Source organism: Ursus maritimus, unplaced genomic scaffold (genome assembly GCF_017311325.1).
Source record: "Ursus maritimus isolate PB19 unplaced genomic scaffold, ASM1731132v1 scaffold_24, whole genome shotgun sequence".
Lineage (NCBI taxonomy): Eukaryota > Metazoa > Chordata > Mammalia > Carnivora > Ursidae > Ursus > Ursus maritimus.
Genome location: NW_024424897.1, coordinates 18000774 through 18055837, shown reverse-complemented (window position 1 = coordinate 18055837; position 55064 = coordinate 18000774). Strand labels below are relative to the sequence as shown.

The 55064-nt window shown below is 53.2% G+C and overlaps 1 protein-coding gene across 1 annotated transcript; it reads left to right on the top strand.

Annotated features, from left to right (window-relative positions):
• The first annotated feature begins 6678 nt into the window (after positions 1-6678).
• Positions 6679-38716, top strand: DBF4B (DBF4 zinc finger B). The gene is made up of 12 exons (XM_008693907.2): positions 6679-8685; positions 18184-18338; positions 22981-23166; positions 23782-23832; positions 24613-24700; positions 27131-27207; positions 28875-28908; positions 30323-30368; positions 32626-32742; positions 35553-35661; positions 35789-35913; positions 36725-38716. Exons 1-12 carry the CDS (start codon positions 8583-8585, stop codon positions 37665-37667), a joined length of 2034 nt encoding a protein of 677 aa, XP_008692129.2. The 5' UTR covers positions 6679-8582; the 3' UTR covers positions 37668-38716.
• Positions 38717-55064: the final 16348 nt, after the last annotated feature.

The following is a 55064-nucleotide window of genomic DNA, read 5'->3' as shown; positions in this document are numbered from 1 at the left end:
ATAAATCTTTTTTTAAAAAGTCTGATTATATGCTGTGTTAGTCTGTGATTGGGTAGCAGGCGCTGGAAAATGTGGGAGCAGGAAATGGATCAGTACAATCTCATTGGAGGGTAATTTGAAAAGACCCAGCATCTCTACTGCTGGGAATTTATTATAATATACACATGTGTGCAGAGTGCCCTATTTATGAGGATATTCATTACAGTGATGCTTATTGTAGTGAAAGGACAGAATACACTCCATTCTGTCAATGGGAGACTGGGCTCAAAAAAGCCACAAAAAGAACTACTGGACAGCTGTGAAACTGAAGGAAGCTCTTGATGTTCTGACAGGTAACAAAACTCAAGATACATTGTTAAAAAAAAAAAAAGTGAGGCTCGGAACAGTATGTGATGTTTGCTACCAATTGTGTTTGAAAAGAAGGTGGGATGGGGGAATACATATACATATGTGTCCTTGCAGGTGCATGAAATATCCCTGGAAAGATACAGAAGGGGTAGGAGGATGGTTGTCACTGAGGAGGAGAACTCACTGGGGGGTCTGTTTCTCCCTCTGCCCCACCCCCCACTCGTGCTCTCTCTCAAATAAATAAATCTTTAAAAAAAATAAAATTAAGAACTATTTGTTTATTTACCTTGCATCTTTTTTTTTTCTTTTCAGAAATAAAGCCTACTTGAATATTTTCTCCAATCTCATTTTCTTCCCTTCCTCCGCAGAGGTAACCGCTGTTCCTGAATTTGATGTTTATCCTCCTCGGGAATGTTTGAAACATAGTATATATTATAGTATGTATATGTATTTATCCATACATATATATGTATCTGTATACAATATGTCACATTGTTTTTACATGTTGGACTTTTCATCCTGCAGTGTGCTTTTTTTCACATAAAGTTGTTTAAAATATTTATCCATGGTGATACATGTAGCTCTTATCCATTCATTTAAACCACTCTGTGGTGTGCCACTGCTCGAATATATCCCAGTTGATCCACTCCTTTGTTGGTGGGCATTTTGATTATTTTCCAGTTTCCCAAATAGTGCTTTGATTCACACTCTTTTTTTTTTTTTAAAGATTTTATTTATTTATTTGACAGAGAGAGACAGCCAGCGAGAGAGGGAACACAAGCAGGGGGAGTGGGAGAGGAAGAAGCAGGCTCCCAGCGGAGCAGGGAGCCCGATGTGGGGCTTGATCCCAGGACCCTGGGATGGAGCCCTGAGCCGAAGGCAGACGCTTAACGACTGAGCCACCCAGGCGCCCCTGATTCACACTCTTATACATGTCTCTTTATATGTTTGTGGGAAAGTTTCTCTAGGCCAGTAAGCATCAAACATATATATTTTTTAAAGATTTATTTATTTATTTGAGAGAGAGCACAAGCAGTGGGGAGGGGCAGAGGGAGAGGGAGAAAGAGAATCTCAAGCAGACTCCCCACTGAGTGCAGAGCCTGATGCAGGGCTCCATTTCATGACCCTGAGATAATGACCTGGTCTGAAACCAAAAATCCAGCGCTTAACTGACTACCCCACCCAGGCACCCAGCATCAAACATATTTTTGCCACATATTCTCAGCAGGAAAAATATTTTCACTCTGCGTGTCTAATGTAGGAATGTGTGTTTATGAATCACTATAACAAATTAGTATGTCCATCATAAGACATACAAAAAGATAACTATAAAAGGGGGGATTAAAAAGTGACATAAATAATGATGGTTAGCATTTTTTAGCAATTAAGTAATTTTTAATTAAAAAAAAAAAGGAAGTGAAGAGGGGCACCTGGGTGGCTCAGTCAGTTAAGCAGCTGACTATTGATTTTGGCTCAGGTCGTGATCTCAGGGTCCTGGGATCAAGCCCCACGTTGGGCTCTGTGCTCAGCTAGGAGTCTGCTTGTCCCTCTCCCTCTGCTCCTTCCCCCCTCTTGTGCTTGCACGCTCTCTATCTCTAAAATAAATAAAATCTTTAAAAAAAGTAAAAAGCTGTAAAATTCATCTCAAGTAACTAGAGGGAAATATATGACCTTAAATGAACATTCCTGCTCTACAAACTTAGCCAGCCAGGTGCCCCTTCCCTTGCATTTCTGCCTTAAATTTTTTTTTTCTGCCTTAACTATTTTGAGGTTATGTCGCTAAATTCTTATAAATACTAGGTTACTTAGTTCCTGGTGAATTGTTTATCATCAAGGAGTGACGCCTATATCCCTAATAATTCTTTACCTCTTAAAATCAATGTCAGATTTTAATATTGCTGTATTGGTTTCCTTTGTCTATGTTACCCTACGCTGAAAGGCAGCACAGAGAGCAGTGTTAAGAGCATGACCTCTGAAGTCAGACTGTCTGGGTTCACATCCCAGCACTAAGCTATAACCTCCGTGTCCCCATATACAAAATGGGCATAGTTAACTACCCACCTTACAGGGGTTTTATGAGGATTAGAGTAATTACTATTTTTAAAGCACTTTGAGGGGCACCTGGGTGGCTCCGTTGGTTAAGCGTCTGCCTTCAGCTCAGGTCATGATCCTGGAGTCCCGGGATCAGGATCGAGCCCCATGTTGGGCTCCCTACTCAGCAGGGAGTCGGCTTCTTCCTCTGCCTCCGCTCCTCCTCGCTTGTGTTCTCTCGCTCACTCGCTCGCTCTCGTTTTGAATATCATAGTAAGCACTACGTAGGTATTTATAAAATAAAGTAATTAAATGTATATATCTGCATCCTTTTTCTGTGTCATTTTTTAAGTATTTCTCTGGTAAACACTGTGTAGCTGGTAGATACTGCAGTGCTGCGGGAGATATTACAAAAGTCCTAGCGCATACGTGTGCGCGTATCTGTAGAGTAACTCCTAGAAATGAGATTGCTGGGTGGAAAGATACGTACATTCATCATTTTGCGAGACAGTGCCAAATTGCCTTACATTGGGGTTGTACCCACCTCCTGTGTAAGGCAGTTTGGCACTGTCTCGCAAAATTGATCTTTGCCAGTCTGTTAAATAAAAAACAGCGTTTCAGAGTAGATTTAATTTGCATTTCTCTTATTTTAAGTGAGGTTGAGCATATTTGAATGCTATTTGTATTTCTTTCTCCATGAATATTCTCTTACCCATTTTCAATTGGGTGTTGTTCTTTTCTGTATCTATTTGTACAAGTTTTTTTTTTTTTTTTTTTTTTTAGATATTAGGAAATCAGCCCTTGTTCTATGATATGAGCTGATTTTTTTTTTTTTAATTTTAAGCACTTCCCCTCAGGAATGGAGAAAAATGATGAGAAAGAAAATTTTGAATTACTATCTCTAAACATTTTCTGCCAAGTAGGAAAAGCTACCTTTTTCTGGTCACTCACTGACTTTGTGCTAAACACATTTAATACTGAAAACCTCACTTTCTGGTAGATAATGTTATCTTCATTTTACAAATGAAAAAAACTGCAGATCAGAGAGTTTCGGTCATTTGTTCATTTAACGAATATTTAGTAAGCACCCACTGGGATCTTTACTTTGGGGATACAGCAGTAAGTGAAACAGAAAAGGTCCTTTTTCTTAGGGGTTTGCATTCTAGCTGGGGAAATACAGACAACAAGCCAGCACACAAATAAGATACTTTCTGACAGTGATAAGTGCTGTGAAGAAAATAAGAAATGGGGGAGCTGCTGTTCGGATGGTGGTCTCCAAAGCCCTATCTGAAAATACGAGATCTGATCTGATGCCTAAAAGGGAAGAGAAGAACTGGGAGATGGAACTGTTGGTGTAAAAGCCCTAAGGCAGCAATGAGTTGGGCTCATTCAAGACACAGGGAAATTTGGTCGGAGGAGCTAACAGGGAAAGCCACCGGGTGGTTTTGAAAGGGAGGGTAATTTGATCCATAATGGGGGACCCCAAACAGCTTTTTTGTTGATGGATATATCAGTTATCTGTTGCTGTCTCACCCGAAAATGTGATGACTTACCACCCATCACTGATTTTCACTGGGTTTTTGTGGGCCTGGGATTTGGGAGCATCCTGCTTGGGCTTTTCTGTCTTGGGATCTCTTGTGAGGTTGCAGTCTTCGGAAAGCTTGTCTAGGGCTGAACTATCTCCTTGCAAGATGGCTCCATCACAGTAGCGGTTAAGTTGGTGCTGGCTGTTAGCAGGAAGACTTCATTCCTCTCCATCTCCATAAGAGCCTCTCCACAGGCATACTTGAGAGTTCTCATGTCATGATTGCTGGCTTCCCCCATGGCAGGTGACCCACGAAACAGCAATACAGATGTTGACATGTTTTATGACCCAGCCTCAGAAGTGGCACAGTGTTCTTTCCTCAATATTTTTTTTTTAAGATTTTATTTATTTATTTGTCAGAGAGAGAGAGCACAAGCAGGGGGAGCATCAGGCAGAGTCAGAGGGAGAAGCAGGCTCCCCACTGAGCAAGGAGCCCGATGTGGGACTTGATCCCAGGACCCCGGGATCACGACCTGAGCCGAAGGCAGCTGCTTAACCAACTGAGCCACCCAGGCGTCCCTGTTTCCTCAATATTCTGTCGGTACATAGCCCCATTTGATGTGGTCATGACTGCCAGGAGATTATGTCCTTGCAGGCCATCTTGGGAGACTGGCTACCACAATGTTTTAGAAGCTGCTTTTAGGCAACAGGCTTGAACAGTGGAAAACTGAGTAAGGTAGAAGGGCCCACAGTGACCCCAACCCCCTGGCTGAATACAGATAGGCCCACCAGGCAACCCATCTCAAACTATCCGTAGGCCCTAACGAACCAAAGCGCTACCTACAGCCAGGCACAGGTACCGAAAAAGAGAAAATTCCATACATCCCCATACCTCTTCACCTACCCTTTTGAAAAACAGCCCCACCCATTGCCTCATTGCAGGCTGTCTCTCCTTTGTGGCCCTACCCGCTGCTCCCTTGCGGTGTATTCGATAAATTTCTATCTCCTTTGTTCTGCCGCTGGTGAATCCTTTCACTGCCCCTGCCATTGGCATCCACCCGATCGAGTCACCCCACATTTGGGGACCCCCATCCATCAGGACAGACACCACAAATGTGGGTATTTTTAAATTTAACTTTATAAATATACATGTATTTTATATATTTGTATGTATATTTTATGTGATATTGACCACATTAGAAATTAAAGCTTAAAAATATTGTTCATAGGGGGCAACTGGGTGGCTCAGTCAGTTGTTATCCAACTCCTGGTTTCAGCTCAGGTCATGATCTCAGGGTCCTGAGATAGAGCCCCAAATCTGGCTCTGTGCTCCCCAGGGAGTCTGCTTAAAGATTCTTTTTTTTTTTTTTTTGAAGATTTTGTTTATTTATTTGACACAGAGAGAGAGAGAGACAGCCAGCGAGAGAGGGAACACAAGCAGGGGGAGTGGGAGAGGAAGAAGCAGGCTCCCAGCGGAGGAGGGAGCCTGATGTGGGGCTCGATCCCAGGACCCTGGGATCAGGCCCTGAGCCAAAGGCAGACGCTTAACGACTGAGACACTCAGGCGCCCCTAAGCATCTGACTCTTGGTTTCAGCTCAGGTCATGGTCTCAGGGTTGTGGGATCTAGCCCTGAGTCTGGCTCCCAGCTCAGCAGGGAGTCTGCTTGTCTCCTTCTGCCCCTCCCCCCACCCCACCCCGACCCCGCTCACGTGCTCTCTCTCTTTCTCTCTCAAATGAATAAATAAAACTTTAAAAAATATATATATTTTCCAAAACAAAAATAATCAGAAGAATGACATTGTTTTACATTTCTCCAAATCTTTTTAATAAGTGGTTTGACAGAAGAGTGTTAGAGTCTTATTTTTGCTTCTGCATACTCTACTGAACTATTCATGAGAGAATGAGAACAAAAAATGGAAAATAATGTCTTTGTGTTATTGTAAAAATAGTTTTGACTTCATGGAACCTTTTGAAAGGGCTGAGCTATACTTTGGGAACCTTGGTCTGAATTGTGATGTAGTAACAAATGATACCCAAATCTCAGTAGCTTAAAATAACAAAAGTTTACTTCTTGCTTATGCAACAAACCCATCTGGGGTTGCCCATGGTTCTGTTCTATGCCATCTTCACTAAAGAACCCAAACTGACAGGTCAGCCTCTAGCTAGGACATTGCCAGTCATTGTGATGGGCAAAAAAAAAAAAAAAACTTGGGGGGCGCCTGGGTGGCACAGCGGTTGGGCGTCTGCCTTCGGCTCAGGGTGTGATCCCGGCGTTATGGGATCGAGCCCCACATCAGGCTCCTCCGCTATGAGCCTGCTTCTTCCTCTCCCACTCCCCCTGCTTGTGTTCCCTCTCTCACTGGCTGTCTCTATTTCTGTCAAATAAATAAATAAAATCTTTAAAAAAAAAAAAAAAAACAACCTTGGTAAACGATCCTGTCTCTTAAAACTTGTGCTTGGAAGTGAGGTCAATTTTTTTTTTCTTTTTTCATCAGCCAAAGCAAGTCACATGGCCAACCTTTAGTTCATCAAGGCTGCTATGTATAATCTACTGTAGGGAGGGGCCCTGCTGGAGTGGATACAATATATATATATATATATATATATGCCTGTGCCATGGTGTTTAAGGAATATTCCAGTTGTGGATGGAGAATGGAGTACTTTGAGGAAATGTAGGAAGTTGCTCAAGAGTAAAAGTAGTGTTGGGCCACCTGGCTGGCTCAGTCAGTAGGGCATGCAGCTCTTGATCTCAGGGTCATGAATTCAAGCCCCACATTAGGGGTAGAATTTACTTAACTAAAAATAAAGTAGAAGTTGTGTTAGAAATCGACACAGTGCTTTGGGCAAGAATGTATGGTGGCTTGAACTAAGATGGTAGCAGCGGTCTGATTCAAGATATACTTTGGAGTTGGCAGAATTTGTTTTTGGAGTCGGGGTGGGGATAAGGGAAGATACTGAAGTAACCTTCAGGTTTTTGCCTTGAGCAACTGAGTGGATTGTATGACATACTGAGGTGGAGAAGAATGGGTAGTTTTTTTGAGGGGTGGTGTGTGAAACAAATGTTCTGTTTTTTTTTTTTTATTAATAATGATTTTTTATTATATTATGTTAGTCACCATACAGTACATCCCCGAAATGTTCTGTTTTGAACATATTAAGCCTGAGGTGCCTGTTAGACATCCAAATAGAGATGTTTAGTAGCCACTTGAATACAGCAGTCTGGAGATCAAGGGAGAGGTCAGAGCTAGAGATAGAAATTCTGCAGGCATTAGCATAGAGCTGATTATAAAGCCATGGAGTTGAATAAGATCTCCTAGGGAGAAGGTGTTAATGTGGAAGAGAAGAGGGCTAGGGGCTAAAGCCTTGGCATGCTGCAACATTTATAGGTGAAACAATGGCTTTGGATCCAGCAAAGGAGATTGAGGAACCATTGAGGGAAGGTGAACACTGGTAGAAATAGAAGCAAAAGGAAGAAATTGGCTCAAGAAGGAGGGAATAGTCTGTTTCAATGTTCTAGAAATCAGATAGGATGAATATAGCAAAGTGACCATAGGATTTGGGAACATGGAAGTTATAGCTGACCTAGACACGTACAGTTTTAGTGGAGAGGTGAGGATCAAAGGCTAATTACATGACTTGGGGGGAAAGATGGGAAGTGAAGAATGGAGACACCTCTTTTGAGAAATTTTTTTGTTGGGTGGGTTATTGGAGAAAAGGGGGGAAAACAAGGATGTGACGATGAAATGATGTGTATGTGAATTTTTGTGTGTGTGTGTGTAAATTTTCAATGCTCTATAAGTGATAGGCTTTTTTGTTATTTATTACCTAACTCCCAGGAATTTCCAACCAGCTCAGTGGGAAGAATCACTAAGACTAGGCTACCACAATAGTCCCCAAGTTCCCGTCTATTAAGGCTCAGAGTATTTCCACCCAAAGACAAGCCAAGACATGAAGAGACGGATGGAAAGAGCGGAACTGAAAAGGAAGGGGGGAAAGGGAGGATTTGCTGAGTTAACATTGACCTCGCAGGGCCACCGTACAGCCGACCCTCATAGCTATTACGCTATTTTAGGGGGCGGAGCCGACAAGAAATTTAAACCGAAGCCGCGGCCGAGAGCGCCTGGAGACTGATAATGTACTCGTGGAGTTGCCGTCGGCGCTTGGAAGTCTGAAATCTCTTATGGAGCCCGCGAATATAACGCGGAGGCCTTGAGGAAAGAGTACGGAGGCCGAGAAGGAGCCGAGAATTGAGGAGGGAGTCAGGAAAGGGTACGGATGCCGGGAAGGGGAAGATGGGGTAAGAAGGTAGGCGGAAGGGGTCCGAAGAGTGTAGAGAGGATAAGGGATGGGGAAGATGCGCAGGAATTGGGGAACGGATAGGTGCAGAAGCTGAGGAGGGTGGAGGGGCCGGGAAGGGCTCCCAGGAGTTGAGGAGGCAGAAGTCTCAAAGGGGCAGAGGCACTGAGGGGACAAGAACGTGGAGGGAGGCACGGGAATTGAAATGTACAAAGGGTGGCCAAGAGGCGGTGGGAGTTGAGGGCGCAGAGTCCTAGAAGGGGCGCGGGAGGTGAGATGGGATGTGGATTGGGATGGAGTTGAGGCTTGCTGTACCCGGGAGCCGCGCTGGGGTTGTGCGGGAATTGGGGGGGTGGGGAGAGGATAGAAGGTCGAAGGCTAATGAAGATGGTGCTGCTGCTGTTTTGTCCTTTCTCAGGCGACGGCAAATTCTCTGAGCTGCAGAGTTCTATGGCTGAGAGGAGGCTCCGGACTCCGGACCTAGGTAGGTAACAGGTCAAAACTAGGGATGCGAGGTCGAAGTTGCTACTCCTGCACCAGAGTCTCTTGGGATGGAAAGGTCGAGAAATGTTAGCGCTATTGGGGTTTTCTAATTACTTAATGGTTTTGAGTGTGTGTGTATATGGTGGGATGTCATGAAATCATTTAGGAATTCATGTTAAAGATCAAATAGAGCTTTCAGTCTGATATTATGAACAAGATTAGCAGATGGGGAGTCAGGATAGAGTACCTTATTAAGCCCACATTCATGGTTATTTTTACCATAAACTTAAACACTCACCGAAATAGATAAGTGTTTCAGCACATGCTCACTTCCCTCAATACTCCCCCTCCCACTTCTTTCGGTATCTTCTAGTTTTAGTTCTGGATTGTTACAGACACAGGCTTTGGTTGTTGCCTTTGAACCAGTAATGTACTTTACTAAGTCATCTACTCTTCCTTTGCTGGAGAACTTTTCTCCAAGAGTGTTTTCAAAGGGGGGCTTTATGGGATAAACTTTCTGAGACTTGTATGCCTGAGAATATCTTGATTTCACCGTTGTGTTAAAATTCTTGCATCAAAGTTCTTTTCCTTCAACACACTAAAAAATTACAGCATTTTCTTCCTGCAAAAAGTAGAGGCTGTTGATAATTGGTGTTGGTCTTATTCTTGTTCCTTTGTAAGTGACCTTCTTTTTTCATTAGAACACTTTAGATGATTCTCTTTATATTTGTTCTTAAAATTCACTGTAATATGACTATATGCATTTTAGAGGGTTTTTAATTTTTTTATTACAGTTTTATGGTTACATAATTTTTAAAAAAAAGATTTTATTTATTTATGACAGAGAGAGACAGCCAGCGAGAGAGGGAACACAAGCATGGGGAGTGGGAGAGGAAGAAGCAGGCTCCCAGTGGTTGAGCCTGATGTGGGGCTCGATCCCAGAATGCCGGGATCACGTCCTGGGCCGAAGGCAGACGCTTAATAACTGAGCCACCCAGGCGCCCCTATGGTTACATAATTTTAAAAGGCCAGGTCTACACACACACACACACACACACACACACACACACACACCATTGTTCCTCCTGATTGCCACTCCCTAGGGTGCCATTAACTGTTTTAGTTATTTCTTCTAGTATTTACCTACTTATTTCTAAATAGCATGCTCATACTGCTTTTGTTGTTTTCAACTTAAATTATATCTATTGACTTCATAGCATGGAAAATATTTTTTCTGTCTACCCACTTAACATGCAGCACACACACACACATACATTTCCCTCCTCTTCTCTCCTCCTCCCAGTGTTTATGAAGTCTGGTTTTTTTGTTGTTGTTGTTGTTTTTTTAAGTAGGCTCCATGCCCAGAGCAGAGCCCAACATGGGCCCAAACTCATGGCCCTGAGATAGACCTGAGCTGAGATCAAGAGTCAGACGCTTAACCCTCTGAGCCACCCCAGCACCCCTATACGTAGTCATTTTTGATTGGTCATTTATTTATTTGCGTTATCATTATTATGGTTATTCACAGATGACCCATGTAGTAAACTAGGAAATATGCTTCATGTTCTATGAGTGATCACTAATTAATGTCCAGATTCTACCAGAATTATAAACCTTCCCTCAGGGCGCCTGGGTAGCGCAGTCAGTCGTTAAAGCGTCTGCCTTCAGCTCAGGGCGTGATCCTGGTGTTCCGGGATCGAGCCCCACATCAGGCTCTTCCGCTATGAGCCTGCTTCTTCCTCTCCCACTCCCCCTGCTGTGTTCCCTCTCTCGCTGGCTGTCTCTGTCAAATAAATAAATAAAACCTTAAAAAAATAAAATAAACCTTCCCTCAATACCTTCAAGCTCATCAGGGAATCCATCAGTTTCTTCTTTGTCTGGAAGACATACCTTCTGAAACCTTTTGTGTTAGTCTTCCGGTCTGGTGCAGCTATGCCTAGGCTTGTTGCACTAGTCTCCCTTCTTCATTCTGTGGATTTCCCTTTGCTTCTTTCCTGTGTAGGATCCCCTACGTTCCAAATTCCTATTTTCTTTTCTCTTCATTTACTTCCTCATTTCGGTAGACTACATCTTCTAATATAGCTTCCTGAGAAAGGGTACATGACAGATAAATTTTTCAAGACTTACGGGTCTCACAATTCTTTGTTCTTTTTTTTTTTTTTTTTTTTAAGATTTTATTTATTTGAGAGAGAGAGCGTGAGAGAGCACAAGGCGGGGGCAGAGGGAGAAGGAGAAGCAGGCTCCCCGCTGAGCAGAGAGCCTGATGTGGGGCTGGATCCCAGGACCCTGAAATCATGACCTGAGCAGAAAGCAATTGCTTAACCCACTGAGCCATCCGGGCGCCCTGACAAGTCTTTATTCTACCTTACATTTGAATGATAGTTCAGCCAGTTAAAGAGTTCTAGGTTGGAAATCATTTCTCCCCAGAATTTTGAAGACATGTTCCACTTCTTTTTTTTTTTTTTAAGTGTACAAATCTTTTTGTTTTAATTTTTATTTATTTATTTATTTATTTTTTTTTAAAGATTTTATTTATTTATTCGACAGAGATAGAGACAGCCAGCAAGAGAGGGAACACAAGCAGGGGGAGTGGGAGAGGAAGAAGCAGGCTCATAGTGGAGGAGCCTGATGTGGGGCTCGATCCCATAACGCCAGGATCACGCCCTGAGCCGAAGGCAGACGCTTAACCGCTGTGCCACCCAGGTGCCCCTAATTTTTAATTCCAGTATAATTAACATCCAGTGTTCTATTAGTTTCAAATGTACAATATAGTGATTCGACCAGGTTCCACTTCTTGTAGTTTCCAGTGTTCTGTGGCAAAGTCTGATGCTATAAATATTTCTATCCTCCTCCTGAACACGATAAGGGCCTAGACTGGTCTGTCTCTGAACCACCCCTGCCGCCGTCTAGCAACAATGTGATTATTGTCTTTTTTACTTCCCAATTAGTCATTGTTATTGTTGTTTTATACAGTCAGTGATTGTTCGGATTTATACATATTTTTGCCAAATTTTTGGCATTTCAGTCCTTCTGGGTCTAGCTTCCTTCGTCCAAAGTACACCTCTGCGAGGTCCTTTAGTAAGAAGTGGTTGGGGATAAATGGGTTTTCTTTTTTTTTTTTTTTTTTAAGATTTTATTTATTTATTCGACAGAGATAGAGACAGCCAGCGAGAGAGGGAACACAAGCAGGGGGAGTGGGAGAGGAAGAAGCAGGCTCATAGCAGAGGAGCCTGATGCGGGGCTCGATCCCATAACGCCGGGATCACATCCTGAGCCGAAGGCAGACGCTTAACTGCTGTGCCACCCAGGCGCCCCTGATAAATGGGTTTTCTTTGTTGAAAGATGGGTGGCTCAGTCAGTGAAGCATCTGATTCTTGACTCTTTTTTTTTTTTTTTCTTTTTTAAGATTTATTTATTTATTTATCTGAGAGAGAGACAGCCAGCAAGAGAGGGAACACAAGCAGGGGGAGTGGGAGAGGAAGAAGCAGGCTCCCAGCGGAAGAGCCTGATGTGGGGCTCGATCCCAGAACGCCGGGATCACGCCCTGAGCCAAAGGCAGACACTTAACAACTGAGCCACTCAGGCGCCCCTGATTCTTGACTCTTGATTTCAGCTCAGGTCATGATCTCAGGGTTGTGGGATCGAGCCCAGTGTCTGTCAGGCTCCATGCTAGGTATGGATTCTGCCTAGGATTTTCTCCCTCTCCCTCTATCCCTCCCCGACCTCAAAAGAAAGAAGGAAGGAAGGAAGGGAGGGAGGGAGGGATGGAAGGAAGGAGCCTTTATTTTGCCCTCACTCTTGAATAATTGTTCAGTCAGATATAAAATTCTAAGTTGACATTTTCTCTCAGCATTTTAAATACTGATTTTAGTGAAATCATTTAATAATTTATTATTTTGTAGTCTATATCTGATCATTCTATTTGAAGCTCTCGGGGATCTAATTTTGCTGTCTCTTATTTCTACTGATTCTTGCCCACGGTGGTTTGTTTCCTTCATGTGTTTTATGTTGGAGGGTGAGTTAATGTTCGCTGATGCTTTATCTGAGCAGATTCTCGGAACCCTGAGCTAAGCTGTGCACCTCTGGAATTGCTTTGCATTGGGTTATTGGAAGTATGCCAAAGGATTATTGTTTAGATTTATACATATTTTTGCCAAATTTTGGGGATTTTCTGAGCTGGGATTATTTTTTGCTTTAACTCTCTGTTTGGTGGTGGTGGCAGTGGGTTCTTAGACCACATAAGTAATGTGAATTTGAATTCCAAATTCTTGCGAGGCCTGTGGTTATGAATTCTCAGAGAAGACTTTTGTCATGCAGAGCCCAGGCTAATATAGGCAGTATTCCCCTTTCGTCCCTTTTGCTGGATAGATTATTTTCTGATTACCTTTTCTCCTAGATTCATGCAGGATTTCTCAATTCTAACTCCCCCCTTGAGGCAGGTGCAAGACCTTATCTCCTGGGCCCGTCTGGCTCATCAGCCACAAACCCTGTTCTTTTCAGCCCCCAGACTCCCTCAAGGCAGTCAGCATTAGCTCTCACCGCTGTGGTGGTCAGTTTTCTCATCATCCGGGGCATTTGCGGAGTCCTCTTATTTATTTATTTTGTGAACTTACCAATTAGGTGGGATTTGTGTTTAAATTTTAGCCAGCATTTTTAGATATTTTATATTAGGAAGGCTTTTAAATTACCTGGTCTCCAATATGGCCTGAAATGAAGCCAAAATCCTTTTTCTCCTTAATGTCCCGGAATTTCTCGACAGTGTGCCCTGATATGGGACTTTTTTCACTCATGGAACCGGCACTTGGTGGAGACTTTCAGTCTGGAAACTCATTTTCTTTCATTCTGGAAGTTGTTAGCATTATTTCTCTAAGATTCATCCCCTTTTTTCTTTCTTTTCTATCTCCGTTTTCTTTCTTTTCTATTTCTGGAACTTTGTTTTGTTCAGATATTGGATCTCATGGACTGATTCTTTGGTTTTCTTGTGTTTCTCTCCCACTTTCCATCTATTTGTCTTTTGTTCTCTTCTCTGGAGGGTTTCTTCAGCTTAATCTCCAGTCATTGTATTAAATATATTTCTGTAACAGATTTCTCAGTTCCTAAAAGGTTTTTCTTTTCTGCAGTTTCCTTTTCTATAGTTGCCTATGTGTTTATGGAAGGCAGCGCCTTCCTTTATCTCTCTGAAATATTCGTGTGTGTTTTTTTGTTTCGTTTTGGTTCTTTCGTTTTCTTCTGCTTTTCCTGTATTATCTCTGTTTCCTCTAAGGTCTTTTTTCTGTTTGTTTGGTAGTCAGATTTCTTGTTAAAACCTTTCTTTTTTCTTTTTTTTTTTAGAAGCTTCCTTTAAATATCTGATGATCTTTGAGTACCCATTTTTATTTAGAAGCGAGGCAATAAAATGCCAGTTAGAGGGGGTTGTCAGTGGTAGGCTTGATTGTAGGTAATCAGGCTGGAACCTGGCAATTTTGGTGGGTGTCTTATAGCTCAGGCTGCTATAACAAACACCATAGACTGAGTGGCTTAAACCACAGGCATTTATTGCTGCTATTACTGGAGACCGGTAGTCCAAGATCAAGGTGCTGGTAGATTCAGTTCTTGGTGAGGACTCTCTTCCTGCCTTGCACATGGCTGCCATCTCGCTGTGTGTTCACATGACCTCTTCTTCACGCACTCATGGATGGAGACAGCGAAAGCTCTGGTCTCTCTTCTTACAAGGACACCAGCCCCATTAGGGGGGTTCTAGCTCATGATCTCACCTAAACCTAACTACCTTCCAAGGGCTACACCTCCTACTGTCACACTGGGGGTTATAAGTATGGTGGTTTTTTTCTTTTTGATTCTTCACTTTAAAATTATTTCAGACTTCGGCGTCTGGGTAGCTCAGTCGGTTGCGTGTCTGACTCTTGGTTTTGGCTCAGGTCATGACCTCAGGGTCATGAGATCGAGCCCCACGTCAGGCTCCACACTTAGTGGGGAGTCTGCTTGAGATTCTCTCCTGCCACCCCCCCACCACCCCGCTCAGGCTCTCTTTCTCAAATAAATAAATAAATAAATCTTTAAATAATATAATAATTTCAGACTTAACACAAACATTTCAAAAACAGTCAAGGGGTGGGGGGATAGTAGGGCAGAGGGAGAGGGAGAGAGAGAATCTTAAGCAGGCTCCATGCCCAGCCAGTTTTGGGGCTCCATCTCACAACCCAAGATCATGACCTGAACCAAAATCAAGAGTAGGACACTTAACCTAACTGCACCACCCAGGTGCCCCGCCCTTTTGTGTTTTTAAATTAATGTATTTTTTATTTTAAGTAGGCACATGCCCAACGTGGGGCTTGACCTCACGACCTTGAGATCAAGAGCTGCACTGTCCACCAGCTGAGCCAGGCAGGTGCCCCTCATTGCTTTTTTTTAGTTGGATTATTTATCTTTTTATTATATGAGGGTTTTTTTAAGTATTGTAGTTTTCATGTCATTTATCTCCAGGTCTTTACCTGCTGTTCCTGTTTTATATTTCCAGTATTCTCCCTTTTTTGAAGTGATTTATTATACTTTAGAACTCTTTTCTCTGTCTGATCCATTTCTTACAACAGATGGACAACCTATACCAGAGAAAGCATCTTTTATAGTAGTTGCTTCGGTTGCCTCATATTTTCTCACAAGCCCACGTCCCCTGGAGACAGTCAGCCACTCTGAGTGGTAATGTGCTTCTGGGACACAGATGCAAAAGCCTAGACCCTGTCATCTGCCCCTCCATTGCGTGTAGGGACGGGGGTGGGACCATAGAGGAAAACGACCGCTAGGTGGAGAGCCCCTGGTTCCAGCATGGGCTCAGTCACTCCCTGTTTGCAGCAACAGTCTATGCCCTTCCAGTATTCACACAGTGCCTGTGCTATTCGTGGTCAAGAGCTGTCTCCTTGAGTTGTAATTACCTAACTCCCCAAATGGATGGGGTAGGGAAGGAGGTCCGTTCAGATGCCAGCCAGCTTACGGTCCCCTTGCCTCTTGTTAGCCGTTTCTCATACACATGTGCATCACCACCCTGAGCTGGGCTCCGGCGCTGCCTTGATGTTACCCTACTGCCTCTGGTGGGTACGGGGCTGCTTACCTGGCACTGGCCACTGGCAGGCAGTAACCCGCACAGCACAAGTAGAAAGCACTCCCCAGTCTGTCACCCACCTTCAAGCCCTGGCACCCTTCTGCTCTGGGCTTGCTGTCCGCCCAGCCCCCAGTGTCTGGCATCCATCTCATTCCTCCTTACTTCCATGGCTTCTCTAGGTTTCGTTTCTGTGGAGAAAATCAGTGGGCCTTGTGTGTTTATCGTCTTGTTTAGAACTAAAGTCAAAAGGACTAATTCTTAGTGAGTTTTCTATACAAGTATGGAATTAGGTATACAGCTGAAACTAATACAATGTTGTACGTGATTTATACTTCAATTAGGAAGGAAGGAAGAGAGAGAGAGAGAAAGCAAGCAAGCCCTCTGGAGAAGTTGGCATTGGGGAGGGATCCAGAATGGCTACCAGGGCTGACATTGAGCAGGTATTCCTCGTATGGCTAAATCAGATATTTCTGGCCAGTCTCCAGTCAGAGTGGTCAGTGTGTGTTAAGTATTTGAATATCCCCCCCCTCAATACCATTACCTGATACAATTTGCAGTATTTGGTTTACTCCATATGGACTGTCCAAGGGGGATGGGTACTAATTGTTATCACTATTTCAGAAATGAAGAGAGAGATTTGGAGACTAAGAGAGATTGTGACTTGCCCAGGGTTACACAGCTAGTAAGAAGCAGAAGCAGGGACTCACAACAGAAGTCTTCTCTGTGAAATGCCAAGCTGACTTTCTAGTATTTTCTGGCTCTGTACCTAGGACTTTCAGGAAGAAGGAAGGAAGGAAGTTGAGGGCACCAGAAGTCAAGTGCATGAAGGTCAGGCACAGCTGGGGACAGGAGAGCAGGCTGTGGTTTTATGGGAATGATACTGATACGTAAGTCAAAATCTCGTCCCTCAATAGTTCCCAGTCTAATGGGGAGTCCAGAGGTTTACCCTGAAGGAGTAAACAAGAATATGAAGCTGAAAATACTACGAGGACAGAAAATAAGTGATATGGAACTCAGAAAAAGAAAAACACCATCTCACCAGGGCAAGCCAGTTTAACTGAGCACGTCCAACTGAGAGTCTGACAGTAGATAGCAGCGATGCAGGAATTCATGGAATCAAAGAGTTTCAGAAGATTTATAAAAATATCTGATCCGGGGCGCCTGGGTGGCTCAGTTGGTTAAGCGTCTGCCTTCAGCTCGGGTCATGATCCCGCATCAGGCTCCCTGCTCAGCAGGAAGCCTGCTTCACCCTTTGCCCCTCACCCTGCTTGTGCACGCGCGCCGCACACTCGCTCTCTCTCTCTCTCTCACTGTCTCTCTCTCTGTCAAATCAACAAATAAAATCCTTAAAAAAAAAAAAAATTCCACACTGAGTGTGTAGGCACACCATTTAGGTTTTATCACTGATGTTTTAGTATACTTATTTTATCACGATCGATTTTTATCCATTATATTTTTGATACATTTCAAGTAATTTGTAGACGTTAGTACCTTTCCCTCTAAATAGTTCAGCATGCATTTCGTTGACCAGAATTCCATATTTGTTCATAGTTTTTTCCTTTAATGTAAAATTTATATACAATAAAATGCACAATTCTCAAGATTATATTTGCTGAGGGTTTGGGGAGTTTCTTTTTAGCTTTATTGAGATACAGTTTACATACTATAAAATTCATTTGTTGTAAGCGTATGCTTTCAGTGATTTTTAGTTAACAGGGTTATGCAGCTAACACGCACCCCAAAAAGAACCTCATGCCCATTTTCAGTCACTCCTTATTCCTCCCACCCTCAGCCTTTAAGCAATCACTGATCTGACCTAATTTCTGTCTCTCTGTATTTTCCTTTTCTGGACATTTCATATAAATGCAGTCGTATAATATGTGGTCTTTTGTATCTGACTTTTCTAATTCAGCATGTGTTAGATGTTCATCCTGGTTGTGGTATATGTCAGTGGCTCAGTCTTTTTTATTGCCCAATAAAATTGTATTGAATGGATATAGCACATTCTGCTTACCATATTAATTATATGTGAATTGTTTCCTATTGGCTAAATGAACCATGCTGCTAGGAACCTTCTTGTACAACTTTTTATCTGGACATATGCTTTCATTTCTCCTGGGTACATGCCTAGAAGTGGAATTGCAGGTCATGTGTTAATTTAATGGTTAGCGTTTTGAGAAATTGCCAAATTGTTTTCGCAAGTGGCTGCACCATTTTACATTCCCACCATCCATGTACGAGGATTCTGCTTTCTCCACATCTGAGCTTCACAAGGGTGGGAAACTAGTTTCTGATTCATCTTTACGTGCCCGGGGCCTAGCCGAGGCTGTTGGTGAGCATCGCTTGGCTCGCGAGACTCTCTTAGCCCATGCTTCTCACGTTGTTCCTTTTGTCATTCTTTTCTAGGGACTCAGTTGGGAGTTTCCAGTTGTCTGGAAAAATGCCGGAAGAGCTCACCAGATGCAGGGAGGCAGCCCTTCTCTGGAAAGTCCTTTTATCTGGATCTGCCTGCTGGCAAAAGTCTCCAGTTTTTGACGGGGGCCATCCAGCAGCTGGGTGGGGTACGTAACCCGCTTCTCACCTGTGGTGTCCTGTGCCTTTGTGGGTTGTAGGGCAGGAGCTGAAGAGGGATTATGTCTGTGACTTCCAGGTATTTTCAGTGGTACGACTACATTTTCCAAAGCAATGTTAATTATAAATCCTTTTTTAAAACAAAGTTAGGGATGCCTGGTGGCTCAGTCAGTTGAGCAGCTGCCTTCAGCTCGGGTCATGATCTCAGGGTGCTGGGATCGAGCCCCACATCGGGCTTCCTGCTCAGTGGCGAGTCTGCTTTTCCCTCTCCCTCTGTGATCTCACTTGCTCTCACTCTCTCTAAAATAAATAAATAAATAAAGATTTAAAAATAAAGTTAAAATATTTTTCCCAGTTAGAAAAAATATTATCTGTTCACTTTAGAAACCTGTTCATTTAGAAATCATTAGCAGAACATAGAACTGCTCCAAATGAAAAACATTTTTATGTATTTTCTTCTGGACTCTTTTCTCTCTTTCTTTCACACCTTTATTGAGATGTAATTCATATACCATACAGTTCACCCATTTAAAGTATACAACTCAATGGTTTCTAATGAGGGGCGCCTGGGTGGCTCAGTCAGTTAAGCAGCTCAGGTCATGGTCTCAGGGTCCTGGGATCGAGCCCCACATCAGGCTCCCACTCAGCGGGGAGTCTGCTTGTCCCTATCCCTGTCCTTCTGTACTCTCTCTCTTTCTCTCTCAAATACGTAAAATGTTTTTTTTTTTTAAATGTCTTTTAGTGTATTCACAGAGCTATGCAAGCTGGGTGAATACACAGTCCATTTTAGAACATTTTCATCACCCCAAAAAAGACACCCATACCCATTGTCAGTCACTCCCCATTTCTCCTCAACACTCCCAACCTGGATAAGGATTCATCTACTTCTTTTTTTTTTTTTTTAAGATTTTATTTATTTATTTGACAGAGATAGAGACAGCCAGCGAGAGAGGGAACACAAGCAGGGGGAGTGGGAGAGGAAGAAGCAGGCTCATAGTGGAGGAGTACTCTTAGTATGCGGCTGACATGGGCAACTCTTCTGTTTAGAAAATAGAATGGGGGCGCCTGGGTGGCGCAGCGGTTAAGCATCTGCCTTCGGCTCAGGGCGTGATCCCGGCGTTCTGGGATCGAGCCCCACATCAGGCTCCTCCACTATGAGCCTGCTTCTTCCTCTCCCACTCCCCCTGCTTGTGTTCCCTCTCTCGCTGGCTGTCTCTATAAAAAAAAAAAAAAAAAAAGAAAATAGAATGATAGTGCTTGGCCCCAAAGAGGCGGGCAGCTGGGGAGATGACTTGAATAAGCTTGGAATGCAGAGGACTGTCAAAGGAACAGAAGCTCAGGGATATGGACACTCAGCAGTGGGGAGTGTACCGATTATACGCTCAAACTGGCCCCAAATTACCTTTTGAACTTTTAGTCTGTTCTGTCATTTAGCCTTTGCTGTGTAAAAAACCACCCCAGAACTGGGGTATAAAACAAGTTATTGAGGCACCCGCGTGGCTCAGTTGGTTGAGTGTTCAACTCTTTTTTTTTTTTTTTTAAGATTTTTTTTTTTTTTTTTTTTTAAAATTTTTTTTTTTTTTTTTTTTTTACAATTTTATTTATTTGTCAGAGAGAGAGAGAACACAGGCAGAGGGAGAGGGAAAGGGAGAAGCAGACTCCCCACTGAGCAGGAAGCCTGACGTGGGGCTGGACCCCAGCACCCTGGGAACATGACCTGAGCTGAAGGCAGACGCTTCACCGACTGAGCCACCCCAGCGCCCCTAAGATTTATTTATTTTAGAGAGAGAGAGAACACATGTGTGAGTGTGAGCTGGGGGAGGGGCAGAAGGAGAGGGAGAGAAGCAGACTCCCAGCTGGGCAGGGAACCCGACATGGGACTCTATCTCACTCAACCGACTCAGCCACCCAGGTGCCCTGAGCATCCAACTCTTGATTTCAGCTCAGGTCATGGTCTCGGGGTCGTGAGGCTGAGCCTTGTGTTGTGCTCCCCGCTGGGCATGGAACCTGCTTACGAGTCTCTCTCCCTCTCCCTCTGCCCCTGTCCCCCGCCCCAGCCCACTTGTGTGCAAGTGCTGTCTTGCTCTCTCTCTCTCTAAAACAAAATAATTTTTTTTTTTTTAAAGTTTTTATTTCTGGGGCGCCCGAGTAGCTCAGTCAGTTAAGCATCTGCCTTCGTTTCAAGTCATGATCCCAGGGTCCTGGGATCGAGCCCTGTGTCTGGCTCCCTGCTCAGTGGGGAGCCTGTTTCACCCTCTCCCTCTGCCCCTCCCCCTGATTGTACTCTCTCGCTCTCTTTCTCAAATAAATAAATAAAATCTTAAAAAAAAAAAAAAAAAAAAGAACTGTGCTTCTTAATAGCCATGGACATGATGGAGCCCCTATTTCTTTAAAAAAAAAAGTTTTTATTTCTTACGACACTATGGATTGGCTGGGCAGTTTCTCTGCTGGTGTCATCGGGGCTCACTCCTACAGCTGCATGTGGGTGGAGGGTCAGCTGGGCTGGAAGGACCACAGTTGGCCTCACTTACACATCTGGTAGTTGGTGCTGGCTGCCTCTATATGGCTTCTCTTGTGTCCTTTGAGAAGCTTCTTACATATGTTGTAGGAACATGTAATATCATATGTATATACAGTAAGCTGAACCAGCCTGCTTACACAGCAGGCTCATGTTGCTTTCCAAGGTGAAGGGAGAAGCTACAAGGCCTCTAGAGGTCTCTTTCCCTACATTGTATTGTTCAAAAGGAGTCAGATTCAAGGCGGTGAGAAAGTGGGCCCTGCCTCCTGGTGGGAGGCACAGCAGGCACCCTGCGGAGGAATAGGGACACGGGTGGGAGGGGCGTGCAGCCCTGGAACCGCGTTTATACAGGAAAATCCTTGCCCTGCTCCCACCCTCTCGCGTCTGTTTTTGCCATATTGCAGAAGGTAGATACACTCATTCAAGCCATGCCTTCGAAGCTTCTTTTTAATTGTGGTAAAATGTACATAGCATAAAACGGGCCATTTTAATCATTTGCAAGTGTACGGTTTTCCGCGTGAATTATATTCACATGCCTCGGCGACCTTTACCACCGTTTCCCCAACTTGTATCCCCCTACACGGACCCTCTGTAACCAGGAGGCAAGAACGTCCCACTTCCGTTTTCTGCAACCCCGTCACTCGCAGCTACTTTCTGTCTCTCTGAACTTGCCTATTCTAGAGCTGTCCTGTCAGTGGAATCTCGAATAGTTGTTCTTTTGCGTCTGGCTTATTTCACTTAGCATAATCTTTTCCAGGCTCATCCATGTCGTAGCCCGGGTCAGAACTTCATGTCCTGGCTGAACAGTATTTCACTGTACGTATACATCACAGTTTGCTCACCCATTCATCTGTTGGTCACTTGGGCGATTTCCGCTTTTTGGCTGTTATAAATAACGCGGCAGTGAACATGGGTGTACAAGCATCTGGTCAAGTCCCTGTTGCCAGTTCCTTGGGGGTGCATATCTAGAAGTGGAATTGCCAGGTCGTGCGGTTGACCCTGTTCAAGCTTTTTGAGGAAACTAAACATTTGTTGTTATTGTTGTTGTTGTTGTTTGAAGTTCAGTGCCAAGTTTCCCCTCCAGTCGCCCTTTCGAGAAGGCCATCGTCCAGCCTTATTTCAGTGGTGTGCTGGAGGTAGCATCTCCTTCCAGTTCCACGTTCAGGAACGTCATGTTGGTAGCTTGAAATCCGCCCCCGTGGGAGTGTTTACCCCCCAGAAATTGGCACATGCTACAAAGCAAGGCTTTTGCCCTAGAGAGTCAGGAAGCATTCACCACCTCACCCCCGCTTATGGCCCTCTTTTCTACTCCCTACACCATTGACTTAAGTGTCCTTGTGTCTCAGGCACCGCCTTGGGCCCTTGGGATAGAAAGATGAGTCAAACGCTCTCAGTGCCTGTGAGGTGCTTACGGACAGGGTGAGCCAATAGCTCTGGAGCTGAGTAATGGCCAGACCCTTTCTTGTTTCATATCGTTGCTCCTTCTGGTAGCGTGGTCAAGATCACAGGTGCAGTGTCTGCATGCCCCAGTGTGTGTTCACAGGAAAGCCGTGGCCTAACTAAGCTACTCTTTTTAAGTTTTTTTTTTTTTAAGATTTTATTTATTTATTTGAGAGAGAGTGAACAAGAGAGAGAGAGAGAGAGAGAGAGGGCGCAAGCAGGGGGAGCAGCAGTGGGAGAGGGAGAAGCAGGCTCCTCACTGAGCAGGGAGCCTGATACAGGACTCGATCCTAGGACCCCAGGATCACGACCTGAGCTTAACCAACTGAGCCACCCAGGCGCCCCTAACTAAGCTCCTCCTGATGTGTCGGGCCCCGTGAGCGGGCTCTTGCTCTGTGCACACTCAGCCTGGACAAGTAACAAAGCCTGTGGCCTTCTGCTGCTGGGTCAGGAGCAGCAGCTCTGGAGACAAACACCCGTATTATATTTATATGAACCCTACTGTGTTTCAGGATGATGTCTTCTTGGGGGCTCGGTACAGAACAGCATTTGGTCTATTTAAAGACATTGATTCTGAAACCTCTGGCAGCCAAGATTTCCTTCCCCAGCCTCTCAGAATCGATGATTCTACCTCTGCCTCTTGGTTTGCAGCCACCTCTGTGATCTGGTTTCAGGTAATTGAGGGTTTTCTGAGCAAAGAAGTAAGTTACATCGTGTCCAGCCGCAGGGAGGCGAAGGCAGAGAGCAGTGGGACAAGCCCCAGAGGCTGCCCCAGCCCCAGCGAGGTCAGAGGGCAGACACCGTCCATGGCCCTTCTGAAGGGCGGCCACACCAGGCCTTCGCAGAAGCCTGCAGACGCGGTAAGAGCCTCATTGGGTCGGAAAGGTGTGTTCTGTGAACGAAGGAAGTAAGCCTTGCTGAGCCCCTGTGGGCCGTCTCTGGCTTTAGTTTCATCTGGTTTCATTTAATCTCTCATTTGAATCCAGGGACTGAAAATATTTTGCCATAGCTCTGGATCTAAAAACCTTAGCAACTCATTATCCCCATGCTGTTCCTTCTATGATACATTTCACTTTTTATGGGACTTCGGTGTCAGAGGTTGAAAAACAATAGGAAGGTCCTCTGTAAACCAGGGAGGGCTTGCTGAAATCGGCCCAGGCTTCTCTGCTGGGGGTGTGGAGACTCCTAAAGAGAGGTCTTAGAACACTGGGGACACTTTGACCTTGGGTACGTTCGGAACACCCTTCTCCACCTAGATCCAAGGTGCAACTACCTGTGGGTGACCCGGAATTGTGTGGGGCTTCGCCTTCACTCCAGAAAGTTCTCTAGGCTCTCATTCTGCCGCTCCTCAGCTGTCGCGGTGCCCAGCCTCCCGAGGGACAGGACTCCGAGACCTCACCAGCGCCTGCGTGGACCATCTGTCGGTGTGCAGGCGGGCTCCAGAGCACACCTCACGGCTCTTCTCTTCCTGGCAGGTGCCTACGAGCAGAGGGAAGGAGCTCCTGCAGAAGGCCATCAGAAACCAGGTGAGCCCGGGGGGGGCAGGCTGAAGGCGGACGTCTCCCGCACAGGGGAGGATGTGACCTTTCTCCCGAGAGTCTTCTGATGTACTGCCACAAAGTGCACGACCTGTGAGATGGATCGTCCTGACTTTCTTCTTACGAATGAGGAAGGAGAGCTCAGAGCAGTTCAGCAGTTTGCCCAGAGTCACCCAGGGTGGCAGCGGTAGAGCCTGGATCTGACTTCCCGATCCTTCCATCTCCAGAGCTAGCAAGAGCGCCTTGGAGGGATGCTGGGGGACGTGTCTGAGCTGCCCATAAGCCAGACTTTGTCCATCTTTTAGAAGCAGCTGTTTATCCCTTTTGCAAGACCCAGAGCCATTCAAGTTACGTAGTGGGAGGAGGAGTTAAGGCGATCTTGTGAGAGAAGAGGGTAGAGTGACATCGAGAAGGGTGCGTGAGCTGTGGCGGGGGAAGGCGGTGTTGCCGCACTGGGGCAGCGGGGCAGGGACAGCCTGAGGCGGGCACAGCTTCCTGCTTGATGAAGGGGACTGTCGCTGCTGTCTACTGGGTACTTGCTGTGTGCTGAGAGCTTTGTTCACAGAGGCCCTCCCGACAGCTCTCTGAGAAGCTTCTGTTGCTTCCTGGTCACAAGTGGCTGGAGCAGCGGTCTGCCCGCGTGGAGAGCAGGGTCTTCGGGGGGCCTGGGGGAGACTCTCCCACAACATAACCTCTCTTCAAGAGGTGACCCGGAGCCAGTCAGGCCCTGGGGAGTCCTGCTCCTGCCTGACGGCGCCGTCTTTGCAGGAGAGCGGCCGCGGGGGAGGCGGCGGGAGCAGCAGCAGTCTCCTGACCAGTGCCCGCTCCTGGGGAGTGAGGATCCTGCACGTGGACGGTACCGTGTCTGCCCAGGGCTTCTGTGGAGGGGAGTTGGTGACTGACGGGGAACACCTGCTCTTAGAGGGATGTCCGCCAGTGTCAGCTAGCTGAAAGCCAAGTGGACTCTCTCCCTGTGTTGACCCACAAAGGGGGGGGTGGGGACCAGCAGGAGTGATCCAAGGCGCGGGTACTGGAAGATTCTGTTTGTTTAACTGCCTTACAGCTCTCCTCCAGCTGGCGTCATGATCCTGTTTCACAAGTATGGAAACCCGGGCGCCCGGGGGGCTCAGTGGGTTAGGTGTCTGCCTTCGGCTCAGGTCATGATCTCAGGGGCCTGGGACTGACTGAGCCCTCTGTCAGGCTCTCTGCTCAGCGGACAGTCTGCCTCTCTCTCTGCCCCTCCCCCTGCTCGTGCTTACACACGCTCTCTCTCTCAAATAAATAAAATTGTTAAAATTAGACACAAACCAAAAAACCAGGGGCGCCCGGGGGGCTCAGTGGGTTAGGTGTCTGCCTTCGGCTCAGGTCATGATCCCGGGCCCTGCATTGAGCCCCGCATCGGGCTCCCTGCTCAGTGGAGAGCCTGCCGCTCCCTCTACTTGTGCTCTCACACTCTCTCTGTCAAGTAAATAAATAAAAACAACAACAAATACGGAAATCCTCCTACTGTCCACAACCACTGATCAGGTATTACTCTGTGCTAGGAATTAGCTCAGTTAATCCCCGTTGCAGTCTTTTTGCCCATTGTACAGATAAGGAAGTTGAGCCTTATTAGATGTTAGGTAAATTATCCATAGTCTCATCAGAAGTGAGGAGTGTGGGGGCGCCTGGGTGGCACAGCGGTTAAGCGTCTGCCTTCGGCTCAAGGCATGGTCCCGGTGTTCTGGGTTCGAGCCCCACATCAGGCTCCTCTGCTATGAGCCTGCTTCTTCCTCTCCCACTCCCCCTGCTTGTGTTCCCTCTCTCACTGGCTGTCTCTATCTCTGTTAAATAAATAAATAAAATCTTTAAAAGAAAAAAAAAAAAAGAAGTGAGGAGTGTGGCCCACATTCCAACCTAGTTCGACCCAATTAAATTTCATGTTCTTTCAGGGCACCTGGCTGGCTTGGTCGGTGGAGCGTACAACTCTTGATCTCAGGGTTGTGAGTTCGAGCCCCACGTTGGGTGTAGAGATTACTTAAAAATAAAATCTTTTTTATTTTGTTTTATTTTATTTTATTTATATAAATATTTTATTTGAGAGAGAGACAGAGCACGAGTGGGGAGAAAGGCAGAGGGAAATGAACAAGCAGACTCTCCACTGAGTGTGGAGCCTGACATGGGACTCAGTCCCAGGACCCAGAAATCATAACCTGAGCCAAAGTCAGATGCTTAACCAACTGAGCCACCCAGGCACCCCAAATCTTTATTTTTATTTTTTTAAAGATTTTACTTTCGGGGCACCTGGGTGGCTCAGTTGGTTAAGCATCTGCCTTCAGCTGGGGTCATGGTCCCAGGGTCCTGGGATTGAGCCCCACATTGGGCTCCCTGCTCAGGAGGGAGACTGCTTCTCCCTCTCTCTGCTGTTCCCCCTGCTCGTGCTCTCTCTCTCTCTCTCAAATAAATAAAATCTTTTAAAAAATAAAAAATAAAAGATTTTATTTTATGTAATCTCTGCACCCAACGTGGGACTTGAACTCACAACCCCAAGATCAAGAGTCGTGTGCTCCACTGACCAAGCCAGCCAGGTGCCCCAAAAATAAAATCTTAAAAAAAATTTTTTTTTCATGTTCTTTCTTTTATGTAGGGTTGCCTTACACTGTAACCGCCGATTTGCAGGTTGTCATAAATTTCCATTAGAATATCTGTCCTGAATCGGAGGTAGTGACTGGCCCTCATACCCAGAGCCTCTCTGAGTCTAGGGTTTTCTCCTAATAACATCGTAGGGGGCTGATCCAGATCCAGCCCGAGGTCTGCAGGGCATTAGAGAACCGCGCTCGGGAAGGTCCTGGTCTGGGATGTGGGGGGGCTCCGGTGTTACTGGGAAATCAGCCATTTCTGACGTGGTCTCATTTCCTGCCTTCCCGTGTGTTAGGGAAGCTCCTGCTGGGCCTTCGTCTAAGGCTATACCTGAGTAAGTCACATGGCTGGCGGCTCCCCCGGAAGCAGCTTTTCAGTGGTGCCTTAAAGCCCTTGGGAGCCTCAAGGCACCTCCTGTTCGAGAGTTGTACTCGGTGCTACAAAATAGCGTGAAGGCAGCCTAGGTACTTTTCCAAGGATAGAGGACCAGCCCTCTCTTTTATTATCAGCAGGTGCAGAGGTGACACGTAGCCAGCAGGTGGCAGGCAAGGCTGGTGTGATCCAGGGGCCAGGCCGGTGAGAAGTTTAGCCCCCAGCCCCAGGAAGGGGCGTGCTGGGGAGCGGAGGACTGGGAGCCTTTGGCCACAGCCATCTGTTTCCTCCGCAGAAATGCTGATGCACGTGCAGCAGCTGTCTCTTGATGCTCTGTGTGGGAAGAAGCACGGGCCGAAGAAGAAGGCAGAGGTAGGTCGTCCTGAACGGCAGGGAGGTGGACGGTATGCACAGTGAAGTCTGTGACAACTGTGGCAAATCCCTGACCCATGCGAGCCATGTCTTCTTGGCCATCCTGGAAAAAGTACGAGGAGCGCAGCCTCTCCATCATCAGCACGGCCCGGTGTCCACAACCTCTCCTTGCCCTGTCCTCTCCTCCCTGTGCTACCTGCAAATCTCCCACGGTCTACGGAGGCACGCAGCGTGGCCTGGGCCGTGGACTGCCTGTGGGTAGTCCTGGCCTAGATAAAACAGAAATGCTCGTGGCCTGCTGGCCAGGCTGCCGTTCTGGGGACAGCTCTTGGCCCAGGAATGAGCCTGCAGATTGCATGGGTGGGGGCAGGGCATGTTGCGGTTTGAAAGAGCTGTCACCTTCCAAATTCGTATTTGGCTTTTCCTTCCTTTGCTGGAGTTAGAACTGTGTGTACCATACATCAGGAGAGCCCGGGCTGATTTTTAAAGCCAAGGTCTCTTCACCCAGCCTGAATCTGAGGAAGGATGAAGCCTTTCAGGGCCTTCAGGGCCTGGCACCCGGGAGCAGGACCAACAGTGGTAGCGAACCACTCCGTACCAGGTGGAGCTCTGCGCCTCAGCGCCCCCTTGCTCCACACCCTCTGGTCTGGGAGTCTTTGGGGTTCTGCTACTGCTGTTAAATAGACTGGCATTGTTCACCATTCAGAAGGTTGTACGAGGAAAGTCTCTCTTCCCTGACTTTGCTTCCCCAACCTCCAAGTCCCCTCCGTGAGATAAGCAGTGTGAACCGTGTCTCACGTATCCTCCCAGGGATAGGTCAAAAATTCCTCCCTTTTACGCAAATGCACAGAACTTTTACTTTGCTTTGTTTACTTAATTATCTATTTTGTAGATACTTAGGGCTCTTCCAGAGTGAGTTCTGGGTGCAGTGTGCTGATATGCAAGGAGATGGGGAAAGCCGCTTTGGGTCACGTTTGCCCTGGAGGTGTGGCCTGGAGGAGAATCCAGAACCCCGTGGGCCCAGGTGAACGGACAGTCATGGACCCACTGGATCTCTCCCACCCCCTTCCCCAAATTCTCCCTGATTTCTGATTTTTTTTCTATTTAGTTCGTAATATTAGCTTTGTTTGACCTTGACCTAAACATTGGGTTTGACCAAAGGGTCCAAATACGCAACACAGGGCACAGGAAAGCGAGAGGCGTGCTCTCCACGCTTGTCCTATAAGCTGACCTGGAACGGCAGCGGTGCCTAGAAAACGCAAGCTGCCCTGTCTGGGCACCTGCTCTGCGTCAGGCTATCGCCTCCTCCCTTTGCATTAGTCTGTACGTCGTGGCCACGTCGGTGAGGCAGGTGGGTGCCGCGCCCACCCCAGGCGCCACAGCGCCGGCCTGCGCCCAGGCCTGGGGGCTCTGCAGCTCTTGCTCTTCGCTGTGTCCTGCGTTCTCACCACAAAGTCAGCTGCCACTGAGATGCACACACAGGGCTGCCACCCACCATGTCCCTGGGGAGGCAGAGGGAGCCATCGTGTCAGGTCTGCTCTCGTTCAGGGCCCAGCCGACAGCAGGAAGCAAAGTGGGGCAATCTCACAGCGCCTCGCCTCACCAGGCCCGCTTCCTCGACCCTCTAGCTCCCTCGCATCCTTAACCTATTTTCCTTTTCCATTTAGGGAACGTGTCCAGCAGAGTCAAGAACACGGAAAGGTCAGTGTGGTAGCTTTCCTCATCTAATTGCAGTCCCTCCCTCCTAAACGCTTCCCCACGGCTCCCTCTGTGGCAGCATCTGCTCGCTTTTGTGCGGCAGGAAGCGAGTCCGGGTTGTGTTGCCCTGTTGTGTTTGCAGGGCCTGAGCTTTGGAGATGAGAGGGCGGGAGCTGCCTGGCTGGAGCTTTTCCTTAGCGCCAAGAGCCCGTGCGGCCGCCCTGGCCCCTGCACCCGCTGCCCGTTCCTGGGCATCGCCTGAAGTCCGCCTGCCTTTTCCCTCTGATTCAGGAGCAGTTTGGGGTGGGCAGAGTGACAGCTGCCTACCCCTCTCCCAAATGCCAGACTCCCCGAAACTGACAAACAGGCAGCTTGACAGCCCGGCTCCCGGCCCCGCTTGGACCGCAAGAGAGTTTCTCCCCCTGGATGTTTCTCCCAGAGATGCTCTTTAAGTGGCATTTATCCGAGCACAGGCAGGAGCTGAGAAAAGTCACTTGGCACCTCTCATGTTCAAAATTCAAGGAAATCTGTGGGGGAATTGATTTTAATCACTGTCTCAGTTAATTAGAAAGACAAGAAATCGCCCCCAAAAAGTAATTAATGGGAACTGCTTCCTCGCGAGGGGAGAGGCTGCTTTCTCGCTTGGGCGCTGGCGGGGCGGCGAGCAGGTGTAGGCGGGGAGGCGCCGGCCTCCGGGGGGGGGGGGTCTGGGGGCTGCTAGGTGTGCCCGGGCTCCCAGCCTGCCTTGGCTGCCCTCTGACAGGGCTTCTGTGGGAAGTAGAAGTGGTTCTTGATACCTAAGGATTCCGTAAACTGTGAATAACTAGCTAGTAGGGGGTGAATCTTGACTGACCGAGCAAATTCGGCTTCCCAGCAGCCTTTTGCCCTGCTCTTCCAGGATCCAGATTTCACCTTTGATATTTTTTTTTACTGCCCTCCCTAAACACTCTTCAGCTCTCTTCTTCCCTGCTGTCCCGCAAAACACCCAGGATCCTCCTGGAGCGTTCGCCTGGGAGTGTTCTCAGGCCCCTCGGGATTCTGAGACAACAGGAGGGAAGGTCGGGGAAGGACCTGAGGCTTTTAGCGGAAATGAGCCAGGGCTGAGCTCTTCCTCGTGGCCGGGTTTCCAGCCCTCAGCTGACGGCCTCCGGAACCTACACACGGCAGGGCCCTGTGTCCTGCGGGGGGTGGGCAGCTCCCTGCAGCCTCTCCCCTATAGGCTAGAGGCCAGAGGAGATGGGGGTGGGTGCCTGACCTCAGCCAAATGGAAAGGCGGATGGCGGGGTGGCATGGGCTCCAGTCCTGCAGACTCCTGGACCTTGGCAGAGCCTCAGCTCTCTGAGCGTTTCCCGTTCGTGTGGCCCGGGCCCCGCATCGGAGCCGACAGATGGCTCATGTGTGTGCGTTTCCTTTCCAGTGGCCAGGCTGAAGGCACCGTTCCTCAAAATCGAAGATGAGAGCAGGTGAGTGGTGGGGGGACCCCCTCTCTCTCTCCCCTTAGCCCCACCAGGCTCGCACGGAGGACAGGTGCTCAGGGGCCCCAAGCTGATGCGAGGGTCATGGAGCCCCTCAGCCCTCCACCTTCGTCTTCCCCAGAAGCCGCTCTCTCCCCCTGTCATGGAGAAGTCTCCCACAGACCAGGAGGAGCCTCTGAAGGTGGCATTGCACAGTTGGCCCTCCTCTTGGTCATGAGTCAGAGGTTAGTGACCCTGTGTGTGCATTACCTCCTTTTACTGCTCTGCTTTTAGGAGCGCCCATGTCCCACCGAGGCTCATGGCTCCTCCTTTCCCCCCCGGGCACGCACTGACGCTCACTACCCCCGGCGGTGCTAGCACCGTCGTCTTGGCTGAAGCCCGGGTGCTCAGGCTGGTGTGGACGATTCCCTTGTCAAACCATCTTACACTGGAGGCCTTTCTGTTTGGCTGTACAAAACCCTTTTCTGACACATGTTATCTCGTGAGGGCCTGGAAAGACTGGCATGAGGAGAGCCCATCCTGTTCCTAGTGGGGAAACTGAGGTCAGAGAAATTAAGGGACTTGCATACAGCCATTCTGCCAAGGAAGCACAGCCCAAGGCTAGAATCCAGGTGTCCTGCCTGCCCTGCCTGGTGTGCTCCCCGCTCTGCCCTGTTTGTCCACCAGTAGGGCGCTTTCTTTCTAGAGCAGGAGGTGATAACCGACGAGCTGTTCGTCACCTTGGTTATCCCTGACTCTTCAGTAAGTGCTAGATCAAAAACCTCTGAATCTGTAATCACCTCAAAATAAAAAGTTGGTTTTGGTTTTTATTTTTGTAGGTTTTTTTTTTTTTTTTAATTTAAGAGAAAGCCCATGTGAACCCAGCAGAGACTCCTGGGACCAGAGCTTTCTGGCTCCTTTAGCCTCAGGCAGGGCAGCTCAGAGGCCCAGTGCCGGGAGCCTGGCACGACTGCCTGTCCTCCAGGGGGACCTAGCTTTCCTTCTTGGCCCCTGAACACAGGAGAGAGTTGGCTTTGGTGGCCCAAAAATGAGTGGAGGGAATGCAGGGAGGTAATGAGGTACTGTCTCCTCCAGTTCCAATGGGATGAGGGGATACACATCCTCCACCCCAGCCCCTTCACTACCAGTTAAACACAGGTGGTCGTGGCTGGTTAGACACCGCCAGTGCCCCAGGGTCGCACTGCACGTGGCCGGCACACGTCATTACTTGGGGGGGTTACGTGTTGGAGTGCCCCTGGCAGCATAGGCAAGAGCGGAGATGAGGTTTCTTATGCTTCTGTTTACGTGCTCTCCTGAAGCCCGGTATCCTTACCAGCCTCAACTTTGTAGCCTTCTGGGCAGAAACAAAACATTAAAGAGGAAGAAAGTGGGGTACCGGGGCTGTGAAGAGCAATTACTTCTCCTTCAGGGCCCAAGAAGACTCATGTATTAATTCACCTGAGGCCACAGGGCTCTCAAAGTGTCGTGTGTGTCTCTCCACACCCCCAAACCCCCCTCCCCCACCCAAAAACTCATGACCTGCACTCCGCCCTCGCCCTTGGGCGGGCCATTGCCACCAAACACGCTGTGCCTGCCAGTTACAGCCCCAGGCTTTGCTCGGGACCCACAGATCACCACACCAGGCTCTGGAAGTCTCTTGAATTTGAATAACTTGAGGCAAGCCACCAAAACCATTCAGTATAGGTCTGACTACCCAGAACCTTCACTGTGCTTCTCTTTTCCATTCAGAATACCTCAGGTGGTACCAGGGAGCAGCCCAGAGCAAAAACGTTCCTCTTCATGGAATAGGAAAGTCACGGCTCTGGTTTAAACATTCCCCTATTGAGGTCGGCCAGGCTAGAGTTGTCAAAGGTGGTCAGGGTCCGGAAGCAAAGTGGGAAGATGGATCGGGAGTCGGGAGACTTGGCTTGTGGCCTGGTCTCGACCACTTACCAGTCGTGAGCCCTTGGGCAAGTCACAGGACGTTTTGGGCTTCGTCTCCTCTTCTGTAAAATGGGCTCATGCCGCTTGTTTCTCTCCGCTCAGACGAGGCCGGGAGGGTGAACGGGTTTGCTGAGTAGCCACGGAGAGCGTTAGTATCAGTCTCACCAGGAAGGCTGGGGAGAGTTTGGTTTTAGAACTGAAGAGGTGTGCGGGGGAGAGGCCACTTTATCAGGACTGGGATTCTAGGGGGTTGGGCCAGGCCCCCCACTTCCCCTCTCCCTGCCACCCACAGTACTCAAAATGGAAGTTCTCTGTGTTTCAGGAAGTTTCGTCCCTTCCACCACCAATTTAAGTCCTTTCCTGAAATTTCTTTTCTGGGACCCAAAGACGCAAGTCCCTTTGAGGCCATGATGACCCCGGGCGGCTCTCATGCTACCAGGTGGGTGTTCCTGGTGTGAGTACCGAGGGCCAGCTGCAGGCAGGGCCCTTCCCCCGGGGAGCCTGCTGGTCCGATTTGGGAATGGCCATGTGTTCGCTCCTGAGGCAAAGTCTGTTCTGGGAACGTCGCCCAGAGAAGAGAGATACTAGGAGTCTTCATCCGTTTTACTTGGTGTTCTCCATCCCTACCAAGGAATTTGACTCGGGTCCAAAGGGCAATAGGCTGGTTTCTGAAGCTCGGCTCTACACTCCAGCTTCATCAGAGTGCCCTGCACTCCCGTTAAAACTGCAGGTTCTCAGCCTCCACGCCTGCGGCACTGCGGTCTCTGACGCCAGAGCCCCAGACTGCGGTCTCGTGAGCAGCTCCCTGGGTGATCTTTACGCACATCAGAGTTGGAGGCCTTTGGGCCTAAACATCAGGAGTAACCCAGGGGCAGGGAATCTGGGGACCTGCCACATCACGTGGCCCAGAGTGGCTTGTAGGCCTGTGGGTCCTCCTCTGCAGACGGCTGGGAATTCGAAGCTTCCCTGAGCGGAGTGGAGGAGGGATGTGGCTCGGGAGATGGACCAGATGCCCCCTTGAACCCTTTTCTAACTTCAGGGTCACAGGGTTAGTTCACGGACCAGGAGACTAGGACAGGCAGACTCCCAGCATGAGAGTTCCCAGGGCCACAGAGGGCCAGTGGGTCCCCCCAGCAGACGGAGACCATGAGCAAGCCGAGGTGACGGCCAGGTGCCCTGCATACCTTTCCCAGGAGACACAAGGGATACCAGCAGGCGGGGCCAGGCCTGGGAGGGCTGCAGATTGCAGAGGGGCAGAGGCTGTGAAGGAAAGGTGGCAAAGCATTGGTGTCTGCTTGGGAGGAGTGTAGGGAGAGAGTGGCCCAGGGTCGGGGGCAAAATTGGTGGGGGTGGGGGGGATGGAGATAATCTGTGAGACGAAATGTTTAATTTTTTTCATTTAAAAATTATTATAATTTGGTTCTAAATTCAAGAGTTACAGAGGGTTTTGTTTTGTGTATTTTTTAAGATGTTATTTGTTTGTCAGAGAGAGCACAAGCAGGGGGAGCGGCAGCAGAGGGAGAAGCAGGCTCCCCATGGAGCAGGGAACGCAATGGGGGACTCAGTCACAAGACCCTGGAATCATGACCTGAACCGAAGGCAGATGTTCAATCGACCGAGCCACTCGGGTGTCTCAAGAGTCACAGAGGGCTTAAAGTGAAAAGTCTGAGGGCACCTGGGTGGCTCAGTCAGTTAAGCGTCTGCCTTCGGCTCAGGTCATGATCCCAGGGTCCTGGGATCGAGTCCCGCATCGGGCTCCCAGCTCGGCGGGGAGCCTGCTTCTCCCTCTGCCTGCTGCTCCCGCTACTGGTGCTCGTGCTCTCTCTGACAAATAAAATCTTTAAAAAATAATAATAAGTAAATAAAGGGAAAAGTCTGTATCCCACCCCTCCCCTCCAGTCTCCAGGTTGTGGGTCTGTGTCCAGAGCAGGCTGTGTGGGCAGAAGCGCATCCACTGCTCCTCTGTAAGGAGTAGCCCGACGCTGGCTGGGCTCAGTCTCGCCTTTTCCACTTGCTCTATCCTAGGTGGATTTCCTGCTAGTCCCTAGAAAGCATCCTCATTCCCTTTTATGGCTTCAAGGGCTTCCATCATATGGTCTCACTGTATCTCCTTTAACCGGTCTCTCGGTGACGGATGCTCAGATGATTTCCGGGCCGCTGCTCTTATAAATAATGCCGCAGTGAATGGTCGCACTCAGAGTAACTTTGTGGAATAAATTCCTGAAAGCGGAGGTGCTGGGTCAAAGGGTTCCTGCACTTATAATGTTGATAACGCAGCCAAATGGCTTCTCTTGGGGGTGCTGCCCGGGTGCGCCCGGCCGCCCGCGCCTGGGCTGCCCCCCGGGCCGACCTCCGCCGGCCTGCTAGGCTGAACACGGTCTCTGGGTGGGATTTGCATTGTCATTTTTTCTCATTATGAGTGAGGATAAGTTCATGTGTTTGATCATCTGAATCTCTTTCTGCGTGAGCCTTTATGTCCATCGTCCGTTTTTCTTTCCGGTCACCGACTGCTTTTCTTATTGATTTGCCAGGAGCCCTCCCCATTTTAGGGAAATGAGCCCTCCCTGTGTGTTATTAGTTATAAAGACCCCCCACCCCTGTCTGTGTTTTGTCTTTTGTTTACATTTTCTGCCAGGCATACATTTTTTTAGATTGCATGTAGTTGAATTTATCAGCTTTTTTCTGTTTCCTGAATTTTGCATCATGCTCAGAAAGTCCTCAAAGGGGACTATTTTGGACTTTGTTGAGTTTGCTCAGACAGCCAACCAGCCGCTAAAAATACGGGCCTGAAATTCAGACGAGAAGTCAGGTTCGAGAAGGAGACTGGCAAGTCCTCGGGGAAGGAGGCAGCTGCGCAGGGGTCAGGCTGGTGAGAGGGAGGAGACCGCCTGAGCAGGGAAAAGGGACCTGCAGGGGAGGGGAGGGCGGGGGCAGCACAGGCCTTTCACTGCCACCGAGGCCTTGCCCCTTTCACCCTGCAGGGCAGAGGGCCGTGGGTTTGGGTGTGAGCTTGGGCTGCAGCTGTCCTGGGAGGCATTCCTGCTGCCGCTGGCACCCGTCCTCACCTGTGCTTTGCCCTGTGGGGGCAGGGAAGGGATGGGGTGCCTGCGGGGAGCACACACCTTCCTTGTTGCCTCTCCTGCCACCCCTGCACGAGAGGCAGGCTTGTCTGCGTCTGCCCAGCTGCCCTGGCCCACCCCTCTGAGGGCCCCAGCCGTGATCGCTTTCCCCCACCCCCGCTTTCCCCAGAGAACCCAAGGACCGAGAGCCAAGCCTGCGATCGGCCGCCCGCACCCTACCCAGGAGGAGGAAGGGCTTCTGTGAGTGCTGCCAGGAGGCCTTTGAGGAGCTCCACGCGGTGAGCCCTTCCTGCCGAGCAGCTTCTCCCGGGCTGTTCTGACGGCACCCTTCCCACCCGGCCTCCACCCCGCTCGCATCCCACCCTACTCTTGTCTAATGCCCTGTGCCCCTCTCACCCCGGGCAGCATCTCCAGAGCACCCGGCACCGGGGCTTCGTCCTAGAAGCCCACCCGTACATAGAAGTCGATCGGGTCATCGCCCAGCTCGGCCACAGCTTGGCCGACGCCCCATCCCAGACCGGCCTCCCCAGGTTAGTGCCCTGTGCGGCCCTCTGGCGTGGCGGGCACAGCCACATCCTCACTCTCAGGCTGGTGACCGGGGGGACCGGGCTGTCATACTTTTCTCTTTCCTCCCGGCTTCTGTCCTGTTTCTCTTGGGGCCTGGGGGGGGGTTGGGGAGCCCTCCATTTGTGGCTCCAGCTGACGGGGACTGGGCGCCCACGAGCACGCGGCTCCTTCCTAATGCACAGGCCTCGCTGTGGTTGTGGGGGTGGGGAGCTGCTCTGGCATGTCCCTGGTGCTGTGCCTGTGTGTCCTTCTAGAAGTAGAGAGGGGGGTGCCTGTGTCCCTCCCAGATGGGTAAAAAGCAAGATCTCTCTGCCTTTCTAGAAGTTACCCCCAGAAAGGATTGCAGGGGGTTCTCTGGAATCCCAGGGCCCTCTGAGCCCAGCTTCCCCTGCTGCCCACCAAGGAGCTGTGGCTTCCCTCTCAAGCCAAGTCTTCAGCTCCCTGGGCTCAGCTTGGAGGGTCAGGCCTTGTGCTGCATTCTCTGGCCGCCAAAGGGCACAGGGCTGCAGAGTTATTAAATGGAACAGCCTCTAAGCTGGTCCCCTGGCCAGCCCTGACCACAGGCTGCAGAGCCAGGAGAAGCGCAGATAGCACCGGCCGCAGGGGCAGCCCGAGAACGGGCCTTTCACAGAGCCCCCAAGTGAGCCACTCTCTTCGGCCCACCGAACCCGCAAGGGTAGCGCCCTGACCCGGCGCCGACCCAGCAAGATCCCAAACCTGCCGCCTGCTCTGGAGTTGAAGCCTGGGGCCCGCTGGACGTGTTTGTCCCCACAGGCAGCTGGGCTCCCCGTCTTCAGATGGTGACCCTCTGTGGCCTGAGACTCTGCCTTCCAGCCAGCCCTCCCATCCCAGGGCCGCGTCTCCCCGGCTGAGAGAGGAAGACGGGCACCAGACCCCGGGCGCCCCAGAGCAAGATGGAACGGTGGGCAGCATGAAGCCACCCGCTGAACCTGTCAGGGCTGACAAGATGCTGGGACCAGTAGCGAGCTGCCAGGAGCTGGGGGAGTCAATGGATGTCATTGCAGACTCCCCAGGGACACCAGCGTCCAAGAGCCCTGTACACCCGTGCCTCCCAACAAGCTGTGGTTCTGCGGAATTCTCCGGCCTGGACGTGGCCCCTGTTGGCCACAAGCGGAAAGTTCAGTTCCTCGGTGGCAATCCTGAAAAGAGGTTGGGGTCTCCCAGCCGCAGGCCTCGTTCTTCATCCCAAGAGCCAGCAGCCCTTGTGGCGCCAGGACAAGCAGTGGCCGGCCTCTCCTGTCCCTTCCCCTTCCAGGCCGTGAGCACAGGCCTTTGGCCTCCCTCCTCCCCTCATGGCACCCACAGGCCTGCCTCTCCCTCCCAGAGCCCTTCCCCTGGCAGCCCACAGAGAGGCCAGCAGAGTGCTGGGCCACACAGCCCCCTTGGCCGGGAGGACGATGGCCCCCCGGGATCTGAGGAGTCTGAGTGTGCAGCCCCTGGCCCTGTCAGCGGCTGGCTGGCCCACTCCCCGGCTGCCCTGTGGCTCCAGGCCAGCTGTCCAGCGCACCTGCACTCAGCAGCTGACGTGCAGGCCCCCGGAGGACCTGCGAGAGCCAGTCTACCTCTGTCCCCTGCCCTCCGCCAGCCGGGGAGCCGGCTGCTGCCAGTGGTCCTGGGCCCCCCACCTCCCCGTCTGCCAGCACCCGCAGAGGACGCCCCCGTGCGTTCTCTGGGGCAGCAGCAGCTCCCGACCTGAGGGCCAGAGACTCCGATCTCAGTGCTCCCTCTGCGGAGCATTGCACACCCGGCCGGGGAGGATAGCACCCCAGGGCCTCCCCGCGGGAGCCAGAAGAGCCCAGGCCTGGCCTTTGAAGTCCAAGCGAATAGCTGTGGTCACGGCCAAGCTCTGGGGCCGACAGAGCCAGTCCACCCACTCGCGGGTGTTGCGGGGAGGACGGAGAGAGTCTGGGCTGGGGGCCGCCCTCGGCCCCTACCTCCAGCCGTGTCCCGACCGGGCGGCAGTCTGCGATGGGCTTGTCCGCCTGTGCCAGCCGCCCACTCCAGGAGGCAGAGGCAAGGCTGGCACAGGGAGGGACCACAAAGAAGCTGGAGCAGCAGGAGCCCTGGCCTGGCTTCCTGTCCCTCTGGAGGCACTTGCCGCTTGCAGAGCCGACTTTCGGTGTTTCCCCACCCCCACCCCAGCCTCCTTTCCCAGGAGCATGTGGCTCTCCTGCTTTCTGAAACGCCTGTTTGTCCCCTCCCCCAGCCCCCCACGCGCGTGCACACAGATCCTCAGAAACATACGAAGCAGAGGAGGGGCTGGCTGCAGCACCTCAGAGCGCCCTCGCCCCTGTTTGGTGGGAGCCCAGCACTGAACGGACCTTTCCCCTGAGCACTGGAGGATGGCCAGACCCCCCCCCAACTCTGAGGACCCCTCTGCTCTTCCCTGGCTGCCCCCCCACCCATTTCTGCTCTTCCAGGGTCAGCGGTTCACCTGCCAACCTCTGCATCACCCTCTTCCCTCCCTCCTTCCCCAAGGACCTCCCCCCATTTCTTTCAGCCAAGCCATTAATCTGGAGGCAGAGATGGGTTTGCTATCGATTCTTTGGCCACTTTTTTTTTATTGCATTTTGTGCTGTGGTTCTTCTCACCCTTCTCTGCCTCTGTGTGTTTGTTTCTTTAAATGTGAAGCTACAAGAAGCCTGGTGCTATTCTGTGTCTCATTTTGGTGGAAGAAAGGGGGGCCTAGCTGCGGGTGAGGACCTGAGTTGTTACTTTGGAAATAGAGCAACTGTGTGTACAATCCTCACAGAGGTCATGTTTAGCCTTTTTATGCCATTCCTGTTACATTTCACAATTAATCTTGGTTCAGGAACTGTAAATAAATTTGTTAATAGCAAATAGCAAAGGGATATGTCAGGCCTCGATGTGCCCTCCAGTGACCCAGAGCAGGGCCGCCGGCCCAGCAGACGTGGGCAGAGGAAGGGGCCGGCAGGATGGGAGCCGCCTGCGAGTGGGAGAGCCTATGTCAGAGCTGCCACCTTCCCCGGCCCGGTCCCGGAGGGCTGGGGGGCGGACGGGCTGCATCTGTCCCAACTCTTCTGGTCACTCACTTGGCCCTGCTGCCTGCCAGGCGGTCATCTGCAGAGGGCAAGCCCACAGCCCACTACCAAGGAAACGCCTTTGCCCTACTGAGCTTTCCTGCTGGGGTCCCCATTGCCTCTCTCACGACACCGCCACTCTGGATGAGAAGTTCCCCCACCGCTTCCTCAGACCTCTGGGATGTCCTCCCGTGCTGCTCCTAGACCAGCACACCCAGTGCCAACACCTTCCTCGCCATCTGTCCTGGACCTCACGGCCGCCTGGCCTTCCCCTCCCATCTCAATGGTTGTGACCTTGGACCTCACCTCTCAGCCACGCCAAAGCCCAGGGCTGTCTCTCCCTGTCCGTGTCTCCGTTCCGGCCTCCAGGGTATGAATGTAGAGGGGACCCCAGGAGACCTGAGCTAGGGCAGATGGGTGCTGCCCCACACACTAGGCCCCTAAGTGGCTCCCGACATGGGGACTATTCGAACTCCCTTCTGCTCCTCCGCAGATGACCTTGACTCAGACTGCGTAGGCACTGCCTGCCCCTGCTCTCTGTCCCCTTCCCACATCTGACTCTTGCAGAAGGAGCCGTGTCCTTCCTGTCACCATCCCTGCTCTCCAGTCCACCCCAGCCAGCCTTGTCGAATTCCTTCTCGGACTTGCCATCTCCTCTTGCCTCTGCCCTAAAACTCCACCCTGGAAAACACTTGCATTGATTCAGCGGGCTCCCCCCTGTTCCCCGGCTACTTCCTGCGGTCTGCAGCCACTGCCTCCCTGTCTGCGTCTCCTCGCCCTTCCAAAGCCACCGAGGCTCTACCCGAGGCGCTCTGCTGGGCTGGTCCGTTCCAAGGTCACCGCATAGCCTGAGAATTCCCGAAGTCGGGTTCCTTCTCTCCTTTTCCACCTTGAAACCGGGCTCCCCTGCTCCGTGAGCCCCTGCCAGCCCGGTCCTGCGTTCCCCCAGCCTCTGCCCTCCGTACCAGCCTCCTTCAGCACAGGCCGAGATGTCTGCCCCGAATCAGCTCCTGAGCCCTAACCCGCCCTCCGGCACCCCCGCTTCCCCAACCTGGGACCTTTGTCCTCACCCCTGTGTGCCACTCTTTCCCTTCGCAGGCGGGACCTGAATTGGTAGCTCCGCCCCTGGCTCGCTTCTGAATTCTACTCTTGCCCTGCGCTAGGGGGATCCAGCCACACCCCGGCTCGCTGGAGTCCCTTGACCACTCTGGGCCTCAGTTTCCTCATGTTTCAGTGAGGGGCTTGGATGAGATGACCTCAAGGGTCCTTCTTTCCAATAATAAAATCCCTGATGGCCAACGGGTCCCTCGTATCCCTCTGTCCTGCCGCTACCACAGACCTGCTTACCTAGAAACTCGCTCCTCCAGTCAGGACCGGCTCCCCTTCCCACTGCGTCCTGTGCCTCCCTGGCTTTTCTCTGCCTCAGCCCCTCAGCCTCTCGCACCAGACTCAGGTCCTCCTGGTCACTCCCCCTGCTGCCCGGGCCTTCTTACAGCCACCCTGCCTTCCTGCTCTCTGCCACCTCCCGGTCCCTTGCCTGGCGACCGCGGGCACTCCAGGCCTGAGGTCGCTCCCGGTCACTGACCTGGAATGCCCCTCCACGACAGCAAGAATGCCCTGCTCTTAGAGGCCCAGGTTCCGTATTCCCCGAAAACTCTGGAGTGTATGCCTTCAGGCTACACAGGCCCGAGTTCACATCCGGGTCCTTCCCGCAACTGACCTCTGGCAAGGATCCTGAGGCACTTTTCTTAATCTGAAAAATGGAGGTAATGGTAGTTTCTGCCTCACTAGGAAGTTGCAGGAATTAGATCTGTTCGTGAGGTTATAAACACTATAACACACATTATAAATACTCAGCAAACCTTTCATCCACCCCCCCAACCCCGTACCTGAGGCCTCTCCAAACCCTTCAACAGAGTTTATTTTCACTAATTTCCCACCTGGTGACCTGAAGCCCCATCCCCAGTTGTGTATTTGTGGCTGAAGCTGCTAAGGGCCCCTGGGAGACACCCTGACCCCAGGCCCCCCCACTTTCCAACAGCTGGTTCCCCAGAACCTGAGGAGGATCCCATGCGTGGGGGAAAGGGGATGGGGGGGTGCCCCGCCTCCCCCACCCGGGCATGTTGGGCCCTTGGGGGCATGACTACAAACCTCTCAAAGGACAGGCGTCCCTGGGACCCCCGGTGCCTCCAATTCCCCGCTGAGCTCCAGAGATCGAAGGAAGGGTTCACAAGGACGACCGAGAAGGGGGAACACTGGGCTTCCCTCAGGAGAGCTAGCCAGAGGGGTGGCTCTCTCCCAGTGGAAAGGACAGGGCACCAGGCTGTGATCTGGGAGGGAGCAGAAGGCGCTTCCGTTCCCATGCGCTGGGTGTTTTCTCTGCTCTCCACCCCTCAACATCACGTCAGCAGGCAGTCTCTCCACGTGCTGAGTAGAGGGCCCCGAGGCCCCCAGCTGCCACAAAACAGTCCCTTGAGTCCAGGACAAGGGCCACAAAGCTGGTTTTCTCCTTGGCACATCTAGGGCCACAGGGACAGTGCGAGCACAGGTCTGGGGAGCCTTCTGCATACCAGGCGCTGCTCTGAGCCCTTGAGGCCAGCCACCCGTCTACCCCCAGCAGTGCTGCCAGGAGGGGCCTTTCTAACCCCCATTTCACAGAGGAGGAAATAGGCTCAGAGAGGCTGGGAGACTGGGTCAAGGTCATAGAGCCCTTAACCAGGACTGGGACACTAGCTGGTTGCCTGGGACCCTAATTCCTGCTGTTCGTGGGGCACCACCCTGCCTGGCATGGTCTCGCAGCCTGGGCACGGGGCCTGGACGGCCTCTGCTGGCAGGAATTACCGCCCACCATGTCCTCCAGGAGGGAGTTTTTGGGCAGAGGGGAGGCGAGGGGCCAGCGGCAGCAGACACCCCTCCCTTACCTGCAGCTGCTGGGACTACATCTTGGCCCCGCATCAGCCCCGCTTGGCCCCCGTGCAGGAAAATTTGAGGGAAGAACTGGCTGAAGGGCAGGACTTCAGGAAAGGGGGCCCCAGGCCTCTTGGTGGTAGAGGCTCCTGGGGGAGGGCTGGGGGTGCGGGCCAGAGCCCAACAGCTCCCTCAGCCGGGGTGACCAAGAGGGTGGCATCAAGACAGAATAGTGGCCCCCAGCCTCTGATTTCCAGAGTCCTGTCCTCCTCCGGGGCAAACAAGCAATGGGCAGAAGGAGCCCCCCAAAGCTGTGGCACTGGGGTAAGGATTCTCCCAGGGAGCCCCGACTTTGAAGGGAGGCTACCTCTACAGCTCCTAACCTCAGGAGAGAAGGTGCGGGAGAGAAGCAAGCAGGGCCCTGCTGGGGACAGGCGCGCAGCTTGTGGCAGAACTGACATGGAGGACAAGAGAGGGGAGGTGGAACCTCGGGCCGGGAGCGCGGTGTGATCAAAGGAGAGTCAGATACCAGTTGGGCCTGCCTGAAGTTGCCAACCCCGGGAGATGAGGGGCTGTTGGGGGGTCACAGGGCCACACAACGGAGCCACCGGTGGCGCTGGCTCAGGATGCCACCAGAGAGGAGTCAGGCTGGGGGCCAGGAAGGCCTCCCAACAGGAGCCCCAAGGAACCAGAGCCACAGAAATCATAGCGATGCCCCTCCACTGCGGAGGCCCAGGCCACAGACGGGGCAGGCCGTGTGGTCTTGGCCATGTTGGGAGAGGGGTCCAGACTCCCCCAGGCCCAGTGCCCCCCATTGTGAAATGACAAACCCCACCTCTCCTCTTGGGAGGCACGTGGGGTCCTGGCTCTCTGCTGTGGCCCTGGAACTGGAAGGGCAAGACGAACCCACCCGGGCGGGGCCTGGGGAGTACGCAGGAGAGACGGCCTCTCACTGCCAGCTCTTGGGCTTTGGGAAGCTCACATGGGGCCCTCTTTCTTGGAGGCTCCGCTTCCCCATCCGAAAGGAGGAGCACAACCTCTCCCTCCTGACTAATTGAGTTTCTAGGGTGTATCTCAGAGTAGGTCGTCACTCCTGGGAGCCCCTCTCCCCCACACCCTGGAAGAGGTTTCCAAGATGTCTCCAGAGTGAAGGCATCTGGGTCTGGTGTGGCAGGTGGTTGCTGGGGGTAGTCACCCCGGTCCCAGCATTGATGTCAGCACCTCCCGGGAAATTGCCTTCTCACCTCTCCTGGGCCTAAAATAGAGCTGGGAGGGGGGGAATGTCACGAGCCAGAGACAGCTCCCCCATCCCTGGCAGAGTCCCTAGGTCCCTAAGGAAGCAGAGGACCCAGGAAGGGGTTCCCTGCCTCCACTCCTGCTCCTCAGCCCGGTGTGGGTTCGAGGATGCTCTGGCCTTGGGCACAAGGTCGTGGCGGGACCTCACCAGCGATGCCCAAGTCCTACCCCCCATCCATCTCAGGTCTCTGGTTCTTGGGATCCCTCCCCAGTATGGGGGCCCATCTTACCCAGCAGCTCACAAGCTGAGCTAGGGGCACAGGGAGAGAGGAAGTTTGGAAGGTCAGGTGGTTTGCAGACAGGGCAACCTAGTCTGACCAGAGTGGGGGAAGCTGGGGGGCTCCAGAAGTGTCTTCTGCTCCTCAAAGATTTGGGCTGGCAAGGGAGGGGCGGGAATGGGGCATGCTAATGGCATGTAAATGACCTGGCTAGTTGATATATTTAGGGAATAGAACTGGGGTGCCTGCCCTGTGTGTGAGCGATTCAGGAGCCCAGAGGCAGTGCTGGTGGCTCTGGTGACAGCAATCCCTGCAGCCCTCCTGGAGGCAGGGGCATCTTTGGCCTGGAAAACGGTACTGCAGGATGGAAAGGGGTCTGGACCCGGGGTGTGGGGGGACTCCGCAGTGACCTGCTCCTGTGGGTGGGTGAGAGATCCCTCCAGTCCCGTCGCTGACCCTCCGACCTTCCCAGCTCCCGCAGCCTGCGGTGGACCCGGGCCCTCGCGGCTGAGTCCAGGGCAAGCCCTTCCTGGGTACCGCGCTGGAGAGGCGAACCGGAGCCGGACAGCCACGCCCCCGCACCTCGACCTCGTGGGCCCCCGGACCTGCCGTCACCGGGTCAGAGCCCGGGGTCCCCGTGTTCCCTGCCTCCCTTTCCCTCCCAACCCACGGGTCCTCGGAGCTCCGCCAGAGAGGGGTGGCCGAGGCGGGGGGGGAGGGGGAGGGCTAGATGGGGGGAACGGGCGCGCCCCGCCCTGCACCTGCCGAAGGGGCCCGAGGAGCCGCGGGCAGGCCGGTCTCCGGGCGGCGCCTCTTTTGTCCTCCCGTCGCGGCGGCCCCGGCCCTGCCCGGCTGGGGGGGCCCGCGGGGGCGGGGGCGGGCCCTGGGCTCACGTGCTCGCCGCTCCGCTCTTAACCCGGCCCGCTGCCCCGCCGGGATGGCCGCGGCCGGAGCGCGCTGAGCCCGGCGCCCGCCCGCCCCGCCCCGCCGCCGCCGCCGCCGCCAGCCTCGCCCCCGCCCGGCCGCGCCCCCCGCCCGCAGCTCCCGCAGCCGCGCCTCCCGCCCGCGCCTCCTCCCGCCCGCGCCGCGCCGCTCGCAGCCGCAGCCCCCGGAGCCGGAGGATTATGAGCGAGCCATGAGGCGGCTGCGGCGCTGGGCGTTCGCGGCGCTGCTGCTGCTGCTGCCGCTGCTCCCCCCGCCCGGTGAGTGCCCCCCGGCCCGGCCGCCCCGGCCCCGGCGCCCTCCCTGCCCCCGCCCCGGGTTTTGCGGCGCTTTCTGCTGCAGCCACATTTTCCTGCAGTGCTCCGGGTGACAGCAGGTCCGAGCGCGGGGGGGAGAAGGGAGGACGCGTGCACCCACCTGTCCCCATCTGGCCCGCCCCACCGCGGCCAGCCCCCTGCCGCTGGCCGGCGGACTCTGCAGGTCTCTGCGGGTGGGGGGGGCAGTCGTGACGGGAGGGCGGGAGGGAAGCTCCTGGCCCCCTCCCCATCGGGCTCTTCCCTCTGCAGGGGAGCAGATCCTCCCACCCAGATTCCCCCCCTCCCCAGGGCGCCAAGGGCCACGCCAGAGTGGGGGATGAGGTGTGCTCACCCCAGTCCCAAGTCTCCTGCCCCTCGGTGGGCATCCGCCTGCAGCTCTGGCCTTGTCTCCCCAGGTCTTGGGACCCGGGGTCCCTTCGGAGCTCTGCGCTGGCGGGTCTCACCCCAGTTGGGGCGTCCGGGAGCCCCTGAGGTCACAGAGCCCAGCCGTCTGGTGGGGGAGAGCTCCGGGGGAGAGGTCCGAAAGCAGCAGTTGGACACCAGGGTCCGCCAGGAGCCACCAGGGGGCCCGGTGAGTGGGGTTGGGTGGTGAGGCCAGGGGGCTGGAGCAGGCCTGGAGCCCAAGGAAGGCTACCCGGCAGCCAGGGTTTGGGTCCCCACCATGCCACAAGCTGGCTCCTCCAGCTTCTCCTTCTGTACAATGGGCTCCCTACCAGATGGGAGCTGGAGCCCACTAGTGGGGAGCACCCGCCTCTCTCCAGGCCCCCCTCCAATCATCATGGGGATCCCCTGCCCTCCGTGGACCCTGGAATGCCCAGGACTCAGTCCAACTGTAGGTCAGCCTTTCACCGGCCCCCACTCCCCTCCTACGAAAGCAAGTGGTTCTACTTCGAATGGGGCTTGGGCAGGGCGGTAGGGGGCAGGGAGAAGCAGCTAGGAGCCGGGCTCGGGTCTGGTAGGGCTCCTGTTTCTCCTCACGGCCACCCTCAGTGGGCTTTCTTGGAACAGCTCAGGGCTTGCTCCTGCCTCAGTTTCTCTCTGTGCACTGATAGGCTTGTCATTCTCCTTCCTGTCCTCGCTGAGGGTGGAGCCTTGGAAAAAGATTAGAGGCCCCAAGCTCACCCACAAATGCCAGCCCCACCGGCCCCTTTCTGCCCCCCCACCCCGTCCGTTTCAGCTGCCAGGCCCCTCCTGCCTCCCAGAGGAAGGTTAGGAATGAAGGAGATTAATTGCAATTAATAATTAATTAATATCATGTGAATAATAATTACCCAGATGGAATATTCATTCAGCACGCCTCGGCTCTCCAGGAGCTGGAAGCTGAAAGTTGGCCAGGCCAACGGGGGCGGCGGAGGGCGGGATGGCGAAGGCCTGGCAGGAACAGGAGGTAGAGGAGAGACTCAGAGGAGGGTACAGCCGCGGTCTGGGAAGTTTTGGCAGCTGGGAGTGGTGGGAGGTAAATTGGGCTGGGCAGAGGGAGGAAGGAGGGAAACGGAGGCTAGCATTACAGACAGCTGTCAGACTGGCATCTGGCCCTGCCTAATGTACTTGGTTAAAAGCCCTTAGGGGGGGCGGAGGGGTTTGTGGCGGGGGGGGGTGCAGGGGGGCTACTCGGGAAATGGAATGGAGCGGGAAGGCGGCATGCATAATGGATGACCATCACTCAAGGCAGGGAGGGAGGGGGTGGTTAATGGTCCAGGGCAGGCGGGCCTGGGGGGCGGTGTGGGTGGCGGTGGAGCAGGGGTGAGAGGGAAGGGGTTGGAGGCTGCCTTCAGCGTCGGCCCAGGCTCCTTGGGAAGTGGGAGACAGGCCGTGGGGATGGTCCTAAGGCCAAGGATGGGGTGTCCTGGCTGGGTTTGATCCTTGGTCCAGCTTTCTTCCTTGGGGTCACTCCCCCAAAAAACTGTGCACCCCAAGCCTGTGTTGGCTAAGAGGTGACTGCCCAGCCTGACCGCTGGACCCCCTGGCAGGTGCTTCAGGAGAGGGCCAGATGGAGGATGGGTGATACCATGGTGGGGTTAGAGGACGGTGAGGGACGAAGGCATGGGGGCCAGGTAGGGATGAAGAATGGAGCGTTCCCTCAGCCTAGTCCTTCCTGGAGGGAGAGTGGGGGTTTCCGGGCTATGATGGCGCCTGGGATTGTGGGGGGAACCAGGATGGCTGTAGCTGGGCTTGATGAGCTGGGTATGCAGACCGTAGGGGAGTCTCTTCGGGTGTCGCTGCTGGGTGAGTGGGTGGCATGTGTGCGTCTATGATGTAAGCGACCAAGTCTGAATGTGGCCCATGGGCACGTCATGTCTGAGGAGGTGACGGTAGGAGGGAAGGGTTCGTGGATCTATGGGGCAGTGCTCACCTCCAGTGGGGGTCTCTCTAGCATTGAGCCTTTCCAGGGACCTCCCTGCAGCCTCCCCAGGGGACATACTCTTAGCCCGGCCTTACCTGTACCTCAGTCTCCCCTGAGGTAGATGTCTCGCAACACTGTAAGGCAGGTAACTTCTGCCTGCCCATTTTACGGATGAGCAAACTGAGGCTCAGAGACATTGCGCAGCTTGCTCAAAGTCAATCAGCTCTCAAGCAGTGGGATAATTCTCTCCAAGACCAGGTGCCTCCCACGCGCCGTTCCGCCTCCAGGGACTCAGTTTTGGCAGCGGGGGCCGCACCACCCAGCAAGATGGAAGGAGGCCAAGGGAGACAAAAAGACATGTCCAAAAGATTGCCCCTGACCGGAAGGAGACATTGCAACCCTCTGCTCCCACCCGGCATTTCTTCCCGAAGCACTTCTGGCGTTGGACCGTCCTGTGCTGAGCCCGTGTCCCATCAGCACGCGCCGCACCCTGGCGCCGTGGGGCTCGGTCCCCGGTGATGGCCCTGGTTTGCGACCTCGGGCCCAGCGAGGTCTGGGCAGCAGCAAGACCTCTGTTTGCTGCGGGTCATGTGGCGATTCTGGGGGAGCACTCTGGCCGGCAGGACTAGGGTGGGGGGACTTGGGTGCTCCCCTGCTCTGGCCTGGTCACGTCACCTGTCTGAGGCCCAGCTTCCTGATCCCTAAATTCGGGATGATGATAATACTAATAACGCCCCGGAGGCGGTGGTAGGTAAGGGCTTTGTGGGGTAGGAAGGTGGCCAGGGAGGAATTAGAAGCTAGAGAAAGGGCAACTTACTGGGCCCTTACTGGGGCAGACAGTGTTATGCTTTCCCTGCACGGAGGTGTGTAATGGCCCTCACAGCTGCAGGAGATGGGGCTGATGTTCCTCCCATTTTACAGGTGGGGAGACAGGCACAGAGAGGTGAAAAAACAAGCGAGGTCACACAGCCCTTAAGTAGCTGAGTCAAGACTGATGCCCAAGATTGATGCTCTGAGCCCGCCTGCCTCCAGCTCGGGGGTATAGTGAGTGAGGGGGGCCACAGGGGACCCTTTGCCCTCTTCGCCACTGCTCTCAACACCTCACTTCTGTCCAGTTTGGAAGCGGGCTGGGCCTGAGGCCCAGAGAGGTGGGGGGAGCTTCTGGAAGTGCACAAACCAGTGGTCACAGGGAGCCTGAAGGTGAAGGTTGAGACCGAAGAACAAGCAGGGCCACCATGTGCAGTTGGGCTGGTTGTTCACTGCACAAGGGTGCCTGGGCAAGTGGACTGAATGAAATCTGTGGGCTCCTGAGGCTCCATGTGTTCTGAGGGGACCCTTTTTCTAATCCACACAGAGCTTCTGTGTGGGTCATGCCTGCCCCCAGGATAACCCGACTCCTTCAGGACCCAGAAAAGGGCAGGATGTGGGTAAGCAAACAGAATTGGGGGTGGAGAGGTTCCAGCCTCCAGGCCCAGGAGACAGACTTATCAGAGCCAGCCAGAGGAGGGGGGACCCCCGTCACTCGGCTGACCTCCTATGAAAGCTGGTCCAGGCCAGCATTTACTGGAAATGCTGCCCCCAAAGCCCTCAGGGCCGAGTGTGCGTTTCAGTGCTTGTGTTTTCTTGCTGCGGGGCATGAGGGCCCAACCGGCAAGACTCAGTCCCCAGCCCTTCCTAGATGGCAGTCCTCGGCACGGAGCCACAGGGCCTTGTGCCTGGAGCCCTAGTACCCACTAGGGCCATAGCCACGCTTGGTCTGTGCAGCCAAGGTCGCAGCTTTATCCTGGGATTGGAGGCAGAAGGCGGTTCCCGGGACGGGCTGGTGACCTGAAGCCGCCCCTGGGACTTGTGCTGGGCCCCCCGCTTGCTCTGCAAAGGCGAGGGCCATGAACTGAGCCCGGCTGTGAGGTTGGGCGGAGAGATCATTCACACAGGAGGCTAAGCTTGGGTCTGAAAGACTTTGGGGGTGGGGGGAGCAGCCGAGCAGCCTCGGTGGCTCCTGGTTCTGCGGCCTTCTGAATCCCACCTTCCTCATCCTTAAAATGGAGCTGAGAGTCATCTCCACTTTGCCAGGCTGCTTGGAGGCTCGGGGGCGACGATGTTGTCAGGTGTCCTGCCTGGGCTCTGGCAAGAGCAGAGGCTCAGCACCTGTGAGGCCTGCCCTCCCTCCCAGGTGTCAGGGGCGGGGTGCTGGGCAGCTGGCGCCAGCAGGAGGGCCGGTGTCCCAGACAGAAGCCTGGGCATTTGGGGGCTCCCGGTCAGGCTCCAGGGGGTGCTGGTGGGGAAGGGACAGCGCGGCAGGAGTCTTGAGCCAGACTCTGGCCTGCGGGCTTGGCCTTGCCTGATAGCCCCCTCCAGGCTGCCTAGAGGGCCCAGTTACCCAGAGTCTGTCCCCAGAGGGACTCATGACCCTCTAAGGAAGTGACTCTGGCCTCAAAAATGTAGGTCAAATCCCATTATCAGAAATTTGTTCAGCTGCTCTCTGGGACTCCCACTGTCCTGCTGGGCAGCTGAGCCTCAGCACATCGTGGGGGACAGTGCTATGGGGGGATGTGTCCCAGGTGGGGCCCCTGCGTCCCTGGCTCCTCGCCGTCTGCCACCACCCAGCCCACGTGGCTCGTCTGGCTCCTGAGAGCCCTGTGCGGCTGGGACATTGACACTTCGTTCTTCAGTCGTTATGATTGTGATTATTGATCCTTGTGATAATAACACGTTAGGAAGGGCTTCCATCTAACCCTCATGACAACCCCATTTTACCGATGGGGAAACTGAGGCTCAGGCCTTCTGATGCCTTTCCATCCAACATGAGTGTTGAGCCCCTGGGCAGGGAAAGAGATGGGCGTGTCATGTGCTCAGGGACCTAAAGGTCGCCATGTGGGAAGTTTTATCAGTGACAGAGACGCCCAGAACTGTGTGCTTAAAGGCCCAGGAGTAGAGGGGGCCACAGCCCTCTGTGGGTTGGGAGGGTGCAGGCTTTGCAGAGGAGGGTGAGGAGGAGAAAGCCATGGGAAGAGATGGGGTTCAGGAGGAGGGATTCAGGGCGACAGTTTGAAGGGCAGCGCTTGGACACTCGAATTTACTGGAACATCTGGGAACCCTCAAGACCCTCATTCTCCCCCTTCCCAAGACTGTGATTCTGTGGGTCTAGGGTGGAGGCCTGGCGTCTGTATTTGTGATTCTGGGACTTCGGTGGGATTTTGGCCTCCTTCCTTCTGCACCCCGAATCGGGTGGAGCCTGACACAGGGCATAAGCCAATGCCAAGGGGGTGGATGGGCTGGTAACAAGGGAGCCTCGGGGAGGGCACAGTCACTGAAGCCAGGTGGCCGCAGCTGCCGTGGCAGACATGAACTCCAGCCCCAGGCTGAGATCTGACCCCGCACCTCCCCAGCGTGGCCCTGGGCCAGTCACCTCCAAGTGTCTGTCCCTAAGCCTTGGCCTGCCATTTGTAAAATGAGCACCAGACGACCTGGGCGGGTTGAGATCAAATGAGCCAGGGCACGTGAGAGCCAGATAGCCGGGGAGCGAGAGGCAAGAGCAGGGCACAGGGTCGAGGCCAGGCCGGCCGGTCACCAGCAGCGCTGAGCTGGGCACGGAGGAGGGCGGGTGGCGGGGGACAGAAGGGGCTCCCAGGGGAGGAGCTGAGGGATAATGGGAGAGGTCGGGGGCAGGTCAGGGGCAGGAGGCAGACCAAGCAAGGAGTGGTTTGGCTTTGAGAGAACTCGGGCCTGAAGCTTGGCTGTTGGCGGGGGATGGTCTTAGGAGTCTGGTGCCAGCCGGAGCCCCCGTCCCCGGTGCCTGGGGTACAGAGGTCCTGGGGACGGAGGTGGGTTTGCCTGGTTTCTCCTCCTGCAGACAGGGCTGTCCCGGTGTAGCTGCTGCCCAGCCCTCTGACCTCCCTCCCCTTCCTCCAGCACCTTTGGCACCTCCCCCAGCGCTCCCTGGGCCTGCCTGCTAGGGAAGGGGCAGCCCGGCCCGCGGTAGGCCTTACCGGGTGGGGAAGAAGGAGGCTGTGGGAGGGAGGTGTTGGGGACAGAAAGGACCTAGCGTGTGCTCTTCCAACAGGCTGGGCTTTCCCCAGAGTGGGGCCAGCTTGGTCTGCACAGAGATGGGGGAGGCCAGAGGGGCGCACTTGCTGACTTCCTGTGAGTGGCGGACATTCTGCTGGCACCAGGGCCAGCGCTGCCAGGATCCTCCTGGCCCGGGACGACCCCCACCACACAAAGCCAGCTTCACAGCCTTGCCTCTATCTGGGCTCGTCGTGCCATTTTCAGTGGGGAAATCTGCGGACCATCTCTGATGCCGCACAGCCTGCGAGAGTGGGCTCGGGGCAAGGGACCCGGACTGGCTGCTCCTCTGGGGGGCCAGCAGGGGCAGAAACAGGGGCTTATCGGTGGGGTGCAGAAAGAATAAGCGGATACAGACCTAAGGGCCGGCGAGGGCAGAGGTGGTCCCGGCAGGGATGGGTGGGGAAGGCAGAGAGAGACCAAGCCCAGCGGAGGACAGGGAGGGCAGGGATCCCCAAGCCAAGGGCGTGGGGTGGGAGGGGTACAGGTGGTCCAGGCCCAGGAGCCGGGAGAAGCAGAAGTGGTCCAGGCCAGGGTAGGAAGAGGAAAGCAGTGACTCCTTGTCCTTGACGTTCTATTTCAAGTCTGATTGACGCTCTAGGGGCTTGGGATAGAGCGTGGAGCTCAGTCAGCCTGGGATGGGGTGAGTCAGTGTCCTTGGAGCTCAGAGGGCTGCCTTCCCGGGCTCTGGCCCTTCATCCCCCTCAACCCCCCTCTCCTAGGGCCTCTCATGGACACTGGGCCATTTCTATCTACTTCCCCTTTGGGGTGAGAAGGCCTCAGAAGCTGATTCTGTAGGCTTGAATCCACCGCATCTTAGCTCCGTGACTTTGGGCAAGATAGTTAGCCTCTCTGTTCTTCAGGCTTCGCACCTGTCGGAGGAGGGTGGCAGTGGCATCTGTCCCACTGGCTTGTTGGGAAGATCAAATATGATAATACTCGTATTTAGAACGGGGCCTGGCACATAATAAGCCCTCCGTAAAAATGAGAGGTCTGGGTTGGTGATAAGGAAGCCGGCTGGCACAGGCTATGAGGGTTCGTGACCTTGGGGCTCCCTTCCATTCTGCAGCCCAGGAGGAAGGCAGCAAACAAAAGCCTCACACCTGCATGGCCCAGTGCTGGGACCCTCACCTGGGGGTCTGGGACTCAGTCTTCTTTAAATGGGGAGGGGTGCGAAGAAGGCTCTAGTCCCACTCAGGCCCCTGCAGGGCTTCTGGGTCTTTTGTGAGACCTGATGCTTGGAGTGGGGCCGCGAGAGCTCAGAGGGCCGACTCATCCCCTTAGTCCAGACTCTCCTGCCCCTTCTTCTCTTGAGGTCACTGTTCCTCCAGGCACCCTAGCTTCAGCCTGGAGTCCGCACTCCCCACAGAAGCTAGGCGCCCAGACCTGGTAGGGCAGCCATCTTGCTCAGGCCTGGTATGTCGCCATGACAACCTGGAGCCTCCCAGCCCCACTGCAAAGGCCCCTCTGAAAAATTTATCAGGAAAACTTCCGTGTTTAAAAATTAACCATGGGATTGAAATATTAAAGATGAGCTGCTTTGGGCAAGGCAGAGGGCAATGGACTTGGGGGTAGAGGAGCCAAGTTCTTTCCTCCAGACAGGATGGCATCTGCCCATCGCCCCAGCTTCCAGTTCTAACCCACGCTACCCCGTCTGCAGAGTCCGAGGCCTCCTCCATAGATTGAGGCTGGGGCCAGGATGCAGGAAGGGAGGCGCCTGCTTTACAGGGCTTGGGGTCACACTGCTCCCCATCTCCAGTTTGCCCCTTTCCCATGATACTTCTCGGGGGGGGCTCCCTTTAGTCCACCTGAGGGCGGGGCTGGCCCTGCCAACAGCAGGGAGGGCCTGGCATGAAGCAGGCTGAACTGCCTTCCATCCCTGCTGCTCAGGCAGACTGGCCTGGGGGCACCTACACCAGAGAGGGTGGGCTGCCACCTGCCCCCTACGCTGCTCAGCGAGCCCTGGCCCAGAGGGTGGGCTGGGCCCCGGGAAGCATACTCCTGCCCCCGCCCCCAGGAAGGAACAGGGTCTTGGAGGAAGATGAGCTCTTTCCCCCCAAATCCATGGTCCCCTTAGCTGCTGGGCTGGGCCATCCCCTCCTCAGTGCTACTCCTTGTTCTGAGGTTCCCCAGGCTGATTCCCCTCTGCCCTCCGCCCCCCCCAGCCTGTCCACCTGGCCCAAGTGAGTTTCATCATCCCAGCCTTCAACTCAAACTTCACTCTGGACCTGGAGCTGAACCAGTGAGTGTGGCCTTGAGCCTGGAAGGAAGCGTGGCAGGCGGGTGGGCAAGGCATGGCCTTGACTTGGTGGGTGGGGAGACAGGGGCACGGCCAGGTCAGGGGACCTGGCTCTGAGCTGGGGTGGGACCCAAGTCGGACCTGGCCCCAGACGTGACCCCCTCCTTCCTCCTGCCCCCCTCTGTCTGTTTCAGTCACCTCCTCTCCTCGCAATATGTGGAGCGCCATTTTAGCCGGGAGGGGACAACCCAGCACAACACCGTGAGTGCCTTTGGAAGGGGACAGGGGAGGTGGAATGAGGAGACAGGTGGACAGTGGAGATGGGGTCCAAGGTACACTCTCTACTTGCGTGGGCCCAGCCCCTTGGGACCCTCCATCTCTTGCCACCATGGAGGCTCCAAGGGTCGGAGTTGGGGTGGCGAACTGAACGGCGTGGAGCCCACGCTCCCGTCACCCAGCTCCCGAGGTCTGACTCCCTGCCGGCCTCTCCGCCTGCCTGCCGTGGAGGCTTTCCAGGACCCTCCCTGCTCCATGCCCAGACTTTTCTAGGAGGTAGCCATTGAGGAACTACCCTTCTTACTCAGCACCAAGGCCTTGGAAATTCCTGGTCCCAGCCCCGGAGGCCCAGGGGCTTGAGCAAAGATGAAGGAGTGTCTATAAATAGCCTCCTTCCCCCCCACCCCCCCACCAGCCAGTTCCGTAACTGGAGCACAAGTCATTCTGCTGGAGCAGGGAGGGGGGTGCTTGTCCCCCCTGACCTGAGAGCCCCGGCCAAGAGGACACACGCTGCACCCAGTTCCTTGGCCACAGACCCACAGACCATGTCCGGAGGCGGCCCGTGGAGGCAGTGGTGTCTGTGAACACACTGTGGGTGCACTTGTGTGGGCGCTGGGGCTGAGGCCACAGCTCTCACGTGAGCAAGGGAGCCCCTCCGTGGTGAGTGCTTAGAGCAGGGCCTGGCCCAAGCGCCAGCTCTTCTTCTCCAAGGAATCTGGGAACCATGCACCAGCCCCCCCCAAACGGTGAAGAACTACTGATGTAGCCCAACGTCCTCATCTTGTAGGTGAGGGGAAGGGGGCCCAGAGAGGACCAGGCACCGGCCCAGGTGAAAGAGCAAATGAAGAGCGCGTCCAGAGTAGGGCCAGGCTCCAGCTCCGCAGGCGTACCCCGGGACCCGCACCCCTCCTCCTGCCTTCACGCCGGAGGGGGGGGCATGTCTGTTCATGTTCTGCTGCTCCTCCAGGGGGCCGGGGACCACTGCTACTACCAGGGGAAGCTCCGGGGGAACCCCCACTCCTTCGCTGCCCTCTCCACCTGCCAGGGGCTGCAGTGAGTACGGGAGGGGTTGGGGGAGGGGAAGAGCCTGGCCTGGGGATGCGTGGTGGGGACCTGCGCCTCTCTCTCTGCAGCGGGGTCTTCTCTGATGGGAACTTCACCTACATCGTGGAGCCCCGCGAGATGGCCAGGCCTCAGGACCCCCCCCAGGTGAGCCCCTCATGGTCCCCTCTGACAGCCTGCTATGCACGCACACCCTGTGGCTTGTCCCAATGGCTGTCGCTGCCTCCTCCCTTGGTAACCTCAGCCTTCCTGCCCTCCTCAGTCACCCCAGCTCTGGTTCCCTCCCCCTGTGCCCTCAGCTCCAATGTCCCCTCTGTCCCCCAAGTAACCTCCCATCGGGCTCCAGTGTCCTTTGCCCCTATCTCTCAGGGCGCCCCCAGGTCTTG

Excerpts from the sequence above, each read along its gene's own strand:
- DBF4B (XM_008693907.2), top strand. The coding sequence starts at position 8,583 with ATGAAGATGGTGCTGCTGCTGTTTTGTCCTTTCTCAGGCGACGGCAAA. Across the intron at positions 23,833-24,612 it reads AGAAGGCCATCAGAAACCAG|GAGAGCGGCCGCGGGGGAGG; the intron begins GTGAGCCCGGGG and ends CCGTCTTTGCAG. Across the intron at positions 24,701-27,130 it reads GAGGATCCTGCACGTGGACG|AAATGCTGATGCACGTGCAG; the intron begins GTACCGTGTCTG and ends TTTCCTCCGCAG.